A 71,906-nucleotide genomic window follows, 5' to 3' on the forward strand; every position below is an offset into this window, starting at 1 on the left:
TCCTTATACACGGGCCGGACTCACAGTCCTTATACACGGGCCGGACTCACAGTCCTTATACACGGGCCGGACTCGCAGTCCTTATACACGGAGCTGCGGTGTCTCCTGGTGTTTTGGTGCAGCATCTTACGCTCTGGTCACATCCGGAGCTGCAGTGTCTCCTGGTGTCTTTGTGCAGTATCTTACGCTCTGGTCACATCCGGAGCTGCGGTGTCTCCTGGTGTCTTGGTGCAGCATCTTACGCTCTGGTCACACCCGGAGCTGCGGTGTCTTGGTGCAGCATCTTACGCTCTGGTCACACCTGGAGCTGCGGTGTCTCCTGGTGTCTTGGTGCAGTATCTTACGCTCTGGTCACACCCGGAGCTGCGGTGTCTTGGTGCAGTATCTTACGCTCTGGTCACATCCGGAGCTGCGGTGTCTTGGTGCAGCATCTTACGCTCTGGTCACACCCGGAGCTGCGGTGTCTTGGTGCAGTATCTTACGCTCTGGTCACATCCGGAGCTGCGGTGTCTTGGTGCAGCATCTTACGCTCTGGTCACATCCGGAGCTGCGGTGTCTCCTGGTGTTTTGGTGCAGCATCTTACGCTCTGGTCACATCCGGAGCTGCAGTGTCTCCTGGTGTCTTTGTGCAGTATCTTACGCTCTGGTCACATCCGGAGCTGCAGTGTCTTCTGGTGTCTTGGTGCAGCATCTTACGCTCTGGTCACACCCGGAGCTGCGGTGTCTTGGTGCAGCATCTTACGCTCTGGTCACACCTGGAGCTGCGGTGTCTCCTGGTGTCTTGGTGCAGTATCTTACGCTCTGGTCACACCCGGAGCTGCGGTGTCTTGGTGCAGTATCTTACGCTCTGGTCACATCCGGAGCTGCGGTGTCTTGGTGCAGCATCTTACGCTCTGGTCACACCCGGAGCTGCGGTGTCTTGGTGCAGTATCTTACGCTCTGGTCACATCCGGAGCTGCGGTGTCTTGGTGCAGCATCTTACGCTCTGGTCACACCCGGAGCTGCGGTGTCTTGGTGCAGTATCTTACGCTCTGGTCACACCCGGAGCTGCGGTGTCTTGGTGCAGCATCTTACGCTCTGGTCACACCCGGAGCTGCGGTGTCTTGGTGCAGCATCTTACGCTCTGGTCACACCCGGAGCTGCGGTGTCTTGGTGCAGCATCTTACGCTCTGGTCACATCCGGAGCTGCGGTGTCTCCTGGTGTCTTGGTGCAGCATCTTACGCTCTGGTCACACCCGGAGCTGCGGTGTCTCCTGGTGTCTTGGTGCAGCATCTTACGCTCTGGTCACACCCGGAGCTGCGGTGTCTTGGTGCAGCATCTTACGCTCTGGTCACACCCGGAGCTGCGGTGTCTTGGTGCAGCATCTTACGCTCTGGTCACACCCGGAGCTGCGGTGTCTTGGTGCAGCATCTTACGCTCTGGTCACATCCGGAGCTGCAGTGTCTCCTGGTGTCTTGGTGCAGCATCTTACGCTCTGGTCACACCCGGAGCTGCGGTGTCTTGGTGCAGCATCTTACGCTCTGGTCACACCCGGAGCTGCGGTGTCTTGGTGCAGTATCTTACGCTCTGGTCACATCCGGAGCTGCGGTGTCTTGGTGCAGCATCTTACGCTCTGGTCACATCCGGAGCTGCGGTGTCTCCTGGTGTCTTGGTGCAGCATCTTACGCTCTGGTCACACCTGGAGCTGCGGTGTCTCCTGATTCCCGTGTTGCAGCTCTCGGTGTGACTGGAGTTGTCGCTCCTCTCGTTGCAGATGTCCTATCGTCTCTTCGATGACATGAACCTCCTGGAGACGTTTAAGATTCCACTGAAGGAATTCATGAACTACTTCCACGCCCTGGAGAACGGATACCGGGACATCCCCTGTGAGCGAGGCCGGAGGATGGGGGTTATACTCTGTGTGATAGGAGGCTAGAGCGTCAGCTCCCGGGGTCAGGGGGAGGATGGGGGTGATACTCTGTGTGATAGGAGGTTAGAGCGTCAGCTCCCGGGGTCAGGGGGAGGATGGGGGTGATACTCTGTGTGATAGGAGGCTAGAGCGTCAGCTCCTGGGGTCAGGGGGAGGATGGGGGTGATACTCTGTGTGATAGGAGGCTAGAGCGTCAGCTCCCGGGGTCAGGGGGAGGATGGGGGTGATACTCTGTGTGATAGGAGGCTAGAGCGTCAGCTCCCGGGGTCAGGGGGAGGATGGGGGTGATACTCTGTGTGATAGGAGGCTAGAGCGTCAGCTCCTGGGGTCAGGGGGAGGATGGGGGTGATACTCTGTGTGATAGGAGGCTAGAGCGTCAGCTCCCGGGGTCAGGGGGAGGATGGGGGTGATACTCTGTGTGATAGGAGGCTAGAGCGTCAGCTCCCGGGGTCAGGGGGAGGATGGGGCTGATACTCTGTGTGATAGGAGGCTAGAGCGTCAGCTCCCGGGGTCAGGGGGAGGATGGGGGTGATACTCTGTATGATAGGAGGCTAGAGCGTCAGCTCCCGGGGTCAGGGGAGGATGGGGGTGATACTCTGTGTGATAGGAGGCTAGAGCGTTAGCTCCCGGGGTCAGGGAGAGGATGGGGGTGATACTCTGTGTGATAGGAGGCTAGAGCGTCAGCTCCCAGGGTCAGGGGGAGGATGGGGGTGATACTCTGTGTGATAGGAGGCTAGAGCGTCAGCTCCCGGGGTCAGGGGGAGGATGGGGGTGATACTCTGTGTGATAGGAGGCTAGAGCGTCAGCTCCCGGGGTCAGGGGGAGGATGGGGGTGATACTCTGTGTGATAGGAGGCTAGAGCGTCAGCTCCTGGGGTCAGGGGGAGGATGGGGGTGATACTCTGTGTGATAGGAGGCTAGAGCGTCAGCTCCCGGGGTCAGGGGGAGGATGGGGTGATACTCTGTGTGATAGGAGGCTAGAGCGTCAGCTCCCGGGGTCAGGGGGAGGATGGGGGTGATACTCTGTGTGATAGGAGGCTAGAGCGTCAGCTCCCGGGGTCAGGGGGAGGATGGGGGTGATACTCTGTGTGATAGGAGGCTAGAGCGTCAGCTCCTGGGGTCAGGGGGAGGATGGGGGTGATACTCTGTGTGATAGGAGGCTAGAGCGTCAGCTCCTGGGGTCAGGGGGAGGATGGGGGTGATACTCTGTGTGATAGGAGGCTAGAGCGTCAGCTCCCGGGGTCAGGGGGAGGATGGGGGTGATACTCTGTGTGATAGGAGGCTAGAGCGTCAGCTCCCGGGGTCAGGGGGAGGATGGGGGTGATACTCTGTGTGATAGGAGGCTAGAGCGTCAGCTCCTGGGGTCAGGGGGAGGATGGGGGTGATACTCTGTGTGATAGGAGGCTAGAGCGTCAGCTCCCGGGGTCAGGGGGAGGATGGGGGTGATACTCTGTGTGATAGGAGGCTAGAGCGTCAGCTCCTGGGGTCAGGGGGAGGATGGGGGTGATACTCTGTGTGATAGGAGGCTAGAGCGTCAGCTCCCGGGGTCAGGTGGAGGATGGGGGTGATACTCTGTGTGATAGGAGGCTAGAGCGTCAGCTCCTGGGGTCAGGGGGAGGATGGGGGTGATACTCTGTGTGATAGGAGGCTAGAGCGTCAGCTCCCGGGGTCAGGGGGAGGATGGGGGTGATACTCTGTGTGATAGGAGGTTAGAGCGTCAGCTCCTGGGGTCAGGGGGAGGATGGGGGTGATACTCTGTGTGATAGGAGGCTAGAGCGTCAGCTCCTGGGGTCAGGGGGAGGATGGGGGTGATACTCTGTGTGATAGGAGGCTAGAGCGTCAGCTCCTGGGGTCAGGGGGAGGATGGGGGTGATACTCTGTGTGATAGGAGGTTAGAGCGTCAGCTCCCGGGGTCAGGGGGAGGATGGGGGTGATACTCTGTGTGATAGGAGGCTAGAGCGTCAGCTCCCGGGGTCAGGGGGAGGATGGGGGTGATACTCTGTGTGATAGGAGGCTAGAGCGTCAGCTCCCGGGGTCAGGGGGAGGATGGGGGTGATACTCTGTGTGATAGGAGGCTAGAGCGTCAGCTCCCGGGGTCAGGGGGAGGATGGGGGTGATACTCTGTGTGATAGGAGGCTAGAGTGTCAGCTCCCGGGGTCAGGGGGAGGATGGGGGTGATACTCTGTGTGATAGGAGGCTAGAGCGTCAGCTCCCGGGGTCAGGGGGAGGATGGGGGTGATACTCTGTGTGATAGGAGGCTAGAGCGTCAGCTCCCGGGGTCAGGGGGAGGATGGGGGTGATACTCTGTGTGATAGGAGGCTAGAGTGTCAGCTCCCGGGGTCAGGGGGAGGATGGGGGTGATACTCTGTGTGATAGGAGGCTAAAGCGTCAGCTCCCGGGGTCAGGGGGAGGATGGGGGTGATACTCTGTGTGATAGGAGGCTAGAGCGTCAGCTCCCGGGGTCAGGGGGAGGATGGGGGTGATACTCTGTGTGATAGGAGGCTAGAGCGTCAGCTCCCGGGGTCAGGGGGAGGATGGGGGTGATACTCTGTGTGATAGGAGGCTAGAGCGTCAGCTCCCGGGGTCAGGGGGAGGATGGGGGTGATACTCTGTGTGATAGGAGGCTAGAGCGTCAGCTCCCGGGGTCAGGGGGAGGATGGGGGTGATACTCTGTGTGATAGGAGGCTAGAGCGTCAGCTCCCGGGGTCAGGGGGAGGATGGGGGTGATACTCTGTGTGATAGGAGGCTAGAGCGTCAGCTCCCGGGGTCAGGGGGAGGATGGGGGTGATACTCTGTGTGATAGGAGGCTAGAGCGTCAGCTCCCGGGGTCAGGGGGAGGATGGGGGTGATACTCTGTGTGATAGGAGGCTAGAGCGTCAGCTCCCGGGGTCAGGGGGAGGATGGGGGTGATACTCTGTGTGATAGGAGGCTAGAGCGTCAGCTCCTGGGGTCAGGGGGAGGATGGGGGTGATACTCTGTGTGATAGGAGGCTAGAGCGTCAGCTCCCGGGGTCAGGGGGAGGATGGGGGTGATACTCTGTGTGATAGGAGGCTAGAGCGTCAGCTCCCGGGGTCAGGGGGAGGATGGGGGTGATACTCTGTGTGATAGGAGGCTAGAGCGTCAGCTCCCGGGGTCAGGGGGAGGATGGGGGTGATACTCTGTGTGATAGGAGGCTAGAGCGTCAGCTCCTGGGGTCAGGGGGAGGATGGGGGTGATACTCTGTGTGATAGGAGGCTAGAGCGTCAGCTCCCGGGGTCAGGGGGAGGATGGGGGTGATACTCTGTGTGATAGGAGGCTAGAGCGTCAGCTCCCGGGGTCAGGGGGAGGATGGGGGTGATACTCTGTGTGATAGGAGGCTAGAGCGTCAGCTCCCGGGGTCAGGGGGAGGATGGGGGTGATACTCTGTGTGATAGGAGGCTAGAGCGTCAGCTCCCGGGGTCAGGGGGAGGATGGGGGTGATACTCTGTGTGATCCCGGGGTGATCAGTGAGTATGACAGATAGGTGGGTGTAGTTGCAGTGTGTGGGCAGCAGGCGGCGCTCTGACACTTTGTTACATTACAGATCACAATCGTATCCACGCCACGGATGTGCTGCACGCTGTCTGGTATCTGAGCACGCAGCCAATCCCGGGACTCCCCACCGTAGTGAGTGACAGCTCTGCCAGCGACTCAGGTACCGCCCCCTCCCGGGCACATGTCTGATAACTGTCACACTGGGTGCTGATGGGGCGGGGCCTGTATATCACACTGGGTGCTGATGGGGCGGGGCCTGTATATTACACTGGGTGCTGATGGGGCGGGGCCTGTATATCATACTGGGTGCTGATGGGGCGGGGCCTGTATATCACACTGGGTGCTGATGGGGCGGGGCCTGTATATCACACTGGGTGCTGATGGGGCGGGGCCTGTATATCACACTGGGTGCTGATGGGGCGGGGCCTGTATATCATACTGGGTGCTGATGGGGCGGGGCCTGTATATCATACTGGGTGCTGATGGGGCGGGGCCTGTATATCACACTGGGTGCTGATGGGGCGGGGCATGTATATCACACTGGGTGCTGATGGGGCGGGGCATGTATATCATACTGGGTGCTGATGGGGCGGGGCATGTATATCACACTGGGTGCTGATGGGGCGGGGCATGTATATCATACTGGGTGCTGATGGGGCGGGCCTGTATATCATACTGGGTGCTGATGGGGCGGGGCCTGTATATCACACTAGGTGCTGATGGGGCGGGGCCTTTATATCATACTGGGTGCTGATGGGGCGGGGCCTGTATATCACACTAGGTGCTGATGGGGCGGGGCCTTTATATCATACTGTGTGCTGATGGGGCGGGGCCTTTATATCATACTGTGTGCTGATGGGGCGGGGCCTTTATATCATACTGGGTGCGCTGATGGGGCGGGGCCTGTATATTACACTGGGTGCTGATGGGGCGGGGCCTGTATATCACACTGGGTGCTGAGGGGGCGGGACACCTGATGCTGTCACCTCTCCTGCAGATTCGGACAGTGGGGTGACACACGGACACATGGGATACGTCTTCTCTAAGACTTACGCCCCCTCGGAGGACTCGTACGGCTGCTTATCGGGGAACATCCCGTCCCTGGAGCTGATGGCGCTCTACGTAGCGGCCGCCATGCACGACTACGACCACCCCGGCCGAACCAACGCCTTCCTGGTGGCTACCAATGCCCCCCAGGTAAGTGTACATCACAGGGGGAGGGGCTATGCTAGACACATGGGAGGGGCTATGTTATACACAAGGGAGGGGCTATGCTATACACATGGGAGGGGCTATGTCATACACATGGGAGGGGCTATGCTATACACATGGGAGGGGCTATGTCATACACATGGGAGGGGCTATGCTATACACATGGGAGGGGCTATGCTAGACACATTGGAGGGGCTATGTCATACACATGGGAGGGGCTATGTCATACACATGGGAGGGGCTATGTCATACACATGGGAGGGGCTATGCTATACACATGGGAGGGGCTATGTCATACACATGGGAGGGGCTATGCTATACACATGGGAGGGGCTATGCTAGACACATTGGAGGGGCTATGTCATACACATGGGAGGGGCTATGTCATACACATGGGAGGGGCTATGCTATACACATGGGAGGGGCTATGCTATACACATGGGAGGGGCTATGTCATACACATGGGAGGGGCTATGTCATACACATGGGAGGGGCTATGCTATACACATCGGAGGGGCTGTATCATGCTCATGGGCGGTGCATTATCATAGCCAGTAGTCACGTGGGCGGGGCTGTAGTCCTGGTTATGATTGGCTGCCTGACTTTCCAGGCAGTGCTGTACAATGACCGCTCAGTCCTGGAGAATCATCACGCCGCAGCTGCCTGGAACCTCTTCCTCTCCCGACCAGAATACAATTTCTTAGTCAACTTGGACCACATGGAATTCAAGAGATTCCGCTTCCTGGTGATCGAGGCCATCCTCGCCACCGACCTCAAGAAGCACTTCGACTTCCTGGCAGAGTTCAATGCAAAGGTCAGAAGCCGAGATCATGTGACTCTGCCGACCCCGGGTCACCAGTGTCCACCAACATCTCACTCATTTTCCCCCCCCTCCCCTCGTCTTCCCCTGTCTTCACCCTCCCCTCCCCCTCCCCTCCCCTCGTCTTCCCCTCCCCTCGTCTTCCCCCTTTTTCATCCTCCGTCTTCCCCCTTTTTCATCCTCCGTCTTCCCCCTCCCCTCGTCTTCCCCCTCCCCTCGTCTTCCCCCTCCCCTCGTCTTCCCCCTTTTTCATCCCCTCGTCTTCCCCCTCCCCTCGTCTTCCCCCTCCCCTCGTCTTCCCCCTCCCCCCATCTTCCCCCTCCCCTCGTCTTCCCCATTTTTCATCCTCCGTCTTCCCCATTTTTCATCCTCCGTCTTCCCCCTCCCCTCGTCTTCCCCCTCCCCTCGTCTTCCCCCTCCCCTCGTCTTCCCCCTCCCCTCGTCTTCCCCCTCCCCTCGTCTTCCCCCTCCCCTCGTCTTCCCCCTCCCCTCGTCTTCCCCCTCCCTTCGTCTTCCCCCTCCCTTCGTCTTCCCTCTCCCCTCGTCTTCCCTCTCCCCTCGTCTTCCCCCTTCCCCCGTCTTCCCCCTCCCCTCGTCTTCCCCCTCCCCTCGTCTTCCCCCTCCCCTCGTCTTCCCCCGTCTTCCCCCGTCTTCCACCTCCCCTCGTCTTCCCCCTCCCCTCGTCTTCCCCCTTTTTCATCCTCCGTCTTCCTCCTTTTTCATCCTCTGTCTTCCCCCTCCCCTCGTCTTCCCCCTTTTTCATCCTCCGTCTTCCTCCTTTTTCATCCTCTTTCTTCCCCCTCCCCTCGTCTTCCCCCTCCCCTCGTCTTCCCCCTCCCCTCGTCTTCCCCCTCCCTTCGTCTTCCCTCTCCCCTCGTCTTCCCTCTCCCCTCGTCTTCCCCCTTCCCCCGTCTTCCCCCTCCCCTCGTCTTCCCCCTCCCCTCGTCTTCCCCCTCCCCTCGTCTTCCCCCGTCTTCCACCTCCCCTCGTCTTCCCCCTCCCTCGTCTTCCCCCTTTTTCATCCTCCGTCTTCCTCCTTTTTCATCCTCTTTCTTCCCCCTCCCTTCGTCTTCCCTCTCCCCTCGTCTTCCCTCTCCCCTCGTCTTCCCCCTTCCCCCGTCTTCCCCCTCCCCTCGTCTTCCCCCTCCCCTCGTCTTCCCCCTCCCCTCGTCTTCCCCCTCCCCTCGTCTTCCCCCGTCTTCCACCTCCCCTCGTCTTCCCCCTCCCCTCGTCTTCCCCCTTTTTCATCCTCCGTCTTCCTCCTTTTTCATCCTCTGTCTTCCCCCTCCCCTCGTCTTCCCCCTTTTTCATCCTCCGTCTTCCTCCTTTTTCATCCTCTGTCTTCCCCCTCCCCTCGCCTTCCCCCTTCCCTCGTCTTCCCCCTTCCCTCGTCTTCCCCCTTCCCTCGTCTTCCCCCTCCCCTCGTCTTCCCCCTCCCCTCGTCTTCCCCCTCCCCTCGTCTTCCCCCTCCCCTCGTCTTCCCCCGTCTTCCCCCTCCCCTCGTCTTCCCCCTCCCCTCGTCTTCCCCCTCCCCTCGTCTTCCCCCTTTTTCATCCTCCGTCTTCCTCCTTTTTCATCCTCTGTCTTCCCCCTCCCCTCGCCTTCCCCCTTCCCTCGTCTTCCCCCTTCCCTCGTCTTCCCCCTTTTTCATCCTCCGTCTTCCCCCTTTTTCATCCTCTGTCTTCCCCCTCCCCCCGTCTTCCCCCTCCCCCCGTCTTCCCCCTCCCCTCGTCTTCCCCCTCCCCTCGTCTTCCCCCTCCCCTCGTCTTCCCCCTCCCCTCGTCTTCCCCCTCCCCTCGTCTTCCCCCTTTTTCATCCTCCGTCTTCCCCCTCCCCTCGTCTTCCCCCTTTTTCATCCTCCGTCTTCCCCCTCCCCTCGTCTTCCCCCTCCCCTCGTCTTCCCCCTGCCCTCGTCTTCCCCCTCCCCTCGTCTTCCCCCTGCCCTCGTCTTCCCCCTCCCCTCGTCTTCCCCCTCCCCTCGTCTTCCCCCTCCCCTCGTCTTCCCCCTTCCCCCGTCTTCCCCCTCCCCTCGTCTTCCCCTGTCTTCCCCGTCTTCCCCCTCCCCTCGTCTTCCCCCTCCTCTCGTCTTCCCCCTCCCCTCGTCTTCCCCCTTTTTCATCCTCCGTCTTCCCCCTCCCCCCGTCTTCCCCCTCCCCTCGTCTTCCCCCTCCCCTCGTCTTCCCCCTCCCCTCGTCTTCCCTCTCCCCTCGTCTTCCCCCTCCCCTCGTCTTCCCCCTTCCCTCGTCTTCCCCCTCCCCTCGTCTTCCCCCGTCTTCCCCCGTCTTCCCCGTCTTCCCCCGTCTTCCACCTCCCCTCGTCTTCCCCCCTCCCCTCGTCTTCCCTCTCCCCTCGTCTTCCCCCTTCCCCCGTCTTCCCCCTCCCCTCGTCTTCCCCCTCCCCTCGTCTTCCCCCTCCCCTCGTCTTCCCCCTCCCCTCGTCTTCCCCCGTCTTCCACCTCCCCTCGTCTTCCCCCTCCCCTCGTCTTCCCCCTTTTTCATCCTCCGTCTTCCTCCTTTTTCATCCTCTGTCTTCCCCCTCCCCTCGTCTTCCCCCTTTTTCATCCTCCGTCTTCCTCCTTTTTCATCCTCTGTCTTCCCCCTCCCCTCGCCTTCCCCCTTCCCTCGTCTTCCCCCTTCCCTCGTCTTCCCCCTCCCCTCGTCTTCCCCCTCCCCTCGTCTTCCCCCTCCCCTCGTCTTCCCCCTCCCCTCGTCTTCCCCCTCCCCTCGTCTTCCCCCTCCCCTCGTCTTCCCCCGTCTTCCCCCTCCCCTCGTCTTCCCCCTCCCCTCGTCTTCCCCCTCCCCTCGTCTTCCCCCTTTTTCATCCTCCGTCTTCCTCCTTTTTCATCCTCTGTCTTCCCCCTCCCCTCGCCTTCCCCCTTCCCTCGTCTTCCCCCTTCCCTCGTCTTCCCCCTTTTTCATCCTCCGTCTTCCCCCTTTTTCATCCTCTGTCTTCCCCCTCCCCCCGTCTTCCCCCTCCCCCCGTCTTCCCCCTCCCCTCGTCTTCCCCCTCCCCTCGTCTTCCCCCTCCCCTCGTCTTCCCCCTCCCCTCGTCTTCCCCCTCCCCTCGTCTTCCCCCTTTTTCATCCTCCGTCTTCCCCCTCCCCTCGTCTTCCCCCTTTTTCATCCTCCGTCTTCCCCCTCCCCTCGTCTTCCCCCTCCCCTCGTCTTCCCCCTGCCCTCGTCTTCCCCCTGCCCTCGTCTTCCCCCTGCCCTCGTCTTCCCCCTCCCCTCGTCTTCCCCCTCCCCTCGTCTTCCCCCTCCCCTCGTCTTCCCCCTTCCCCCGTCTTCCCCCTCCCCTCGTCTTCCCCTGTCTTCCCCGTCTTCCCCCTCCCCTCGTCTTCCCCCTCCTCTCGTCTTCCCCCTCCCCTCGTCTTCCCCCTTTTTCATCCTCCGTCTTCCCCCTCCCCCCGTCTTCCCCCTCCCCTCGTCTTCCCCCTCCCCTCGTCTTCCCCCTCCCCTCGTCTTCCCTCTCCCCTCGTCTTCCCCCTCCCCTCGTCTTCCCCCTTCCCTCGTCTTCCCCCTCCCCTCGTCTTCCCCCGTCTTCCCCCGTCTTCCCCGTCTTCCCCCGTCTTCCACCTCCCCTCGTCTTCCCCCCTCCCCTCGTCTTCCCCCTCCCCTCGTCTCCCCCCTCCCCTCGTCTCCCCCCTCCCCTCGTCTCCCCCCTCCCCTCGCCTTCCCCCTCCCCTCGTCTCGCCCCTCCCCTCGTCTTGCCCCTCCCCTCGTCTTCCCCCTCCCCTCGTCTTCCCCCTCCCCTCGTCTTCCCCCTCCCCTCGTCTTCCCCCGTCTTCCCCCTCCCCTCGTCTTCCCCCGTCTTCCCCCTCCCCTCGTCTTCCCCCTCCCCTCGTCTCCCCCCTCCCCTCGTCTTCCCCCCTCCCCTCATCTTCCCCCCTCCCCTCGTCTTCCCCCCTCCCCTCGTCTTCCCCCCTCCCCTCGTCTTCCCCCCTCCCCTCGTCTTCCCCCTCCCCTCGTCTTCCCCCTCCTCCATGCTCCTCCCCCTTTCCTTACCCCTGTGTCCCTCTCTTACAGGTGAATGAGGACGTGGGTCCGGGTATTGATTGGTCCAATGAGAACGACCGATTACTAGTTTGTCAGATGTGCATAAAGCTGGCGGACATCAACGGCCCGGCCAAGAGCGAGGAGCTGCACCTCCAGTGGACCCAGGGCATCGTCAACGAGTTCTATGAGCAGGTGACTGCAGATACCAGGGGCCCCACAGCTCTGGGCCCCTCCAGGTGACTATAGATATCAGGGGCCCACAGCTCCGGGCCCCTCCAGGTGACTGTAGATATCAGGGGCCCCACAGCTCCGGTCCCCTCCAGGTGACTGTAGATATCAGGGGCCCCACAGCTCTGGGCCCCTCCAGGTGACTGCAGATACCAGGGGCCCCACAGCTCTGGGCCCCTCCAGGTGACTGCAGATACCAGGGGCCCCACAGCTCTGGGCCCCTCCAGGTGACTGTAGATATCAGGGGCCCCACAGCTCTGGGCCCCTCCAGGTGACTGTAGATATCAGGGGCCCCACAGCTCTGGGCCCCTCCAGGTGACTGTAGATATCATGGGCCCCACAGCTCTGGGCCCCTCCAGGTGACTGTAGATATCAGGGGCCCCACAGCTCTGGGCCCCTCCAGGTGACTGTAGATATCAGGGGCCCACAGCTCTGGGACCCTCCAGGTGACTGTAGATATCAGGGGCCCCACAGCTCTGGGCCCCTCCAGGTGACTGTAGATATCAGGGGCCCACAGCTCTGGGCCCCTCCAGGTGACTGCAGATACCAGGGGCCCCACAGCTCTGGGCCCCTCCAGGTGACTGTAGATATCATGGGCCCCACAGCTCTGGGCCCCTCCAGGTGACTGTAGATATCAGGGGCCCCACAGCTCTGGGCCCCGCCAGGTGACTGTAGATATCAGGGGCCCACAGCTCTGGGCCCCTCCAGGTGACTGTAGATATCAGGGGCCCACAGCTCCGGGCCCCTCCAGGTGACTGTAGATATCAGGGGCCCCACAGCTCTGGGCCCCTCCAGGTGACTGTAGATATCAGGGGCCCACAGCTCTGGGCCCCTCCAGGTGACTGTAGATATCAGGGGCCCACAGCTCTGGGCCCCTCCAGGTGACTGTAGATATCAGGGGACCACAGCTCTGGGCCCCTCCAGGTGACTGTAGATATCAGGGGCCCACAGCTCCGGGCCCCTCCAGGTGACTGTAGATATCAGGGGCCCCACAGCTCTGGGCCCCTCCAGCTGATTGCAGATATCAGGGGCCCCACAGCTCTGGGCCCCTCCAGTTGACTGTAGATATCAGGGGCCCCACAGCTCTGGGCCCCTCCAGGTGACTATAGATATCAGGGGCCCCACAGCTCTGGGCCCCTCCAGGTGACTGTAGATATCAGGGGCCCCACAGCTCCGGGCCCCTCCAGGTGACTGCAGATACCAGGGGCCCCTCAGCTCTGGGCCCCTCCAGTTGACTGTAGATATCTGGGGCCCCACAGCTCTGGGCCCCTCCAGGAGACTGTAGATATCAGGGGCCCCACAGCTCTGGGCCCCTCCAGGTGACTGTAGATATCAGGGGCCCACAGCTCCGGGCCCCTCCAGGTGACTGTAGATATCAGGGGCCCACAGCTCTGGGCCCCTCCAGGAGACTGTAGATATCAGGGGCCCCACAGCTCTGGGCCCCTCCAGGTGACTGCAGATACCAGGGGCCCCACAGCTCTGGGCCCCTCCAGTTAACTGTAGATATCAGGGGCCCCACAGCTCTGGGCCCCTCCAGGAGACTGTAGATATCAGGGGCCCCACAGCTCTGGGCCCCTCCAGGAGACTGTAGATATCAGGGGCCCCACAGTTCTGGGCCCCTCCAGGTGATTGCAGATATCAGGGGCCCCACAGCTCTGGGCCCCTCCAGGTGATTGCAGATATCAGGGGCCCACAGCTCCGGGCCCCTCCAGGTGACTGTAGATATCAGGGGCCCCACAGCTCTGGGTCCTTCCAGTTGACTGTAGATATCAGGGTCCCACAGCTCTGGGCCCCTCCAGGTGACTGTAGATATCAGGGGCCCACAGCTCTGGGCCCCTCCAGGTGATTGCAGATATCAGGGGCCCCACAGCTCTGGGCCCCTCCAGGTGACTGTAGATATCAGGGGCCCCACAGCTCTGGGCCCCTCCAGGTGACTGTAGATATCAGGGGCCCACAGCTCTGGGCCCCTCCAGGTGATTGCAGATATCAGGGGCCCACAGCTCTGGGCCCCTCCAGGTGACTGTAGATATCAGGGGACCACAGCTCTGGGCCCCTCCAGGTGACTGTAGATATCAGGGGCCCACAGTTCTGGGCCCCTCCAGGTGACTGTAGATATCAGGGGCCCCACAGCTCTGAGCCCCTCCAGGTGACTATAGATATCAGGGGCCCACAGCTCCGGGCCCCTCCAGGTGACTGTAGATATCAGGGGCCCCACAGCTCTGGGCCCCTCCAGGTGACTGTAGATATCAGGGGCCCCACAGCTCTGGGCCCCTCCAGGTGACTGTAGATATCAGGGGCCCCACAGCTCTGGGCCCCTCCAGGTGACTATAGATATCAGGGGCCCCACAGCTCTGGGCCCCTCCATGTGACTGTAGATATCAGGGGCCCCACAGCTCCGGGCCCCTCCAGGTGACTGCAGATACCAGGGGCCCCTCAGCTCTGGGCCCCTCCAGGAGACTGTAGATATCAGGGGCCCCACACCTCTGGGCCCCTCCAGGAGACTGTAGATATCAGGGGCCCCACAGCTCTGGGCCCCTCCAGGTGATTGCAGATACCAGGGGCCCCACAGCTCTGGGCCCCTCCAGGTGACTGTAGATATCAGGGGCCCCACAGCTCTGGGCCCCTCCAGGTGACTGTAGATATCAGGGGCCCCACAGCTCTGGGCCCCTCCAGGTGACTGTAGATATCAGGGGCCCACAGCTCTGGGCCCCTCCAGGTGATTGCAGATATCAGGGGCCCCACAGCTCTGGGCCCCTCCAGGTGACTATAGATATCAGGGGCCCCACAGCTCCCGGCCCCTCCAGGTGACTGTAGATATCAGGGGCCCCACAGCTCTGGGCCCCTCCAGGTGACTGCAGATACCAGGGGCCCCACAGCTCTGGGCCCCTCCAGTTGACTGTAGATATCAGGGGCCCCACAGCTCTGGGCCCCTCCAGGAGACTGTAGATATCAGGGGCCCCACAGTTCTGGGCCCCTCCAGGTGATTGCAGATATCAGGGGCCCCACAGCTCTGGGCCCCTCCAGGTGACTGTAGATATCAGGGGCCCCACAGCTCTGGGCCCCTCCAGGTGACTGTAGATATCAGGGGCCCCACAGCTCTGGGCCCCTCCAGTTGACTGTAGATATCAGGGGCCCACAGCTCTCGGCCCCTCCAGGTGACTGTAGATATCAGGGGCCCACAGCTCTGGGCCCCTCCAGGTGATTGCAGATATCAGGGGCCCCACAGCTCTGGGCCCCTCCAGGTGACTGTAGATATCAGGGGCCCCACAGCTCTGGGCCCCTCCAGGTGACTGTAGATATCAGGGGCCCACAGCTCTGGGCCCCTCCAGGTGACTGTAGATATCAGGGGCCCACAGCTCTGGGCCCCTCCAGGTGATTGCAGATACCAGGGGCCCCACAGCTCTGGGCCCCTCCAGGTGACTGTAGATATCAGGGGCCCCACAGCTCTGAGCCCCTCCAGGTGACTATAGATATCAGGGGCCCACAGCTCCGGGCCCCTCCAGGTGACTGTAGATATCAGGGGCCCCACAGCTCTGGGCCCCTCCAGGTGACTGTAGATATCAGGGGCCCCACAGCTCTGGGCCCCTCCAGGTGACTGTAGATATCAGGGGCCCCACAGCTCTGGGCCCCTCCAGGTGACTGTAGATATCAGGGGCCCACAGCTCTGGGCCCCTCCAGGTGACTGTAGATATCAGGGGCCCCACAGCTCTGGGCCCCTCCAGGTGACTGTAGATATCAGGGGCCCCACAGCTCTGGGCCCCTCCAGGTGATTGTAGATATCAGGGGCCCCACAGCTCTGGGCCCCTCCAGGTGACTGTAGATATCAGGGGCCCACATCTCTGGGCCCCTCCAGGTTATTGCAGATATCAGGGGCCCCACAGCTCTGGGCCCCTCCAGGTGACTGTCGATATCAGGGGCCCCACAGCTCTGGGCCCTTCCAGGTGACTGTAGATATCAGGGGCGCCACAGCTCTGGGCCCTTCCAGGTGACTGTAGATATCAGGGGCGCCACAGCTCTGGGCCCCTCCAGGTGACTGCAGATACCAGGGGCCCCACAGCTCTGGGCCCCTCCAGGTGACTGTAGATATCAGGGGCCCCACAGCTCTGGGCCCCTCCAGGTGACTGTAGATATCAGGGTCCCACAGCTCTGGGCCCCTCCAGGTGACTGTAGATATCAGGGGCCCCACAGCTCTGGGCCCCTCCAGGTGACTGTAGATATCAGGGGCCCCACAGCTCTGGGCCCCTCCAGGTGACTGTAGATATCAGGGGCCCACAGCTCTGGGCCCCTCCAGGTGACTGTAGATATCAGGGGCCCACAGTTCTGGGCCCCTCCAGGTGACTGTAGATATCAGGGGCCCCACAGCTCTGAGCCCCTCCAGGTGACTATAGATATCAGGGGCCCACAGCTCCGGGCCCCTCCAGGTGACTGTAGATATCAGGGGCCCCACAGCTCTGGGCCCCTCCAGGTGACTGTAGATATCAGGGGCCCCACAGCTCTGGGCCCCTCCAGGTGACTGTAGATATCAGGGGCCCCACAGCTCTGGGCCCCTCCAGGTGACTATAGATATCAGGGGCCCCACAGCTCTGGGCCCCTCCAGGTGACTGTAGATATCAGGGGCCCCACAGCTCCGGGCCCCTCCAGGTGACTGCAGATACCAGGGGCCCCTCAGCTCTAGGCCCCTCCAGGTGACTGTAGATATCAGGGGCCCACAGCTCCGGGCCCCTCCAGGTGACTGTAGATATCAGGGGCCCCACAGCTCTGGGCCCCTCCAGGTGACTGTAGATATCAGGGGCCCACAGCTCTGGGCCCCTCCAGGTGACTGTAGATATCAGGGGCCCCACAGCTCTGGGCCCCTCCAGGTGACTGTAGATATCAGGGACCCCACAGCTCTTCCAGGTGACTGTAGATATCAGGGGCCCACAGCTCCGGGCCCCTCCAGGTGACTGTAGATATCAGGGGCCCACAGCTCTGGGCCCCTCCAGTTGACTGTAGATATCAGGGGCCCCACAGCTCTGGGCCCCTCCAGGTCACTATAGATATCAGGGGCCCCACAGCTCTGGGCCCCTCCAGGTGACTGTAGATATCAGGGGCCCCACAGCTCTGAGCCCCTCCAGGTGACTATAGATATCAGGGGCCCCACAGCTCTGGGCCCCTCCAGGTGACTGTAGATATCAGGGGCCCCACAGCTCTGGGCCCCTCCAGGTGACTGTAGATATCAGGGGCCCACAGCTCCGGGCCCCTCCAGGTGACTGTAGATATCAGGGGCCCCACAGCTCTTGGCCCCTCCAGGTGACTGTAGATATCAGGGGCCCACAGCTCTGGGCCCCTCCAGATGACTGTAGATATCAGGGGCCCACAGCTCTGGGCCCCTCCAGGTGACTGTAGATATCAGGGGCCCCACAGCTCCCGGCCACCTCCAGGTGACTATAGATATCAGGGGCCCCACAGCTTCCGGCCCCTCCAGGTGACTGTAGATATCAGGGGCCCCACAGCTCTGGGCCCCTCCAGGTGACTGCAGATACCAGGGGCCCCACAGCTCTGGGCCCCTCCAGTTGACTGTAGATATCAGGGGCCCCACAGCTCTGGGCCCCTCCAGGAGACTGTAGATATCAGGGGCCCCACAGCTCTGGGCCCCTCCAGGAGACTGTAGATATCAGGGGCCCCACAGTTCTGGGCCCCTCCAGGTGATTGCAGATATCAGGGGCCCCACAGCTCTGGGCCCCTCCAGGTGATTGCAGATATCAGGGGCCCACAGCTCCGGGCCCCTCCAGGTGACTGTAGATATCAGGGGCCCCACAGCTCTGGGTCCTTCCAGTTGACTGTAGATATCAGGGTCCCACAGCTCTGGGCCCCTCCAGGTGACTGTAGATATCAGGGGCCCACAGCTCTGGGCCCCTCCAGGTGATTGCAGATATCAGGGGCCCCACAGCTCTGGGCCCCTCCAGGTGACTGTAGATATCAGGGGCCCCACAGCTCTGGGCCCCTCCAGGTGACTGTAGATATCAGGGGACCACAGCTCTGGGCCCCTCCAGGTGACTGTAGATATCAGGGGCCCACAGTTCTGGGCCCCTCCAGGTGACTGTAGATATCAGGGGCCCCACAGCTCTGAGCCCCTCCAGGTGACTATAGATATCAGGGGCCCACAGCTCCGGGCCCCTCCAGGTGACTGTAGATATCAGGGGCCCCACAGCTCTGGGCCCCTCCAGGTGACTGTAGATATCAGGGGCCCCACAGCTCTGGGCCCCTCCAGGTGACTGTAGATATCAGGGGCCCCACAGCTCTGGGCCCCTCCAGGTGACTATAGATATCAGGGGCCCCACAGCTCTGGGCCCCTCCAGGTGACTGTAGATATCAGGGGCCCCACAGCTCCGGGCCCCTCCAGGTGACTGCAGATACCAGGGGCCCCTCAGCTCTGGGCCCCTCCAGGAGACTGTAGATATCAGGGGCCCCACACCTCTGGGCCCCTCCAGGAGACTGTAGATATCAGGGGCCCCACAGCTCTGGGCCCCTCCAGGTGATTGCAGATACCAGGGGCCCCACAGCTCTGGGCCCCTCCAGGTGACTGTAGATATCAGGGGCCCCACAGCTCTGGGCCCCTCCAGGTGACTGTAGATATCAGGGACCCCACAGCTCTTCCAGGTGACTGTAGATATCAGGGGCCCCACAGCTCTGGGCCCCTCCAGGTGACTGTAGATATCAGGGGCCCACAGCTCTGGGCCCCTCCAGGTGATTGCAGATATCAGGGGCCCCACAGCTCTGGGCCCCTCCAGGTGACTATAGATATCAGGGGCCCCACAGCTCCCGGCCCCTCCAGGTGACTGTAGATATCAGGGGCCCCACAGCTCTGGGCCCCTCCAGGTGACTGCAGATACCAGGGGCCCCACAGCTCTGGGCCCCTCCAGTTGACTGTAGATATCAGGGGCCCCACAGCTCTGGGCCCCTCCAGGAGACTGTAGATATCAGGGGCCCCACAGTTCTGGGCCCCTCCAGGTGATTGCAGATATCAGGGGCCCCACAGCTCTGGGCCCCTCCAGGTGACTGTAGATATCAGGGGCCCCACAGCTCTGGGCCCCTCCAGGTGATTGCAGATACCAGGGGCCCCACAGCTCTGGGCCCCTCCAGGTGACTGTAGATATCAGGGGCCCCACAGCTCTGGGCCCCTCCAGGTGACTGTAGATATCAGGGGCCCACAGCTCTGGGCCCCTCCAGGTGATTGCAGATATCAGGGGCCCCACAGCTCTGGGCCCCTCCAGGTGACTGTAGATATCAGGGGCCCCACAGCTCTGGGCCCCTCCAGGTGACTGTAGATATCAGGGGCCCACAGCTCTGGGCCCCTCCAGGTGACTGTAGATATCAGGGGCCCACAGCTCTGGGCCCCTCCAGGTGATTGCAGATACCAGGGGCCCCACAGCTCTGGGCCCCTCCAGGTGACTGTAGATATCAGGGGCCCCACAGCTCTGAGCCCCTCCAGGTGACTATAGATATCAGGGGCCCACAGCTCCGGGCCCCTCCAGGTGACTGTAGATATCAGGGGCCCCACAGCTCTGGGCCCCTCCAGGTGACTGTAGATATCAGGGGCCCCACAGCTCTGGGCCCCTCCAGGTGACTGTAGATATCAGGGGCCCCACAGCTCTGGGCCCCTCCAGGTGACTGTAGATATCAGGGGCCCACAGCTCCGGGCCCCTCCAGGTGACTGTAGATATCAGGGGCCCCACAGCTCTGGGCCCCTCCAGGTGACTGTAGATATCAGGGGCCCACAGCTCTGGGCCCCTCCAGGTGACTGTAGATATCAGGGGCCCCACAGCTCTGGGCCCCTCCAGGTGACTGTAGATATCAGGGGCCCCACAGCTCTGGGCCCCTCCAGGTGATTGTAGATATCAGGGGCCCCACAGCTCTGGGCCCCTCCAGGTGACTGTAGATATCAGGGGCCCACATCTCTGGGCCCCTCCAGGTTATTGCAGATATCAGGGGCCCCACAGCTCTGGGCCCCTCCAGGTGACTGTCGATATCAGGGGCCCCACAGCTCTGGGCCCCTCCAGGTGACTGCAGATATCAGGGGCACCACAGCTCTGGGCCCCTCCAGGTGATTGTAGATATCAGGGGCCCCACAGCTCTGGGCCCCTCCAGGTGATTGCAGATATCAGGAGCCCCACAGCTCTGGGCCCCTCCAGGTGACTGTAGATATCAGGGGCCCACCGCTCTGGGCCCCTCCAGGTGATTGTAGATATCAGGGGCCCCACAGCTCTGGGCCCCTCCAGGTGACTGTAGATATCAGGGGCCCCACAGCTCTGGGCCCCTCCAGGTGACTGTAGATATCAGGGGCCCCACAGCTCTGGGCCCCTCCAGGTGACTGTAGATATCAGGGGCCCACAGCTCTGGGCCCCTTCAGGTGACTGTAGATATCAGGGGCCCACAGTTCTGGGCCCCTCCAGGTGACTGTAGATATCAGGGGCCCCACAGCTCTGAGCCCCTCCAGGTGACTATAGATATCAGGGGCCCACAGCTCCGGGCCCCTCCAGGTGACTGTAGATATCAGGGGCCCCACAGCTCTGGGCCCCTCCAGGTGACTGTAGATATCAGGGGCCCCACAGCTCTGGGCCCCTCCAGGTGACTGTAGATATCAGGGGCCCCACAGCTCTGGGCCCCTCCAGGTGACTATAGATATCAGGGGCCCCACAGCTCTGGGCCCCTCCAGGTGACTGTAGATATCAGGGGCCCCACAGCTCCGGGCCCCTCCAGGTGACTGCAGATACCAGGGGCCCCTCAGCTCTGGGCCCCTCCAGGTGACTGTAGATATCAGGGGCCCACAGCTCCGGGCCCCTCCAGGTGACTGTAGATATCAGGGGCCCCACAGCTCTGGGCCCCTCCAGGTGACTGTAGATATCAGGGGCCCACAGCTCTGGGCCCCTCCAGGTGACTGTAGATATCAGGGGCCCCACAGCTCTGGGCCCCTCCAGGTGACTGTAGATATCAGGGACCCCACAGCTCTTCCAGGTGACTGTAGATATCAGGGGCCCACAGCTCCGGGCCCCTCCAGGTGACTGTAGATATCAGGGGCCCACAGCTCTGGGCCCCTCCAGTTGACTGTAGATATCAGGGGCCCCACAGCTCTGGGCCCCTCCAGGTCACTATAGATATCAGGGGCCCCACAGCTCTGGGCCCCTCCAGGTGACTGTAGATATCAGGGGCCCCACAGCTCTGAGCCCCTCCAGGTGACTATAGATATCAGGGGCCCCACAGCTCTGGGCCCCTCCAGGTGACTGTAGATATCAGGGGCCCACAGCTCCGGGCCCCTCCAGGTGACTGTAGATATCAGGGGCCCCACAGCTCTTGGCCCCTCCAGGTGACTGTAGATATCAGGGGCCCACAGCTCTGGGCCCCTCCAGATGACTGTAGATATCAGGGGCCCACAGCTCTGGGCCCCTCCAGGTGACTGTAGATATCAGGGGCCCCACAGCTCCCGGCCACCTCCAGGTGACTGTAGATATCAGGGACCCACAGCTCTGGGCCCCTCCAGCTGACTGTAGATATCAGGGGCCCCACAGCTCCGGGCCCCTCCAGGTGACTGTAGATATCAGGGGCCCCACAGCTCCGAGCCCCTCCAGGTGACTGTAGATATCAGGGGCCCACAGCTCCGGGCCCCTCCTGGTGACTGTAGATATCAGGGGCCCCACAGCTCTGGGCCCCTCCAGGTGACTGTAGATATCAGGGGCCCCACAGCTCTGGGCCCCTCCAGGTGACTATAGATATCAGGGGCCCACAGCTCCGGGCCCCTCCAGGTGACTGCAGATATCAGGGGCCCCACAGCTCTGGGCCCCTCCAGATGACTGTAGATATCAGGGGCCCACAGCTCTGGGCCCCTCCAGGTGACTGTAGATATCAGGGTCCCACAGCTCTGGGCCCCTCCAGGTGACTGTAGATATCAGGGGCCCACAGCTCTGGGCCCCTCCAGGTGATTGCAGATATCAGGGGCCCCACAGCTCTGGGCCCCTCCAGGTGACTGTAGATATCAGGGGCCCCACAGCTGTGGGCCCCTCCAGGTGACTGTAGATATCAGGAGCCCCACAGCTCTGGGCCCCTCCAGGTGACTGTAGATATCAGGGGCCCCACAGCTCTGGGCCCCTCCAGGTGACTTGTAATAAGAGGGACCCCACAGCTCTTCCAGGTGACTGTAGATATCAGGGGCCCACAGCTCTGGGCCCCTCCTGGTGATTGCAGATATCAGGGGCCCCACAGCTCTGGGCCCCTCCAGGTGACTGTAGATATTAGGGGCCCCACAGCTCTGGGCCCCTCCAGGTGACTGTAGATATCAGGGTCCCACAGCTCTGGGCCCCTCCAGGTGACTGTAGATATCAGGGGCCCACAGCTCTGGGCCCCTCCAGGTGACTGTAGATATCAGGGGCCCCACAGCTCTGGGCCCCTCCAGGTGACTGTAGATATCAGGGGCCCACAGCTCTGGGCCCCTCCAGGTGACTGTAGATATCAGGGGCCCCACAGCTCTGGGCCCCTCCAGGTGACTGTAGATATCAGGGGCCCACAGCTCTGGGCCCCTCCAGGTGACTGTAGATATCAGGGGCCCCACAGCTCTGGGCCCCTCCAGGTGACTGTAGATATCAGGGGCCCCACAGCTCTGGGCCCCTCCAGGTGACTGCAGATACCAGGGGCCCCACAGCTCTGGGCCCCTCCAGGTGACTGTAGATATCAGGGGCCCACAGCTCTGGGCCCCTCCAGGTGACTGTAGATATCAGGGGCCCCACAGCTCTGGGCCCCTCCAGGTGACTGTAGATATCAGGGGCCCACAGCTCCCGGCCCCTCCAGGTGACTGCAGATATCAGGGGCCCCACAGCTCCGGGCCCCTCCAGGTGACTGTAGATATCAGGGGCCCCACAGCTCTTGGCCCCTCCAGGTGACTGTAGATATCAGGGGCCCACAGCTCCGGGCCCCTCCAGGTGACTGTAGATATCAGGGGCCCCACAGCTCTGGGCCCCTCCAGGTGACTGTAGATATCAGGGGCCCACAGCTCTGGGCCCCTCCAGGTGACTGTAGATATCAGGGCCCCACAGCTCTGGGCCCCTCCAGGTGACTGTAGATATCAGGGCCCCACAGCTCTGGGCCCCTCCAGGTGATTGCAGATACCAGGGGCCCCACAGCTCTGGGCCCCTCCAGGTGACTGCAGATACCAGGGGCCCCACAGTTCTGGGCCCCTCCAGGTGACTTGTAATATGAGGGACCCCATAGCTCTTCCAGGTGACTGTAGATATCAGGGGTCCCAGTGGGTGTCACAGCTCCTCCCCCTTGGGCTGAGTTCATGACCTCCACTGACTCTCTTTGTTTCCAGGGTGACGAGGAAGTGAGCCTTGGCCTCCCGATCAGCCCCTTCATGGATCGATCGGCCCCCCAACTGGCCAAACTCCAGGAATCTTTTATCACCCACATTGTGGGACCACTATGTAACTCGTACGACTCTGCCGGCCTGATGCCCGGCTCATGGATCGAGGAGAGCGACGAGTCCGGGGACACAGACGAGCAGGAGGAGGACACGGACACCACGGAGGAGGAGGAGGAGGAGCATGAAGCCTCAGAGCAAATCACAAGTACGTTCTCTCACAGAGGAGACCTGATGGGTGAGGAATGGGGGGGCGGGACCCCTACACCCCCCACTGTCTGATAGAGGAACCGACTGTCATATTCCCCAAACGGGAATCACCGGGGCTCAGGAATGACCCCCGAATATATACAACTCATCACCCTCAGTATGTGCAGCTCCTCTCTCTCCCCCGGTGTGCGCAGCTCCTCTCTCTCCCCCCGGTGTGCGCAGCTCCTCTCTCTCTCCCCCGGTGTGTGCAGCTCCTCTCTCTCTCCCCCGGTGTGTGCAGCTCCTCTCTCTCTCCCCCGGTGTGTGCAGCTCCTCTCTCTCTCCCCCGGTGTGTGCAGCTCCTCTCTCTCTCCCCCGGTGTGTGCAGCTCCTCTCTCTCCCCCGGTGTGCGCAGCTCCTCTCTCTCCCCCCGGTGTGCGCAGCTCCTCTCTCTCTCCCCCGGTGTGTGCAGCTCCTCTCTCTCTCCCCCGGTGTGCACAGCTCCTCTCTCTCTCCCCCGGTGTGTGCAGCTCCTCTCTCTCTCCCCCCGGTGTGCGCAGCTCCTCTCTCTCCCCCCGGTGTGCGCAGCTCCTCTCTCTCTCCCCCGGTGTGTGCAGCTCCTCTTTCTCTCCCCCGGTGTGTGCGCAGCTCCTCTCTCTCTCCCCCGGTGTGTGTGCAGCTCCTCTCTCTCTCCCCCGGTGTGCACAGCTCCTCTCTCTCTCCCCCGGTGTGTGCAGCTCCTCTCTTTCTCCCCCGGTGTGTGCAGCTCCTCTCTCTCTCCCCCGGTGTGTGCAGCTCCTCTCCCCCGGTGTGTGCAGCTCCTCTCTCTCTCCCCCGGTGTGTGCAGCTCCTCTCTCTCTCCCCCGGTGTGTGCGCAGCTCCTCTCTCTCTCCCCCGGTGTGTGCGCAGCTCCTCTCTCTCTCCCCCGGTGTGTGCGCAGCTCCTCTCTCTCTCCCCCGCTGTGTGTGCAGCTCCTCTCTCTCTCCCCCGGTGTGTGCGCAGCGTCTCTCTCTCTCTCTCCCGGTGTGTGCGCAGCTCCTCTCTCTCTCCCCCGGTGTGTGCAGCTCCTCTCTCTCTCCCCCGCTGTGTGTGCAGCTCCTCTCTCTCTCCACCGGTGTGTGTGCAGCTCCTCTCTCTCTCCCCCGCTGTGTGTGCAGCTCCTCTCTCTCTCCACCGGTGTGTGCGCAGCTCCTCTCTCTCTCCCCCGGTGTGTGGGCAGCTCCTCTCTCTCTCCCCCGGTGTGCGCAGCTCCTCTCTCTCTCCCCCGGTGTGTGTGCAGCTCCTCTCTCTCTCCCCCGGTGTGCACAGCTCCTCTCTCTCTCCCCCGGTGTGTGCAGCTCCTCTCTCTCTCCCCCGGTGTGCACAGCTCCTCTCTCTCTCCCCCGGTGTGTGCAGCTCCTCTCTCTCTCCCCCGGTGTGCGCAGCTCCTCTCTCTCTCTCCCGGTGTGTGCAGCTCCTCTCTCTCTCCCCCGGTGTGCGCCGCTCCTCTTTCTCTCCCCCGGTGTGTGCAGCTCCTCTCTCTCTCCCCCGGTGTGTGCAGCTCCTCTCTCTCTCCCCCGGTGTGTGCAGCTCCTCTCTCTCTCCCCGGTGTGTGTGCAGCTTCTCTCTCTCTCCCCCGGTGTGTGTGCAGCTCCTCTCTCTCTCCCCCGGTGTGTGTGCAGCTCCTCTCTCTCTCCCCCGGTGTGTGTGCAGCTCCTCTCTCTCCCCTGGTGTGTGCGCAGCTCCTCTCTCTCTCTCCCCCGGTGTGTGCAGCTCCTCTCTCTCTCCCCCCGGTGTGTGTGCAGCTCCTCTCTCTCTCCCCCGGTGTGCGCAGCTCCTCTCTCTCTCCCCCCGGTGTGTGCAGCTCCTCTCTCTCTCCCCCGGTGTGCGCAGCTCCTCTCTCTCTCCCCCGGTGTGTGCGCAGCGTCTCTCTCTCTCTCCCGGTGTGTGCGCAGCTCCTCTCTCTCTCCCCCGGTGTGTGCAGCTCCTCTCTCTCTCCCCCGCTGTGTGTGCAGCTCCTCTCTCTCTCCCCCGGTGTGTGCGCAGCTCCTCTCTCTCTCCCCCGGTGTGTGCGCAGCTCCTCTCTCTCTCCCCCGGTGTGTGCAGCTCCTCTCTCTCTCTCCCCCGGTGTGTGCAGCTCCTCTCTCTCCCCCAGTGTGTGCAGCTCCTCTCTCTCTCTCCTAGTGTGTGCAGCTCCTCTCTCTCTCTCCCCCGGTGTTTGAAGCTCCTCTCTCTCTACCCCGGTGTGTGCAGCTCCTCTCTCTCTCCCCCGGTGTGTGCGCAGCTCCTCTCTCTCTCCCCCGCTGTGTGTGCAGCTCCTCTCTCTCTCCCCCCGGTGTGTGTGCAGCTCCTCTCTCTCTCCCCCGGTGTGTGCGCAGCTCCTCTCTCTCTCCCCCGGTTTGTGCAGCTCCTCTCTCTCTCTCCCCCGGTGTGCACAGCTCCTCTCTCTCTCCCCCGGTGTGCACAGCTCCTCTCTCTCTCCCCCGGTGTGTGCAGCTTCTCTCTCTCTCCCCCGGTGTGTGCAGCTCCTCTCTCTCTCCCCCGGTGTGTGCACAGCTCCTCTCTCTCTCCCCCGGTGTGTGCGCAGCTCCTCTCTCTCTCCCCCGGTGTGTGCGCAGCTCCTCTCTCTCTCCCCCGGTGTGTGCAGCTCCTCTCTCTCTCCCCCGGTGTGCAGCTCCTCTCTCTCCCCCAGTGTGTGCAGCTCCTCTCTCTCTCTCCTAGTGTGTGCAGCTCCTCTCTCTCTCCCCCGGTGTGTGCAGCTCCTCTCTCTCTCCCCCGGTGTGCAGCTCCTCTCTCTCCCCCAGTGTGTGCAGCTCCTCTCTCTCTCTCCTAGTGTGCGCAGCTCCTCTCTCTCTCCCCCGGTGTGTGCAGCTCCTCTCTCTCTCCCCTGAGTGTGCGCAGCTCCTCTCTCTCTCCCCCGGTGTGCGCAGCTCCTCTCTCTCTCCCCCGCTGTGTGTGCAGCTCCTCTCTCTCTCCCCCCGGTGTGTGTGCAGCTCCTCTCTCTCTCCCCCGGTGTGTGCGCAGCTCCTCTCTCTCTCCCCCGGTTTGTGCAGCTCCTCTCTCTCTCTCCCCCGGTGTGCACAGCTCCTCTCTCTCTCCCCCGGTGTGTGCAGCTTCTCTCTCTCTCCCCCGGTGTGCACAGCTCCTCTCTCTCTCCCCCGGTGTGCACAGCTCCTCTCTCTCTCCCCCGGTGTGTGCAGCTTCTCTCTCTCTCCCCCGGTGTGTGCAGCTCCTCTCTCTCTCCCCCGGTGTGTGCACAGCTCCTCTCTCTCTCCCCCGGTGTGTGCGCAGCTCCTCTCTCTCTCCCCCGGTGTGTGCGCAGCTCCTCTCTCTCTCCCCCGGTGTGTGCAGCTCCTCTCTCTCTCCCCCGGTGTGTGCAGCTCCTCTCTCTCTCCCCCGGTGTGTGCAGCTCCTCTCTCTCTCCCCCGGTGTGTGCAGCTCCTCTCTCTCTCCCCCGGTGTGCGCAGCTCCTCTCTCTCTCCCCCGGTGTGTGCACAGCTCCTCTCTCTCTCCCCCAGTGTGTGCAGCTCCTCTCTCTCTCTCCCCCGGTGTGTGCGCAGCTCCTCTCTCTCTCCCCCAGTGTGTGCAGCTCCTCTCTCTCTCTCCCCCAGTGTGTGCAGCTCCTCTCTCTCTCCCCCGGTGTGTGCAGCTCCTCTCTCTCTCTCCCCCGGTGTGTGCGCAGCTCCTCTCTCTCTCTCCCGGTGTGTGCAGCTCCTCTCTCTCTCTGCCGGTGTGTGCAGCTCCTCTCTCTCTCCCCCGGTGTGTGCAGCTCATCTCTCTCTCCCCCGGTGTGCGCAGCTCCTCTCTCTCTCCCCCGGTGTGTGCAGCTCCTCTCTCTCTCCCCCGGTGTGCGCAGCTCCTCTCTCTCTCCCCCGGTGTGCGCAGCTCCTCTCTCTCTCCCCCGGTGTGTGCGCAGCTCCTCTCTCTCTCCCCTGAGTGTGTGCAGCTCCTCTCTCTCTCCCCTGAGTGTGCGCAGCTCCTCTCTCTCTCCCCCGGTGTGCGCAGCTCCTCTCTCTCTCCCTCGGTGTGTGCGCAGCTCCTCTCTCTTTCCCCCGGTGTGTGCGCAGCTCCTCTCTCTCTCCCCCGGTGTGTGCAGCTCCTCTCTCTCTCCCCCGGTGTGTGCAGCTCCTCTCTCTCTCCCCCGGTGTGTGCAGCTCCTCTCTCTCTCCCCCGGTGTGTGCAGCTCCTCTCTCTCTCCCCCGGTGTGCGCAGCTCCTCTCTCTCTCCCCCGGTGTGCACAGCTCCTCTCTCTCTCCGCCGGTGTGTGCAGCTCCTCTCTCTCTCCCCCGGTGTGCGCAGCTCCTCTCTCTCTCTCCCGGTGTGTGCAGCTCCTCTCTCTCTCTCCCGGTGTGTGCAGCTCCTCTCTCTCTCTCCCGGTGTGTGCGCAGCTCCTCTCTCTCTCCCCCGGTGTGTGCAGCTCCTCTCCCCCGGTGTGTGCGCAGCTCCTCTCTCTCTCTCTCCCGGTGTGCACAGCTCCTCTCTCTCTCCCCCGGTGTGTGTGCAGCTCCTCTCTCTCTCCCCCGGTGTGCGCAGCTCCTCTCTCTCTCCCCCGGTGTGTGCAGCTCCTCTCTCTCTCCCCCGGTGTGTGCAGCTCCTCCCTCTCTCTCTCCCCCGGTGTGTGCAGCTCCTCTCTCTCTCCCCCGGTGTGTGCAGCTCCTCTCTCTCTCTCCCCCGGTGTGTGCAGCTCCTCTCTCTCTCCCCTGAGTGTGTGCAGCTCCTCTCTCTCCCCCCCGGTGTGTGCAGCTCCTCTCTCTCTCCCCCGGTGTGTGCAGCTCCTCCCTCTCTCTCTCCCCCGGTGTGTGCAGCTCCTCTCTCTCTCCCCCGGTGTGTGTGCAGCTCCTCTCTCTCTCCCCCGGTGTGTGCGCAGCTCCTCTCTCTCTCCCCCGGTGTGTGCGCAGCTCCTCTCTCTCTCCCCCGGTGTGTGCGCAGCTCCTCTCTCTCTCCCCCGGTGTGTGCAGCTCCTCTCTCTCTCCCCCGGTGTGTGCGCAGCTCCTCTCTCTCTCCCCCGGTGTGTGCAGCTCCTCTCTCTCTCCCCCGGTGTGTGCGCAGCTCCTCTCTCTCTCCCCCGGTGTGTGCAGCTCCTCTCTCTCTCCCCCGGTGTGTGTGCAGCTCCTCTCTCTCTCCCCCGGTGTGCGCAGCTCCTCTCTCTCTCCCCCGGTGTGCGCAGCTCCTCTCTCTCTCCCCCGGTGTGTGCGCAGCTCCTCTCTCTTTCCCCCGGTGTGTGTGCAGCTCCTCTCTCTTTCCCCCGGTGTGTGTGCAGCTCCTCTCTCTTTCCCCCGGTGTGTGTGCAGCTCCTCTCTCTTTCCCCCGGTGTGTGTGCAGCTCCTCTCTCTCTCCCCCCGGTGTGTGCAGCTCCTCTCTCTTTCCCCCGGTGTGTGTGCAGCTCCTCTCTCTCTCCCCCGGTGTGTGCAGCTCCTCTCTCTCTCCCCCGGTGTGTGCAGCTCCTCTCTCTCTCCCCCGGTGTGTGCAGCTCCTCTCTCTCTCCCCCGGTGTGCGCAGCTCCTCTCTCTCTCCCCCGGTGTGCGCAGCTCCTCTCTCTCCCCCGGTGTGTGCAGCTCCTCTCTCTCTCCCCCGGTGTGTGCAGCTCCTCTCTCTCTCCCCCGGTGTGTGCAGCTCCTCTCTCTCTCCCCCGGTGTGCGCAGCTCCTCTCTCTCTCCCCCGGTGTGTGCAGCTCCTCTCTCTCTCCCCCGGTGTGTGCAGCTCCTCTCTCTTTCCCCCGGTGTGTGCAGCTCCTCTCTCTCTCCCCCGGTGTGTGCGCAGCTCCTCTCTCTTTCCCCCGGTGTGTGCGCAGCTCCTCTCTCTCTCCCCCCGGTGTGTGCAGCTCCTCTCTCTCTCCCCTGGTGTGTGCACAGCTCCTCTCTCTCTCCCCCGGTGTGTGCAGCTCCTCTCTCTCTCCCCCGGTGTGTGCAGCTCCTCTCTCTCTCCCCCCGGTGTGTGTGCAGCTCCTCTCTCTCTCCCCCGGTGTGTGCAGCTCCTCTCTCTCTCCCCCGGTGTTTCCCTTGTCTACAAGGAGAAGATCCTTTCGTGGTAAGAAATGAGTATTCTGCCCCCTGTTGTTACCCCTGTACCCCAGCAGCAGCCCATATGTGAGAGCCCCCCTTCTCCATCCTGGATATCGCTGCTACTTGCGCCCCATTATCTGATCTTTGGCTGATTCTGTGGGAACTCGGTGACCTCATCACATCTAAAGTCACAGGACGGAGAAGAATGGAGGCGGAGCCGCACCTCTCAATGGATGTTTACTGGGAGGACAGTGGTGCAATACTCTGCAGGATCCACCACTGTCAGACCCCGCAGACCTCATGTGCAATACTCTGCAGGATATATCAGTATGATGCTCTGCAGGATGTACCGCTGTCAGACCCTGCAGGCCTCATGTGCAATACTCTGCAGGACAAACCGGTGTCAGACCCTGCAGGTCTCATGTGCAATACTCTGCAGGTATATCTGTATGATGCTCTGCAGGAGGTTGATGGTGTAATAGTCTGCAGTATGTGTCCGCTCATGTCCGTTTTTTTCCTGCAGAGGGGCGGGGCTTTAAGAGGAAGATCTTCTGCCGGATCACACAGCATCTGCTGGAGAACCACAAGATGTGGAAGCGAATCATCGAGGAGGAGAACCCCGCCCCCATCAGGGAGGAGGAGCACCCCGCCCCCATCAGGGAGGAGGAGGAGGACAGAGCCGCCCAGAAGGGGGAGGACTCAGAGGACGAGGCGTGAGGCTCCACCCCAGCACAAAGCTTATACACCACACTGTACTATATAGCAGCAGGGCCCCGCGGGGGAGGGGCTGAGGTCACATGACTGGGGCACACACACGTATATATATATATATTATGGTCACTGTGAACAAACATGGCTCCCAGCGGATCAGGGAAAAGCTGGGGAGGGAGGGGCGGAGACTCTGTCTGGGGCACCGCCTCTTTACTCTATTTACATCCAGAGCTGCTGCAGAGGTGACTGCAGCTCTGGATGGGACTGGGGTGCTGAGAGGCGGAGCTTACGTGCAGACCCCGCCCCTGTGAATGGGAGAAGTAGGCGCCATGGCGATATTTTATGACGACTCTGGGAAATCTTGTAAATACACAACATTTTTGTCCAAAGGAAACGACTTTTATATGAAAAAATTCTAGAATTTTTTTACTCTCTGGTCTTTTTTTTTTTTCTGGTCGCTGTTTAGACACAAAGTATCGGGGTCACATGTCATGACCTCTAGGGGCGGAGCATCATGGGATTCGCCGTCCCCATGTCACGTGACCTGGAGATTCATGGACGCAAAATGTTTGGATGTTGAAAACCGAGACCTCACTGCTGCCCCCTGGTGTCACATAACCGAGACCTCACTGCTGCCCCTGGTGTCACATAACCGAGATCTCACTGCTGCCCCCTGGTGTCACATAACCGAGACCTCACTGCTGCCTCCTGGTGTCACATAACCGAGACCTCACTGCTGCCCCCTGGTGTCACATAACCGAGACCTCACTGCTGCCCCCTGGTGTCACATAACCGAGACCTCACTGCTGCCCCCTGGTGTCACATAACCGAGATCTCACTGCTGCCCCCTGGTGTCACATAACCGAGACCTCACTGCTGCCCCCTGGTGTCACATAACCGAGACCTCACTGCTGCCCCCTGGTGTCACATAACCGAGACCTCACTGCTGCCCCCTGGTGTCACATAACCGAGACCTCACTGCTGCCTCCTGGTGTCACATAACCGAGACCTCACTGCTGCCCCCTGGTGTCACATAACTGAGACCTCACTGCTGCCCCCTGCTGTCACATAACCGAGACCTCACTGCTGCCCCCTGGTGTCACATATCAGAGATCTCACTGCTGCCCCCTGGTGTCACATATCAGAGATCTCACTGCTGCCCCCTGGTGTCACATAACTGAGACCTCACAGCTGCCTCCTGGTGTCACATAACTGAGACCTCACTGCTGCCCCCTGGTGTCACATAACCAAGATCTCACTGCTGCCCCCTGGTGTCACATAACCGAGACCTCACTGCTGCCCCCTGGTGTCACATAACCGAGATCTCACTGCTGCCCCCTGGTGTCACATATCAGAGACCTCACTGCTGCCTCCTGGTGTCACATATCAGAGATCTCACTGCTGCCCCCTGGTGTCACATAACTGAGACCTCACTGCTGCCCCCTGGTGTCACATAACTGAGACCTCACTGCTGCCCCCTGGTGTCACATAACCGAGATCTCACTGCTGCCCCCTGGTGTCACATAACCGAGACCTCACTGCTGCCCTCTGGTGTCACATAACCGAGACCTCACTGCTGCCCCCTGGTGTCACATATCAGAGACCTCACTGCTGCCCCCTGGTGTCACATAACCGAGACCTCACTGCTGCCCCCTGGTGTCACATATCAGAGACCTCACTGCTGCCCCCTGGTGTCACATAACCGAGACCTCACTGCTGCCCCCTGGTGTCACATAACTGAGACCTCACTGCTGCCCCCTGGTGTCACATAACTGAGACCTCACTGCTGCCCCCTGGTGTCACATAACCGAGATCTCACTGCTGCCCCCTGGTGTCACATAACCGAGACCTCACTGCTGCCCTCTGGTGTCACATAACCGAGACCTCACTGCTGCCCCCTGGTGTCACATATCAGAGACCTCACTGCTGCCCCCTGGTGTCACATAACCGAGACCTCACTGCTGCCCCCTGGTGTCACATATCAGAGACCTCACTGCTGCCCCCTGGTGTCACATAACCGAGACCTCACTGCTGCCCCTGGTGTCACATAACCGAGAACTCACTGCTGCCCCCTGGTGTCACATAACCGACACCTCACTGCTGCCCCCTGGTGTCACATATCAGAGATCTCACTGCTGCCCCCTGGTGTCACATATCAGAGACCTCACTGCTGCCCCCTGGTGTCACATAACCGAGACCTCACTGCTGCCCCCTGGTGTCACATAACCGAGACCTCACTGCTGCCCCCTGGTGTCACACAACGGAGACCTCACTGCTGCCCCCTGGTGTCACATAACCGAGAACTCACTGCTGCCCCCTGGTGTCACATATCAGAGATCTCACTGCTGCCCCCTGGTGTCACATATCAGAGACCTCACTGCTGCCCCCTGGTGTCACATAACCGAGACCTCACTGCTGCCCCCTGGTGTCACATAACTGAGACCTCACTGCTGCCTCCTGGTGTCACATAACCAAGATCTCACTGCTGCCCCCTGGTGTCACATATCAGAGATCTCACTGCTGCCCCCTGGTGTCACATAACCAAGATCTCACTGCTGCCCCCTGGTGTCACATATCAGAGACCTCACTGCTGCCCCCTGGTGTCACATATCAGAGATCTCACTGCTGCCCCCTGGTGTCACATATCAGAGATCTCACTGCTGCCCCTGGTGTCACATAACCGAGACCTCACTGCTGCCCCCTGGTGTCACATATCAGAGACCTCACTGCTGCCCCCTGGTGTCACATAACTGAGACCTCACTGCTGCCCCCTGGTGTCACATAACCGAGACCTCACTGCTGCCTCCTGGTGTCACATATCAGAGATCTCACTGCTGCCCCCTGGTGTCACATAACCGAGGACTCACTGCTGCCCCCTGGTGTCACATAACCGAGACCTCACTGCTGCCCCTGGTGTCACATAACCGAGAACTCACTGCTGCCCCCTGGTGTCACATAACCGAGATCTCACTGCTGCCCCCTGGTGTCACATATCAGAGACCTCACTGCTGCCCCTGGTGTCACATAACCGAGGACTCACTGCTGCCCCCTGGTGTCACATAACCGAGACCTCACTGCTGCCCCCTGGTGTCACATAACCGAGACCTCACTGCTGCCTCCTGGTGTCACATATCAGAGATCTCACTGCTGCCCCCTGGTGTCACATAACTGAGACCTCACTGCTGCCCCCTGCTGTCACATAACCGAGACCTCACTGCTGCCCCCTGGTGTCACATAACCAAGATCTCACTGCTGCCCCCTGGTGTCACATATCAGAGATCTCACTGCTGCCCCCTGGTGTCACATAACCAAGATCTCACTGCTGCCCCCTGGTGTCACATAACTGAGACCTCACTGCTGCCCCCTGGTGTCACATAACCAAGATCTCACTGCTGCCCCCTGGTGTCACATAACCGAGACCTCACTGCTGCCCCCTGGTGTCACATATCAGAGATCTCACTGCTGCCCCCTGGTGTCACATAACCGAGATCTCACTGCTGCCCCCTGGTGTCACATAACCGAGACCTCACTGCTGCCTCCTGGTGTCACATAACCGAGACCTCACTGCTGCCCCCTGGTGTCACATAACCGAGATCTCACTGCTGCCCCCTGGTGTCACATATCAGAGATCTCACTGCTGCCCCCTGGTGTCACATAACCGAGACCTCACTGCTGCCCCCTGGTGTCACATATCAGAGACCTCACTGCTGCCCCCTGGTGTCACATAACCGAGACCTCACTGCTGCCCCCTGGTGTCACATATCAGAGACCTCACTGCTGCCCCCTGGTGTCACATAACCGAGACCTCACTGCTGCCCCCTGGTGTCACATATCAGAGACCTCACTGCTGCCCCCTGGTGTCACATAACCGAGACCTCACTGCTGCCCCTGGTGTCACATAACCGAGAACTCACTGCTGCCCCCTGGTGTCACATATCAGAGATCTCACTGCTGCCCCCTGGTGTCACATAACCGAGACCTCACTGCTGCCCCCTGGTGTCACATATCAGAGATCTCACTGCTGCCCCCTGGTGTCACATATCAGAGACCTCACTGCTGCCCCCTGGTGTCACATAACTGAGACCTCACTGCTGCCCCCTGGTGTCACATAACCGACACCTCACTGCTGCCCCCTGGTGTCACATATCAGAGATCTCACTGCTGCCCCTGGTGTCACATAACCGAGACCTCACTGCTGCCTCCTGGTGTCACATAACCGAGACCTCACTGCTGCCCCCTGGTGTCACATATCAGAGACCTCACTGCTGCACCCTGGTGTCACATATCAGAGATCTCACTGCTGCCTCCTGGTGTCACATAACCGAGACCTCACTGCTGCCCCCTGGTGTCAAATATCAGAGACCTCACTGCTGCCCCCTGGTGTCACATAACCGAGGACTCACTACTGCCCCCTGGTGTCACATAACCGAGATCTCACTGCTGCCTCCTGGTGTCACATAACCGAGACCTCACTGCTGCCCCCTGGTGTCACATATCAGAGATCTCACTGCTGCCCCTGGTGTCACATAACCGAGAACTCACTGCTGCCCCCTGGTGTCACATAACCGAGATCTCACTGCTGCCCCCTGGTGTCACATAACCGAGACCTCACTGCTGCCCCCTGGTGTCACATAACCGAGACCTCACTGCTGCCCCCTGGTGTCACATATCAGAGATCTCACTGCTGCCCCCTGGTGTCACATAACCGAGATCTCACTGCTGCCCCCTGGTGTCACATATCAGAGAACTCACTGCTGCCCCCTGGTGTCACATAACCGAGACCTCACTGCTGCTCCCTGGTGTCAGATAACCGAGACCTCACTGCTGCCCCCTGGTGTCACATAACCGAGACCTCACTGCTGCCCCCTGGTGTCACATATCAGAGATCTCACTGCTGCCCCCTGGTGTCACATAACCGAGACCTCACTGCTGCCCCCTGGTGTCAGATAACCGAGACCTCACTGCTGCCCCCTGGTGTCACATAACCGAGATCTCACTGCTGCCCCCTGGTGTCACATATCAGAGACCTCACTGCTGCCCCCTGGTGTCACAAAACAGAGACCTCACTGCTGCCCCCTGGTGTCACATATCAGAGATCTCACTGCTGCCCCCTGGTGTCACATAACAGAGACCTCACTGCTGCCCCCTGGTGTCACATATCAGAGATCTCACTGCTGCCCCCTGGTGTCACATAACCGAGACCTCACTGCTGCCTCCTGGTGTCACATATCAGAGACCTCACTGCTGCCTCCTGGTGTCACATAACCGAGACCTCACTGCTGCCTCCTGGTGTCACATAACTGAGATCTCACTGCTGCCCCTGGTGTCACATAACTGAGATCTCACTGCTGCCCCTGGTGTCACATAACTGAGATCTCACTGCTGCCCCTGGTGTCACATAACTGAGATCTCACTGCTGCCTCCTGGTGTCACATAACAGAGATCTCACTGCTGCCCCCTGGTGTCACATATCAGAGATCTCACTGCTGCCCCCTGGTGTCACATATCAGAGACCTCACTGCTGCCCCTGGTGTCACATAACCAAGATCTCACTGCTGCCCCCTGGTGTCACATATCAGAGATCTCACTGCTGCCCCCTGGTGTCACATAACCAAGATCTCACTGCTGCCCCCTGGTGTCACATATCAGAGATCTCACTGCTGCCCCCTGGTGTCACATATCAGAGATCTCACTGCTGCCCCCTGGTGTCACATAACCGAGGACTCACTGCTGCCCCCTGGTGTCACATAACCGAGACCTCACTGCTGCCCCCTGGTGTCACATAACCAAGATCTCACTGCTGCCCCCTGGTGTCACATAACCGAGGACTCACTGCTGCCCCCTGGTGTCACATATCAGAGACCTCACTGCTGCCTCCTGGTGTCACATAACCGAGACCTCACTGCTGCCCCCTGGTGTCACATAACCGAGACCTCACTGCTGCCCCCTGGTGTCACATAACCGAGATCTCACTGCTGCCCCCTGGTGTCACATATCAGAGACCTCACTGCTGCCTCCTGGTGTCACATATCAGAGATCTCACTGCTGCCCCGTGGTGTCACATAACCGAGATCTCACTGCTGCCCCCTGGTGTCACATAACCGAGACCTCACTGCTGCCCTCTGGTGTCACATAACCGAGACCTCACTGCTGCCTCCTGGTGTCACATAACCGAGACCTCACTGCTGCCCCCTGGTTTCACATATCAGAGATCTCACTGCTGCCCCCTGGTGTCACATAACCGAGACCTCACTGCTGCCCCCTGGTGTCACATATCAGAGACCTCACTGCTGCCCCCTGGTGTCACATATCAGAGATCTCACTGCTGCCCCCTGGTGTCACAAAACAGAGACCTCACTGCTGCCCCCTGGTGTCACATATCAGAGATCTCACTGCTGCCCCCTGGTGTCACATAACAGAGACCTCACTGCTGCCCCCTGGTGTCACATAACAGAGACCTCACTGCTGCCCCCTGGTGTCACATATCAGAGATCTCACTGCTGCCCCCTGGTGTCACATAACCGAGACCTCACTGCTGCCTCCTGGTGTCACATATCAGAGACCTCACTGCTGCCTCCTGGTGTCACATAACTGAGACCTCACTGCTGCCCCTGGTGTCACATAACTGAGATCTCACTGCTGCCCCTGGTGTCACATAACTGAGATCTCACTGCTGCCCCTGGTGTCACATAACTGAGATCTCACTGCTGCCCCCTGGTGTCACATATCAGAGATCTCACTGCTGCCCCCTGGTGTCACATAACCGAGGACTCACTGCTGCCCCCTGGTGTCACATAACCGAGACCTCACTGCTGCCCCCTGGTGTCACATAACCAAGATCTCACTGCTGCCCCCTGGTGTCACATAACCGAGACCTCACTGCTGCCCCCTGGTGTCACATATCAGAGACCTCACTGCTGCCTCCTGGTGTCACATATCAGAGATCTCACTGCTGCCCCGTGGTGTCACATAACCGAGATCTCACTGCTGCCCCCTGGTGTCACATAACCGAGACCTCACTGCTGCCCTCTGGTGTCACATAACCGAGACCTCACTGCTGCCTCCTGGTGTCACATAACCGAGACCTCACTGCTGCCCCCTGGTTTCACATATCAGAGATCTCACTGCTGCCCCCTGGTGTCACATAACCGAGACCTCACTGCTGCCCCCTGGTGTCACATATCAGAGACCTCACTGCTGCCCCCTGGTGTCACATATCAGAGATCTCACTGCTGCCCCCTGGTGTCACATAACCGAGACCTCACTGCTGCCCTCTGGTGTCACATAACCGAGACCTCACTGCTGCCTCCTGGTGTCACATAACCGAGACCTCACTGCTGCCCCCTGGTTTCACATATCAGAGATCTCACTGCTGCCCCCTGGTGTCACATAACCGAGACCTCACTGCTGCCCCCTGGTGTCACATATCAGAGATCTCACTGCTGCCCCCTGGTGTCACATATCAGAGATCTCACTGCTGCCCCCTGGTGTCACATATCAGAGACCTCACTGCTGCCCCCTGGTGTCACAAAACAGAGACCTCACTGCTGCCCCCTGGTGTCACATATCAGAGATCTCACTGCTGCCCCCTGGTGTCACATAACAGAGACCTCACTGCTGCCCCCTGGTGTCACATAACAGAGACCTCACTGCTGCCCCCTGGTGTCACATATCAGAGATCTCACTGCTGCCCCTGGTGTCACATATCAGAGATCTCACTGCTGCCCCCTGGTGTCACATAACCGAGACCTCACTGCTGCCTCCTGGTGTCACATAACTGAGATCTCACTGCTGCCCCTGGTGTCACATAACTGAGATCTCACTGCTGCCCCTGGTGTCACATAACTGAGATCTCACTGCTGCCCCCTGGTGTCACATATCAGAGATCTCACTGCTGCCCCCTGGTGTCACATAACCGAGGACTCACTGCTGCCCCCTGGTGTCACATAACCGAGACCTCACTGCTGCCCCCTGGTGTCACATAACCAAGATCTCACTGCTGCCCCCTGGTGTCACATAACCGAGACCTCACTGCTGCCCCCTGGTGTCACATAACCGAGATCTCACTGCTGCCCCCTGGTGTCACATATCAGAGACCTCACTGCTGCCTCCTGGTGTCACATATCAGAGATCTCACTGCTGCCCCGTGGTGTCACATAACCGAGATCTCACTGCTGCCCCCTGGTGTCACATAACCGAGACCTCACTGCTGCCCTCTGGTGTCACATAACCGAGACCTCACTGCTGCCTCCTGGTGTCACATAACCGAGACCTCACTGCTGCCCCCTGGTTTCACATATCAGAGATCTCACTGCTGCCCCCTGGTGTCACATAACCGAGACCTCACTGCTGCCCCCTGGTGTCACATATCAGAGACCTCACTGCTGCCCCCTGGTGTCACATATCAGAGATCTCACTGCTGCCCCCTGGTGTCACATATCAGAGACCTCACTGCTGCCCCCTGGTGTCACAAAACAGAGACCTCACTGCTGCCCCCTGGTGTCACATATCAGAGATCTCACTGCTGCCCCCTGGTGTCACATAACAGAGACCTCACTGCTGCCCCCTGGTGTCACATATCAGAGATCTCACTGCTGCCCCCTGGTGTCACATAACCGAGACCTCACTGCTGCCTCCTGGTGTCACATATCAGAGACCTCACTGCTGCCTCCTGGTGTCACATAACCGAGACCTCACTGCTGCCTCCTGGTGTCACATAACTGAGATCTCACTGCTGCCCCTGGTGTCACATAACTGAGATCTCACTGCTGCCCCTGGTGTCACATAACTGAGATCTCACTGCTGCCCCTGGTGTCACATAACTGAGATCTCACTGCTGCCCCCTGGTGTCACATATCAGAGATCTCACTGCTGCCCCCTGGTGTCACATAACCGAGGACTCACTGCTGCCCCCTGGTGTCACATAACCGAGACCTCACTGCTGCCCCCTGGTGTCACATAACCAAGATCTCACTGCTGCCCCCTGGTGTCACATAACCGAGACCTCACTGCTGCCCCCTGGTGTCACATAACCGAGATCTCACTGCTGCCCCTGGTGTCACATAACCGAGACCTCACTGCTGCCCCCTGGTGTCACATAACCGAGATCTCACTGCTGCCCCCTGGTGTCACATATCAGAGACCTCACTGCTGCCTCCTGGTGTCACATATCAGAGATCTCACTGCTGCCCCGTGGTGTCACATAACCGAGATCTCACTGCTGCCCCCTGGTGTCACATAACCGAGACCTCACTGCTGCCCCCTGGTGTCACATATCAGAGACCTCACTGCTGCCCCCTGGTGTCACATAACCGAGATCTCACTGCTGCCCCCTGGTGTCACATATCAGAGACCTCACTGCTGCCTCCTGGTGTCACATATCAGAGATCTCACTGCTGCCCCGTGGTGTCACATAACCGAGATCTCACTGCTGCCCCCTGGTGTCACATAACCGAGACCTCACTGCTGCCCCCTGGTGTCACATATCAGAGACCTCACTGCTGCCCCCTGGTGTCACATAACCGAGATCTCACTGCTGCCTCCTGGTGTCACATATCAGAGACCTCACTGCTGCCCCCTGGTGTCACATATCAGAGACCTCACTGCTGCCCTCTGGTGTCACATAACCGAGACCTCACTGCTGCCTCCTGGTGTCACATAACCGAGACCTCACTGCTGCCCCCTGGTTTCACATATCAGAGATCTCACTGCTGCCCCCTGGTGTCACATATCAGAGACCTCACTGCTGCCCCCTGGTGTCACATAACCGAGACCTCACTGCTGCCCCCTGGTGTCACATATCAGAGACCTCACTGCTGCCCCCTGGTGTCACATAACCGAGACCTCACTGCTGCCCCCTGGTGTCACATATCAGAGACCTCACTGCTGCCCCCTGGTGTCACATAACCGAGACCTCACTGCTGCCCCTGGTGTCACATAACCGAGAACTCACTGCTGCCCCCTGGTGTCACATAACCGACACCTCACTGCTGCCCCCTGGTGTCACATATCAGAGATCTCACTGCTGCCCCCTGGTGTCACATATCAGAGACCTCACTGCTGCCCCCTGGTGTCACATAACCGAGACCTCACTGCTGCCCCCTGGTGTCACATAACCGAGACCTCACTGCTGCCCCCTGGTGTCACACAACGGAGACCTCACTGCTGCCCCCTGGTGTCACATAACCGAGAACTCACTGCTGCCCCCTGGTGTCACAAATCAGAGATCTCACTGCTGCCCCCTGGTGTCACATATCAGAGACCTCACTGCTGCCCCCTGGTGTCACATAACCGACACCTCACTGCTGCCCCCTGGTGTCACATATCAGAGATCTCACTGCTGCCCCCTGGTGTCACATAACTGAGACCTCACTGCTGCCTCCTGGTGTCACATAACCAAGATCTCACTGCTGCCCCCTGGTGTCACATATCAGAGATCTCACTGCTGCCCCCTGGTGTCACATAACCAAGATCTCACTGCTGCCCCCTGGTGTCACATAACCGAGATCTCACTGCTGCCTCCTGGTGTCACATATCAGAGATCTCACTGCTGCCCCCTGGTGTCACATATCAGAGATCTCACTGCTGCCCCCTGGTGTCACATATCAGAGATCTCACTGCTGCTCCCTGGTGTCACATATCAGAGATCTCACTGCTGCCCCCTGGTGTCACATAACCGAGACCTCACTGCTGCCTCCTGGTGTCACATATCAGAGATCTCACTGCTGCCCCCTGGTGTCACATAACCGAGACCTCACTGCTGCCTCCTGGTGTCACATATCAGAGACCTCACTGCTGCCCCCTGGTGTCACATATCAGAGACCTCACTGCTGCCTCCTGGTGTCACATAACCGAGACCTCACTGCTGCCTCCTGGTGTCACATATCAGAGATCTCACTGCTGCCCCCTGGTGTCACATATCAGAGATCTCACTGCTGCCCCCTGGTGTCACATAACCGAGACCTCACTGCTGCCTCCTGGTGTCACATATCAGAGATCTCACTGCTGCCCCCTGGTGTCACATAACCGAGACCTCACTGCTGCCTCCTGGTGTCACATATCAGAGATCTCACTGCTGCCCCCTGGTGTCACATAACCGAGGACTCACTGCTGCCCCCTGGTGTCACATAACCGAGACCTCACTGCTGCCCCTGGTGTCACATAACCGAGAACTCACTGCTGCCCCCTGGTGTCACATAACCGAGATCTCACTGCTGCCCCCTGGTGTCACATAACCGAGGACTCACTGCTGCCCCCTGGTGTCACATAACCGAGACCTCACTGCTGCCCCCTGGTGTCACATAACCAAGACCTCACTGCTGCCTCCTGGTGTCACATATCAGAGATCTCACTGCTGCCCCCTGGTGTCACATAACTGAGACCTCACTGCTGCCCCCTGCTGTCACATAACCGAGACCTCACTGCTGCCCCCTGGTGTCACATAACCAAGATCTCACTGCTGCCCCCTGGTGTCACATATCAGAGATCTCACTGCTGCCCCCTGGTGTCACATAACCAAGATCTCACTGCTGCCCCCTGGTGTCACATAACTGAGACCTCACTGCTGCCCCCTGGTGTCACATAACCAAGATCTCACTGCTGCCCCCTGGTGTCACATAACCGAGACCTCACTGCTGCCCCCTGGTGTCACATATCAGAGATCTCACTGCTGCCCCCTGGTGTCACATAACCGAGATCTCACTGCTGCCCCCTGGTGTCACATAACCGAGACCTCACTGCTGCCTCCTGGTGTCACATAACCGAGACCTCACTGCTGCCCCCTGGTGTCACATAACCGAGATCTCACTGCTGCCCCCTGGTGTCACATATCAGAGATCTCACTGCTGCCCCCTGGTGTCACATAACCGAGACCTCACTGCTGCCCCCTGGTGTCACATATCAGAGACCTCACTGCTGCCCCCTGGTGTCACATAACCGAGACCTCACTGCTGCCCCTGGTGTCACATAACCGAGAACTCACTGCTGCCCCCTGGTGTCACATAACCGACACCTCACTGCTGCCCCCTGGTGTCACATATCAGAGATCTCACTGCTGCCCCTGGTGTCACATAACCGAGACCTCACTGCTGCCTCCTGGTGTCACATAACCGAGACCTCACTGCTGCCCCCTGGTGTCACATATCAGAGACCTCACTGCTGCACCCTGGTGTCACATATCAGAGATCTCACTGCTGCCTCCTGGTGTCACATAACCGAGACCTCACTGCTGCCCCCTGGTGTCAAATATCAGAGACCTCACTGCTGCCCCCTGGTGTCACATAACCGAGGACTCACTACTGCCCCCTGGTGTCACATAACCGAGATCTCACTGCTGCCTCCTGGTGTCACATAACCGAGACCTCACTGCTGCCCCCTGGTGTCACATATCAGAGACCTCACTGCTGCCCCCTGGTGTCACATAACCAAGATCTCACTGCTGCCCCCTGGTGTCACATATCAGAGACCTCACTGCTGCCCCCTGGTGTCACATAACCGAGACCTCACTGCTGCCTCCTGGTGTCACATATCAGAGACCTCACTGCTGCCCCCTGGTGTCACATAACCGAGACCTCACTGCTGCCCCCTGGTGTCACATATCAGAGACCTCACTGCTGCCCCCTGGTGTCACATAACCAAGATCTCACTGCTGCCCCCTGGTGTCACATATCAGAGACCTCACTGCTGCCCCCTGGTGTCACATAACCAAGATCTCACTGCTGCCCCCTGGTGTCACATATCAGAGACCTCACTGCTGCCCCCTGGTGTCACATAACCGAGACCTCACTGCTGCCCCCTGGTGTCACATATCAGAGACCTCACTGCTGCCCCCTGGTGTCACATAACCGAGACCTCACTGCTGCCTCCTGGTGTCACATAACCGAGATCTCACTGCTGCCCCCTGGTGTCACATAACCGAGACCTCACTGCTGCCCCCTGGTGTCACATATCAGAGATCTCACTGCTGCCCCTGGTGTCACATAACCGAGAACTCACTGCTGCCCCCTGGTGTCACATAACCGAGATCTCACTGCTGCCCCCTGGTGTCACATAACCGAGACTTCACTGCTGCCCCCTGGTGTCACATAACCGAGACCTCACTGCTGCCCCCTGGTGTCACATATCAGAGATCTCACTGCTGCCCCCTGGTGTCACATAACCGAGATCTCACTGCTGCCCCCTGGTGTCACATATCAGAGAACTCACTGCTGCCCCCTGGTGTCACATAACCGAGACCTCACTGCTGCTCCCTGGTGTCAGATAACCGAGACCTCACTGCTGCCCCCTGGTGTCACATAACCGAGACCTCACTGCTGCCCCCTGGTGTCACATATCAGAGATCTCACTGCTGCCCCCTGGTGTCACATAACCGAGACCTCACTGCTGCCCCCTGGTGTCAGATAACCGAGACCTCACTGCTGCCCCCTGGTGTCACATAACCGAGATCTCACTGCTGCCCCCTGGTGTCACATATCAGAGACCTCACTGCTGCCCCCTGGTGTCACAAAACAGAGACCTCACTGCTGCCCCCTGGTGTCACATATCAGAGATCTCACTGCTGCCCCCTGGTGTCACATAACAGAGACCTCACTGCTGCCCCCTGGTGTCACATATCAGAGATCTCACTGCTGCCCCCTGGTGTCACATAACCGAGACCTCACTGCTGCCTCCTGGTGTCACATATCAGAGACCTCACTGCTGCCTCCTGGTGTCACATAACCGAGACCTCACTGCTGCCTCCTGGTGTCACATAACCGAGACCTCACTGCTGCCTCCTGGTGTCACATATCAGAGATCTCACTGCTGCCCCCTGGTGTCACATAACCGAGACCTCACTGCTGCCCCCTGGTGTCACATAACAGAGATCTCACTGCTGCCCCCTGGTGTCACATAACTGAGATCTCACTGCTGCCCCTGGTGTCACATAACTGAGATCTCACTGCTGCCCCTGGTGTCACATAACTGAGATCTCACTGCTGCCCCTGGTGTCACATAACTGAGATCTCACTGCTGCCCCCTGGTGTCACATATCAGAGATCTCACTGCTGCCCCCTGGTGTCACATAACCGAGGACTCACTGCTGCCCCCTGGTGTCACATAACCGAGACCTCACTGCTGCCCCCTGGTGTCACATAACCAAGATCTCACTGCTGCCCCCTGGTGTCACATAACCGAGACCTCACTGCTGCCCCCTGGTGTCACATAACCGAGATCTCACTGCTGCCCCCTGGTGTCACATATCAGAGACCTCACTGCTGCCTCCTGGTGTCACATATCAGAGATCTCACTGCTGCCCCGTGGTGTCACATAACCGAGATCTCACTGCTGCCCCCTGGTGTCACATAACCGAGACCTCACTGCTGCCCTCTGGTGTCACATAACCGAGACCTCACTGCTGCCTCCTGGTGTCACATAACCGAGACCTCACTGCTGCCCCCTGGTTTCACATATCAGAGATCTCACTGCTGCCCCCTGGTGTCACATAACCGAGACCTCACTGCTGCCCCCTGGTGTCACATATCAGAGACCTCACTGCTGCCCCCTGGTGTCACATATCAGAGATCTCACTGCTGCCCCCTGGTGTCACATATCAGAGACCTCACTGCTGCCCCCTGGTGTCACAAAACAGAGACCTCACTGCTGCCCCCTGGTGTCACATATCAGAGATCTCACTGCTGCCCCCTGGTGTCACATAACAGAGACCTCACTGCTGCCCCCTGGTGTCACATAACAGAGACCTCACTGCTGCCCCCTGGTGTCACATATCAGAGATCTCACTGCTGCCCCCTGGTGTCACATAACCGAGACCTCACTGCTGCCTCCTGGTGTCACATATCAGAGACCTCACTGCTGCCTCCTGGTGTCACATAACTGAGATCTCACTGCTGCCCCCTGGTGTCACATAACTGAGACCTCACTGCTGCCCCCTGGTGTCACATAACTGAGACCTCACTGCTGCCCCCTGGTGTCACATAACTGAGACCTCACTGCTGCCCCCTGGTGTCACATAACCAAGATCTCACTGCTGCCCCCTGGTGTCACATAACTGAGACCTCACTGCTGCCCCCTGGTGTCACATAACTGAGACCTCACTGCTGCCCCCTGGTGTCACATAACTGAGACCTCACTGCTGCCCCTGGTGTCACATAACTGAGATCTCACTGCTGCCCCTGGTGTCACATAACTGAGATCTCACTGCTGCCCCCTGGTGTCACATATCAGAGATCTCACTGCTGCCCCCTGGTGTCACATAACCGAGGACTCACTGCTGCCCCCTGGTGTCACATAACCGAGACCTCACTGCTGCCCCCTGGTGTCACATAACCAAGATCTCACTGCTGCCCCCTGGTGTCACATAACCGAGACCTCACTGCTGCCCCCTGGTGTCACATAACCGAGATCTCACTGCTGCCCCCTGGTGTCACATATCAGAGACCTCACTGCTGCCTCCTGGTGTCACATATCAGAGATCTCACTGCTGCCCCGTGGTGTCACATAACCGAGATCTCACTGCTGCCTCCTGGTGTCACATAACCGAGACCTCACTGCTGCCCCCTGGTTTCACATATCAGAGATCTCACTGCTGCCCCCTGGTGTCACATAACCGAGACCTCACTGCTGCCCCCTGGTGTCACATATCAGAGACCTCACTGCTGCCCCCTGGTGTCACATATCAGAGATCTCACTGCTGCCCCCTGGTGTCACATATCAGAGACCTCACTGCTGCCCCCTGGTGTCACAAAACAGAGACCTCACTGCTGCCCCCTGGTGTCACATATCAGAGATCTCACTGCTGCCCCCTGGTGTCACATAACAGAGACCTCACTGCTGCCCCCTGGTGTCACATATCAGAGATCTCACTGCTGCCCCCTGGTGTCACATAACCGAGACCTCACTGCTGCCTCCTGGTGTCACATATCAGAGACCTCACTGCTGCCTCCTGGTGTCACATAACCGAGACCTCACTGCTGCCTCCTGGTGTCACATAACTGAGATCTCACTGCTGCCCCTGGTGTCACATAACTGAGATCTCACTGCTGCCCCTGGTGTCACATAACTGAGATCTCACTGCTGCCCCCTGGTGTCACATATCAGAGATCTCACTGCTGCCCCCTGGTGTCACATAACCGAGGACTCACTGCTGCCCCCTGGTGTCACATAACCGAGACCTCACTGCTGCCCCCTGGTGTCACATAACCAAGATCTCACTGCTGCCCCCTGGTGTCACATAACCGAGACCTCACTGCTGCCCCCTGGTGTCACATAACCGAGATCTCACTGCTGCCCCCTGGTGTCACATATCAGAGACCTCACTGCTGCCTCCTGGTGTCACATATCAGAGATCTCACTGCTGCCCCGTGGTGTCACATAACCGAGATCTCACTGCTGCCCCCTGGTGTCACATAACCGAGACCTCACTGCTGCCCTCTGGTGTCACATAACCGAGACCTCACTGCTGCCTCCTGGTGTCACATAACCGAGACCTCACTGCTGCCCCCTGGTTTCACATATCAGAGATCTCACTGCTGCCCCCTGGTGTCACATAACCGAGACCTCACTGCTGCCCCCTGGTGTCACATAACCGAGACCTCACTGCTGCCCCCTGGTGTCACATATCAGAGACCTCACTGCTGCCCCCTGGTGTCACATAACCGAGACCTCACTGCTGCCCCCTGGTGTCACATATCAGAGACCTCACTGCTGCCCCCTGGTGTCACATAACCGAGACCTCACTGCTGCCCCTGGTGTCACATAACCGAGAACTCACTGCTGCCCCCTGGTGTCACATAACCGACACCTCACTGCTGCCCCCTGGTGTCACATATCAGAGATCTCACTGCTGCCCCCTGGTGTCACATATCAGAGACCTCACTGCTGCCCCCTGGTGTCACATAACCGAGACCTCACTGCTGCCCCCTGGTGTCACATAACCGAGACCTCACTGCTGCCCCCTGGTGTCACACAACGGAGACCTCACTGCTGCCCCCTGGTGTCACATAACCGAGAACTCACTGCTGCCCCCTGGTGTCACAAATCAGAGATCTCACTGCTGCCCCCTGGTGTCACATATCAGAGACCTCACTGCTGCCCCCTGGTGTCACATAACCGACACCTCACTGCTGCCCCCTGGTGTCACATAACTGAGACCTCACTGCTGCCTCCTGGTGTCACATAACCAAGATCTCACTGCTGCCCCCTGGTGTCACATATCAGAGATCTCACTGCTGCCCCCTGGTGTCACATAACCAAGATCTCACTGCTGCCCCCTGGTGTCACATATCAGAGACCTCACTGCTGCCCCCTGGTGTCACATATCAGAGATCTCACTGCTGCCCCCTGGTGTCACATATCAGAGATCTCACTGCTGCCCCTGGTGTCACATAACCGAGACCTCACTGCTGCCCCCTGGTGTCACATATCAGAGACCTCACTGCTGCCCCCTGGTGTCACATAACCGAGACCTCACTGCTGCCTCCTGGTGTCACATATCAGAGATCTCACTGCTGCCCCCTGGTGTCACATAACCGAGGACTCACTGCTGCCCCCTGGTGTCACATAACCGAGACCTCACTGCTGCCCCTGGTGTCACATAACCGAGAACTCACTGCTGCCCCCTGGTGTCACATAACCGAGATCTCACTGCTGCCCCCTGGTGTCACATAACCGAGGACTCACTGCTGCCCCCTGGTGTCACATAACCGAGACCTCACTGCTGCCCCCTGGTGTCACATAACCGAGACCTCACTGCTGCCTCCTGGTGTCACATATCAGAGATCTCACTGCTGCCCCCTGGTGTCACATAACTGAGACCTCACTGCTGCCCCCTGCTGTCACATAACCGAGACCTCACTGCTGCCCCCTGGTGTCACATAACCAAGATCTCACTGCTGCCCCCTGGTGTCACATATCAGAGATCTCACTGCTGCCCCCTGGTGTCACATAACCAAGATCTCACTGCTGCCCCCTGGTGTCACATAACTGAGACCTCACTGCTGCCCCCTGGTGTCACATAACCAAGATCTCACTGCTGCCCCCTGGTGTCACATAACCAAGATCTCACTGCTGCCCCCTGGTGTCACATAACCGAGACCTCACTGCTGCCCCCTGGTGTCACATATCAGAGATCTCACTGCTGCCCCCTGGTGTCACATAACCGAGATCTCACTGCTGCCCCCTGGTGTCACATAACCGAGACCTCACTGCTGCCTCCTGGTGTCACATAACCGAGACCTCACTGCTGCCCCCTGGTGTCACATAACCGAGATCTCACTGCTGCCCCCTGGTGTCACATATCAGAGATCTCACTGCTGCCCCCTGGTGTCACATAACCGAGACCTCACTGCTGCCCCCTGGTGTCACATATCAGAGACCTCACTGCTGCCCCCTGGTGTCACATAACCGAGACCTCACTGCTGCCCCCTGGTGTCACATATCAGAGACCTCACTGCTGCCCCCTGGTGTCACATAACCGAGACCTCACTGCTGCCCCCTGGTGTCACATATCAGAGACCTCACTGCTGCCCCCTGGTGTCACATAACCGAGACCTCACTGCTGCCCCTGGTGTCACATAACCGAGAACTCACTGCTGCCCCCTGGTGTCACATAACCGACACCTCACTGCTGCCCCCTGGTGTCACATATCAGAGATCTCACTGCTGCCCCTGGTGTCACATAACCGAGACCTCACTGCTGCCTCCTGGTGTCACATAACCGAGACCTCACTGCTGCCCCCTGGTGTCACATATCAGAGATCTCACTGCTGCCTCCTGGTGTCACATAACCGAGACCTCACTGCTGCCCCCTGGTGTCAAATATCAGAGACCTCACTGCTGCCCCCTGGTGTCACATAACCGAGGACTCACTACTGCCCCCTGGTGTCACATAACCGAGATCTCACTGCTGCCTCCTGGTGTCACATAACCGAGACCTCACTGCTGCCCCCTGGTGTCACATATCAGAGACCTCACTGCTGCCCCCTGGTGTCACATAACCGAGACCTCACTGCTGCCTCCTGGTGTCACATAACCGAGATCTCACTGCTGCCCCCTGGTGTCACATAACCGAGACCTCACTGCTGCCCCCTGGTGTCACATATCAGAGATCTCACTGCTGCCCCTGGTGTCACATAACCGAGAACTCACTGCTGCCCCCTGGTGTCACATAACCGAGATCTCACTGCTGCCCCCTGGTGTCACATAACCGAGACCTCACTGCTGCCCCCTGGTGTCACATAACCGAGACCTCACTGCTGCCCCCTGGTGTCACATATCAGAGATCTCACTGCTGCCCCCTGGTGTCACATAACCGAGATCTCACTGCTGCCCCCTGGTGTCACATATCAGAGAACTCACTGCTGCCCCCTGGTGTCACATAACCGAGACCTCACTGCTGCTCCCTGGTGTCAGATAACCGAGACCTCACTGCTGCCCCCTGGTGTCACATAACCGAGACCTCACTGCTGCCCCCTGGTGTCACATATCAGAGATCTCACTGCTGCCCCCTGGTGTCACATAACCGAGACCTCACTGCTGCCCCCTGGTGTCAGATAACCGAGACCTCACTGCTGCCCCCTGGTGTCACATAACCGAGATCTCACTGCTGCCCCCTGGTGTCACATATCAGAGACCTCACTGCTGCCCCCTGGTGTCACAAAACAGAGACCTCACTGCTGCCCCCTGGTGTCACATATCAGAGATCTCACTGCTGCCCCCTGGTGTCACATAACAGAGACCTCACTGCTGCCCCCTGGTGTCACATATCAGAGATCTCACTGCTGCCCCCTGGTGTCACATAACCGAGACCTCACTGCTGCCTCCTGGTGTCACATATCAGAGACCTCACTGCTGCCCCCTGGTGTCACATATCAGAGATCTCACTGCTGCCCCCTGGTGTCACATATCAGAGATCTCACTGCTGCCCCCTGGTGTCACATAACCGAGACCTCACTGCTGCCTCCTGGTGTCACATATCAGAGACCTCACTGCTGCCTCCTGGTGTCACATATCAGAGATCTCACTGCTGCCTCCTGGTGTCACATAACTGAGATCTCACTGCTGCCCCTGGTGTCACATAACTGAGATCTCACTGCTGCCCCTGGTGTCACATAACTGAGATCTCACTGCTGCCCCTGGTGTCACATAACTGAGATCTCACTGCTGCCCCCTGGTGTCACATATCAGAGACCTCACTGCTGCCCCCTGGTGTCACATATCAGAGATCTCACTGCTGCCCCCTGGTGTCACATATCAGAGACCTCACTGCTGCCCCCTGGTGTCACATAACCGAGATCTCACTGCTGCCCCCTGGTGTCACATAACTGAGATCTCACTGCTGCCCCCTGGTGTCACATAACTGAGATCTCACTGCTGCCCCTGGTGTCACATAACTGAGATCTCACTGCTGCCCCCTGGTGTCACATATCAGAGACCTCACTGCTGCCCCCTGGTGTCACATATCAGAGATCTCACTGCTGCCCCCTGGTGTCACATATCAGAAACCTCACTGCTGCCCCCTGGTGTCACATATCAGAGATCTCACTGCTGCCCCCTGGTGTCACATATCAGAGACCTCACTGCTGCTTCCTGGTGTCACATATCAGAGACCTCACTGCTGCCCCCTGGTGTCACATATCAGAGACCTCACTGCTGCCCCCTGGTGTCACATAACCGAGATCTCACTGCTGCCCCCTGGTGTCACATAACCGAGACCTCACTGCTGCCCCCTGGTGTCACATATCAGAGACCTCACTGCTGCCTCCTGGTGTCACATAACCGAGATCTCACTGCTGCCCCCTGGTGTCACATATCAGAGATCTCACTGCTGCCTCCTGGTGTCACATATCAGAGACCTCACTGCTGCTTCCTGGTGTCACATAACCGAGATCTCACTGCTGCCTCCTGGTGTCACATATCAGAGACCTCACTGCTGCCCCCTGGTGTCACATAACTGAGACCTCACTGCTGCCCCCTGGTGTCACATAACCGACACCTCACTGCTGCCCCCTGGTGTCACATATCAGAGACCTCACTGCTGCCCCCTGGTGTCACATAACCGAGACCTCACTGCTGCCCCCTGGTGTCACATAACTGAGACCTCACTGCTGCCCCCTGGTGTCACATATCAGAGACCTCACTGCTGCCCCTGGTGTCACATATCAGAGACCTCACTGCTGCCCCTGGTGTCACATAACCGAGACCTCACTGCTGCCCCCTGGTGTCACATAACCGAGACCTCACTGCTGCTTCCTGGTGTCACATAACCGAGATCTCACTGCTGCCTCCTGGTGTCACATATCAGAGACCTCACTGCTGCCCCCTGGTGTCACATAACTGAGACCTCACTGCTGCCCCCTGGTGTCACATAACCGACACCTCACTGCTGCCCCCTGGTGTCACATATCAGAGACCTCACTGCTGCCCCCTGGTGTCACATAACCGAGATCTCACTGCTGCCCCCTGGTGTCACATAACCGAGATCTCACTGCTGCCCCCTGGTGTCACATAACCGAGACCTCACTGCTGCCCCCTGGTGTCACATAACCGAGACCTCACTGCTGCCCCCTGGTGTCACATAACTGAGACCTCACTGCTGCCCCCTGGTGTCACATAACCGAGATCTCACTGCTGCCCCCTGGTCTCACATATCATAGACCTCACTGCTGCCCCTGGTGTCACATATCAGAGACCTCACTGCTGCCCCCTGGTGTCACATAACTGAGACCTCACTGCTGCCCCCTTGTGTCACATAACTGAGATCTCACTGCTGCCTCCTGGTGTCACATAACTGAGACCTCACTGCTGCCCCCTGGTGTCACATAACTGAGACCTCACTGCTGCCCCCTGGTGTCACATATCAGAGACCTCACTGCTGCCCCCTGGTGTCACATAACCAAGATCTCACTGCTGCCCCCTGGTGTCACATAACCGAGATCTCACTGCTGCCCCCTGGTGTCACATAACCGAGATCTCACTGCTGCCCCCTGGTGTCACATAACCGAGATCTCACTGCTGCCCCCTGGTGTCACATAACCGAGACCTCACTGCTGCCCCCTGGTGTCACATAACCGAGACCTCACTGCTGCCCCCTGGTGTCACATAACCGAGACCTCACTGCTGCCCCCTGGCGTCACATAACCGAGACCTCACTGCTGCCCCCTGGTGTCACATAACCGAGACCTCACTGCTGCCCCCTGGTGTCACATAACCGAGACCTCACTGCTGCCCCCTGGTGTCACATAACCGAGATCTCACTGCTGCCCCTGGTGTCACATAACTGAGATCTCACTGCTGCCCCCTGGTGTCACATATCAGAGATCTCACTGCTGCCCCCTGGTGTCACATATCAGAGATCTCACTGCTGCCCCGTGGTGTCACATAACCGAGATCTCACTGCTGCCCTCTGGTGTCACATAACCGAGACCTCACTGCTGCCCTCTGGTGTCACATAACCGAGACCTCACTGCTGCCCCCTGGTGTCACATATCAGAGACCTCACTGCTGCCCCCTGGTGTCACATAATCGAGACCTCACTGCTGCCCCCTGGTGTCACATAACCGAGACCTCACTGCTGCCCCCTGGTGTCACATATCAGAGACCTCACTGCTGCCTCCTGGTGTCACATAACCGAGATCTCACTGCTGCCCCCTGGTGTCACATATCAGAGATCTCACTGCTGCCTCCTGGTGTCACATATCAGAGACCTCACTGCTGCTTCCTGGTGTCACATAACCGAGATCTCACTGCTGCCTCCTGGTGTCACATATCAGAGACCTCACTGCTGCCCCCTGGTGTCACATAACTGAGACCTCACTGCTGCCCCCTGGTGTCACATAACCGACACCTCACTGCTGCCCCCTGGTGTCACATATCAGAGACCTCACTGCTGCCCCCTGGTGTCACATAACCGAGACCTCACTGCTGCCCCCTGGTGTCACATAACTGAGACCTCACTGCTGCCCCCTGGTGTCACATATCAGAGACCTCACTGCTGCCCCTGGTGTCACATATCAGAGACCTCACTGCTGCCCCTGGTGTCACATAACCGAGACCTCACTGCTGCCCCCTGGTGTCACATATCAGAGATCTCACTGCTGCCCCCTGGTGTCACATAACCGAGATCTCACTGCTGCCCCCTGGTGTCACATAACCGAGATCTCACTGCTGCCCCCTGGTGTCACATAACCGAGACCTCACTGCTGCCCCCTGGTGTCACATAACCGAGACCTCACTGCTGCCCCCTGGTGTCACATAACTGAGACCTCACTGCTGCCCCCTGGTGTCACATAACCGAGATCTCACTGCTGCCCCCTGGTCTCACATATCATAGACCTCACTGCTGCCCCTGGTGTCACATATCAGAGACCTCACTGCTGCCCCCTGGTGTCACATAACTGAGACCTCACTGCTGCCCCCTTGTGTCACATAACTGAGATCTCACTGCTGCCTCCTGGTGTCACATAACTGAGACCTCACTGCTGCCCCCTGGTGTCACATAACTGAGACCTCACTGCTGCCCCCTGGTGTCACATATCAGAGACCTCACTGCTGCCCCCTGGTGTCACATAACCAAGATCTCACTGCTGCCCCCTGGTGTCACATAACCGAGATCTCACTGCTGCCCCCTGGTGTCACATAACCGAGATCTCACTGCTGCCCCCTGGTGTCACATAACCGAGATCTCACTGCTGCCCCCTGGTGTCACATAACCGAGACCTCACTGCTGCCCCCTGGTGTCACATAACCGAGACCTCACTGCTGCCCCCTGGTGTCACATAACCGAGACCTCACTGCTGCCCCCTGGCGTCACATAACCGAGACCTCACTGCTGCCCCCTGGTGTCACATAACCGAGACCTCACTGCTGCCCCCTGGTGTCACATAACCGAGACCTCACTGCTGCCCCCTGGTGTCACATAACCGAGATCTCACTGCTGCCCCTGGTGTCACATAACTGAGATCTCACTGCTGCCCCCTGGTGTCACATATCAGAGATCTCACTGCTGCCCCCTGGTGTCACATATCAGAGATCTCACTGCTGCCCCGTGGTGTCACATAACCGAGATCTCACTGCTGCCCTCTGGTGTCACATAACCGAGACCTCACTGCTGCCCTCTGGTGTCACATAACCGAGACCTCACTGCTGCCCCCTGGTGTCACATATCAGAGACCTCACTGCTGCCCCCTGGTGTCACATAATCGAGACCTCACTGCTGCCCCCTGGTGTCACATAACCGAGACCTCACTGCTGCCCCCTGGTGTCACATAACCGAGACCTCACTGCTGCCCCCTGGTGTCACATAACCGAGATCTCACTGCTGCCCCTGGTGTCACATAACCGAGATCTCACTGCTGCACCTGGTGTCACATAACTGAGATCTCACTGCTGCCCCCTGGTGTCACATAACCGAGACCTCACTGCTGCCCCCTGGTGTCACATATCAGAGATCTCACTGCTGCCTCCTGATGTCACATAACCGAGACCTCACTGCTGCCCCCTGGTGTCACATATCAGAGACCTCACTGCTGCCCCCTGGTGTCACATAACAGAGACCTCACTGCTGCCCCCTGGTGTCACATAACAGAGATCTCACTGCTGCCCCTGGTGTCACATAACAGAGATCTCACTGCTGCCCCCTGGTGTCACATAACTGAGACCTCAATGCTGCCCCCTGGTGTCACATATCAGAGACCTCACTGCTGCCCCCTGGTGTCACATAACCGAGATCTCACTGCTGCCCCCTGGTGTCACATAACCGAGATCTCACTGCTGCCCCTGGTGTCACATATCAGAGATCTCACTGCTGCCCCCTGGTGTCACATAACCGAGACCTCACTGCTGCCTCCTGGTGTCACATAACCGAGATCTCACTGCTGCCTCCTGGTGTCACATATCAGAGACCTCACTGCTGCCTCCTGGTGTCACATAACCGAGACCTCACTGCTGCCCCCTGGTGTCACATAACTGAGACCTCACTGCTGCCCCCTGGTGTCACATAACTGAGATCTCACTGCTGCCCCCTGGTGTCACATATCAGAGATCTCACTGCTGCCCCCTGGTGTCACATAACCGAGGACTCACTGCTGCCCCCTGGTGTCACATAACCGAGACCTCACTGCTGCCCCCTGGTGTCACATAACCGAGATCTCACTGCTGCCCCCTGGTGTCACATAACAAAGATCTCACCGCTGCCCCCTGGTGTCATATAACTGAGACCTCACTGCTGCCCCCTGGTGTCACATAACTGAGACCTCACTGCTGCCCCCTGGTGTCACATATCAGAGACCTCACTGCTGCCACCTGGTGTCACATAACCGAGATCTCACTGCTGCCCCCTGGTGTCACATAACCGAGGACTCACTGCTGCACCTGGTGTCACATAACTGAGACCTCACTGCTGCCCCCTGGTGTCACATAACTGAGACCTCACTGCTGCCCCTGGTGTCACATAACAGAGATCTCACTGCTGCCCCCTGGTGTCACATATCAGAGATCTCACTGCTGCCCCCTGGTGTCACATATCAGAGACCTCACTGCTGCCCCTGGTGTCACATAACAGAGATCTCACTGCTGCCCCCTGGTGTCACATATCAGAGATCTCACTGCTGCCCCCTGGTGTCACATATCAGAGATCTCACTGCTGCCCCGTGGTGTCACATAACCGAGATCTCACTGCTGCCCTCTGGTGTCACATAACCGAGACCTCACTGCTGCCCTCTGGTGTCACATAACCGAGACCTCACTGCTGCCCCCTGGTGTCACATATCAGAGACCTCACTGCTGCCCCCTGGTGTCACATAATCGAGACCTCACTGCTGCCCCCTGGCAGGGGTGTACCAAGCCTGTCTGCTGCCTGAGGCGAGCCATAGAGAGACGCCCCCCCCCCCCCCTGCCAATATATGTGATATATCAGGGAGTGTCAGGACCAGATCCATCATATTGGTTTGGTGTAAAAATAAAGCAATGCAAAATGCATACAGCGTAACACCATGTAGTATAAAATGCATACCGCGTACCGCCATATAGTATAAAATGCATACAGCGTACCGCCATGTGGTATAAAATGCATACAGCTTATCACCATGTGGTATAAAATGCATACAGCGTATCGCCATGTACTATAAAATGCATACAGCGTACCGTCATGTACTATAAAATGCATACAGCATACCGCCATGTAGTATAAAATACATACAGCATATCGCCATGTAGTATAAAATGCATCCAGAGTACAGCCATGTAGTATAAAATGCATCCAGCGTACAGCCATGTAGTATAAAATGCATACAGCGTATAACCATGTAGTATAAAATGCATACAGCCTCCCCCCATGTGGTATAAAATGCATACAGCTTATCACCAAGTGGTATAAAATGCATACAGCTTATCACCATGTGGTATAAAATGCATACAGCGTATCGCCATGTAGTATAAAATACATACAGCATATCGCCATGTAGTATAAAATGCATCCAGAGTACAGCCATGTAGTATAAAATGCATCCAGCGTACAACCATGTAGTATAAAATGCATCCAGCGTGCCGCCATGTAGTATAAAATGCATCCAGCGTGCCACCATGTAGTATAAAATGCATCCAGCGTGCCACCAAGTAGTATAAAATGCATACAGAATACCACCATGTAGTACAAATGCTGCATATACATACAGCATATATACACATAAACAAACAGTAGATACAGCATATACCAGGCCCGGCGCCAGCACCCGGCTAACCCGGGCAAGTGCCGGGGCCCCGGGGTACTGGAGGGGCCCATGGATCTCCCGGGTCGGCACGACATCTGCCCCGCTGCCCGGGAGATTCCTTTCCTCTCTCATTGCGATCTGTGTCCTCCGGACACAGATCGCGATGTGAGCATTTGCACTCACTGCTGAAGGCTGAAGGACCTTTGATGATGTCATGGTCACATGACATGCCGGGGAAAGCAGTAACAACACGGAGAGAGCTGCATCAGGTGAGGGGGAGACATGACAGGGGCCAGGGAGGGGGTCAGTGTGTATACAGGAGGGGGTTAGTGTGTATACAGGAGGAGGGGGGTCAGTGTGTATACAGGAGGAGGGGTGTCAGTGTGTATACAGGAGGAGGGGTGTCAGTGTGTATACAGGAGGAGGGGGGGGGCAGTGTGTATACAGGAGGAGGGGTGTCAGTGTGTATACAGGAGGAGGGGTGTCAGTGTGTATACAGGAGGAGGGGGGGGGCAGTGTGTATACAGGAGGAGGGGGGGGCAGTGTGTATACAGGAGGGGTTCAGTGTGTATACAGGAGGAGGGGGGTCAGTGTGTATACAGGAGGAGGGGTGTCAGTGTGTATACAGGAGGAGGGGGGGGGCAGTGTGTATACAGGAGGAGGGGGGGGCAGTGTGTATACAGGAGGGGTTCAGTGTGTATACAGGAGGAGGGGGGCAGTGTGTATACAGGAGGAGGGGGGCAGTGTGTATACAGGAGGAGGGGGGCAGTGTGTATACTGGAGGAGGGGGGCAGTGTGTACACTGGAGGAGGGGGGCAGTGTGTACACTGGAGGAGGGGGGCAGTGTGTACACTGGAGGAGGGGGGCAGTGTGTATACTGGAGGAGGGGGGCAGTGTGTATACTGGAGGAGGGGGGCAGTGTGTACACTGGAGGAGGGGGGCAGTGTGTACACTGGAGGAGGGGGGCAGTGTGTACACTGGAGGAGGGGGGCAGTGTGTATACTGGAGGAGGGGGGCAGTGTGTACACTGGAGGAGGGGGGCAGTGTGTACACTGGAGGAGGGGGGCAGTGTGTATACAGGGGGCAGTGTGTATACAGGGGCAGTGTGTATACAGGGGGGGGGGGCAAAGTGTGTATACAGGAAGGGGGGCAGTGTGTATACACGGGGATGGGGGGGGGCAGTGTGACTACTGGAGGGCTTCCCATAAAGGGGCCCACTAGGGCTCTGTCGCCCAGGGGCCCACTAAAACCTGGAGCCGGCCCTGGCATATACACACACAAACATATATACACATATACATATACATATACACACACACACATATTACATACATATATATATATATATACACATATATATATATACACACACACACACATATTACATATATATACACATATATATATATATATATATACACACACACACATATTACACATATAAACACATGTTACACATATATAAACACATGTTACACATATATAAACACATGTTACACATATATAAACACATGTTACACATATATATACATATTACACACACATATATATAAATATATAAATATAAAGTAACCTTACCTGTTCTTGGAAAGTTCGGGGCCTTGTCCTGCAGCGGCGGTGGCGCAGTGCGGGAGCCGGGAGCGGGTAGGTCGAGAGCCAGGAGCGGGGAAGAGGGGGGGGGGCGTGAGCGGGGGTTCAGACGGGATGGAGGGGGAGCCGAGAGCCTTGCGGTGGGGGAGAGCGGTAACGGAGCCTGGAACTTGAGCGGGGGCGGGAGAAGCAGGGAGCCTGGAGGGGGGAGGGGAGACATGAGCGCAGCGGGGTTGAGAAGGGAATGGAGGGGGAGCCGGGAGCGGAGTTATGGGCGGGACCGAAAGTATACGGGGAGTGGGGGAGTTTGATGCAGGCAGGGGGGCGGAAGCTCGGTGCCGGCGGCGTCGGGGGGCGGGCGCAAGGTGCCGGCGGCGTCGGGGAGCAAGGTGGGCTGCAACGCGGTCCCGTCCGGCGTGCGGCCCGGGAGCTCAGTGCCGTCCGGTGCCGCCCCCTCGTTGAGCAGGAGGCGCGCCGCCTGAGACGAGATGCTCAACTCGCCTCATGGCAGGTGCGCCCCTGCCCCCTGGTGTCACATAACCGAGACCTCACTGCTGCCCCCTGGTGTCACATAACCGAGACCTCACTGCTGCCCCCTGGTGTCACATAACTGAGATCTCACTGCTGCCCCTGGTGTCACATAACCGAGATCTCACTGCTGCACCTGGTGTCACATAACTGAGATCTCACTGCTGCCCCCTGGTGTCACATAACCGAGACCTCACTGCTGCCCCCTGGTGTCACATATCAGAGATCTCACTGCTGCCTCCTGATGTCACATAACCGAGACCTCACTGCTGCCCCCTGGTGTCACATATCAGAGACCTCACTGCTGCCCCCTGGTGTCACATAACAGAGACCTCACTGCTGCCCCCTGGTGTCACATAACAGAGATCTCACTGCTGCCCCTGGTGTCACATAACAGAGATCTCACTGCTGCCCCCTGGTGTCACATAACTGAGACCTCAATGCTGCCCCCTGGTGTCACATATCAGAGACCTCACTGCTGCCCCCTGGTGTCACATAACCGAGATCTCACTGCTGCCCCCTGGTGTCACATAACCGAGATCTCACTGCTGCCCCTGGTGTCACATATCAGAGATCTCACTGCTGCCCCCTGGTGTCACATAACCGAGACCTCACTGCTGCCTCCTGGTGTCACATAACCTAGACCTCACTGCTGCCTCCCGGTGTCACATAACTGAGACCTCACTGCTGCCCCCTGGTGTCACATAACCGAGATCTCACTGCTGCCTCCTGGTGTCACATATCAGAGACCTCACTGCTGCCTCCTGGTGTCACATAACCGAGACCTCACTGCTGCCCCCTGGTGTCACATATCAGAGACCTCACTGCTGCCCCCTGGTGTCACATATCAGAGATCTCACTGCTGCCCCCTGGTGTCACATAACTGAGATCTCACTGCTGCCCCCTGGTGTCACATAACCGAGGACTCACTGCTGCCCCCTGGTGTCACATAACCGAGACCTCACTGCTGCCCCCTGGTGTCACATAACCGAGGACTCACTGCTGCCCCCTGGTGTCACATATCAGAGACCTCACTGCTGCCTCCTGGTGTCACATATCAGAGACCTCACTGCTGCCCCCTGGTGTCACATAACCGAGATCTCACTGCTGCCCCTGGTGTCACATAACCGAGATCTCACTGCTGCCCCCTGGTGTCACATAACAAAGATCTCACCGCTGCCCCCTGGTGTCTTATAACTGAGACCTCACTGCTGCCCCCTGGTGTCACATAACCGAGATCTCACTGCTGCCCCCTGGTGTCACATAACTGAGACCTCACTGCTGCCCCCTGGTGTCACATAACTGAGATCTCACTGCTGCCCCCTGGTGTCACATATCAGAGACCTCACTGCTGCCACCTGGTGTCACATAACCGAGATCTCACTGCTGCCCCCTGGTGTCACATAACCGAGGACTCACTGCTGCACCTGGTGTCACATAACTGAGACCTCACTGCTGCCCCCTGGTGTCACATAACTGAGACCTCACTGCTGCCCCTGGTGTCACATAACAGAGATCTCACTGCTGCCCCCTGGTGTCACATATCAGAGATCTCACTGCTGCCCCCTGGTGTCACATATCAGAGACCTCACTGCTGCCCCTGGTGTCACATAACAGAGATCTCACTGCTGCCCCCTGGTGTCACATATCAGAGATCTCACTGCTGCCCCCTGGTGTCACATATCAGAGATCTCACTGCTGCCCCCTGGTGTCACATATCAGAGACCTCACTGCTGCCCCCTGGTGTCACATATCAGAGACCTCACTGCTGCCCCTGGTGTCACATAACAGAGATCTCACTGCTGCCCCCTGGTGTCACATATCAGAGACCTCGCTGCTGCCCCCTGGTGTCACATATCAGAGACCTCACTGCTGCCCCCTGGTGTCACATATCAGAGACCTCACTGCTGCCCCTGGTGTCACATAACAGAGATCTCACTGCTGCCCCCTGGTGTCACATATCAGAGACCTCGCTGCTGCCCCCTGGTGTCACATATCAGAGACCTCACTGCTGCCCCTGGTGTCACATATCAGAGATCTCATTGCTGCCCCCTGGTGTCACATAACTGAGGACTCACTGCTGCCCCCTGGTGTCACATAACCGAGACCTCACTGCTGCCCCCTGGTGTCACATAACCGAGATCTCACTGCTGCCCCCTGGTGTCACATAACAAAGATCTCACCGCTGCTCCCTGGTGTCACATATCAGAGATCTCACTGCTGCCTCCTGGTGTCATATAACTGAGACCTCACTGCTGCCCCCTGGTGTCACATAACCGAGATCTCACTGCTGCCCCCTGGTGTCACATAACTGAGACCTCACTGCTGCCCCCTGGTGTCACATAACTGAGATCTCACTGCTGCCCCCTGGTGTCACATAACTGAGACCTCACTGCTGCCCCCTGGTGTCACATATCAGAGACCTCACTGCTGCCACCTGGTGTCACATAACCGAGATCTCACTGCTGCCCCCTGGTGTCACATAACTGAGACCTCACTGCTGCCCCTGGTGTCACATAACTGAGACCTCACTGCTGCCCCTGGTGTCACATAACAGAGATCTCACTGCTGCCCCCTGGTGTCACATATCAGAGATCTCACTGCTGCCCCCTGGTGTCACATATCAGAGACCTCACTGCTGCCCCTGGTGTCACATAACAGAGATCTCACTGCTGCCCCCTGGTGTCACATATCAGAGATCTCACTGCTGCCCCCTGGTGTCACATATCAGAGATCTCACTGCTGCCCCCTGGTGTCACATATCAGAGACCTCACTGCTGCCCCCTGGTGTCACATATCAGAGACCTCACTGCTGCCCCTGGTGTCACATAACAGAGATCTCACTGCTGCCCCCTGGTGTCACATATCAGAGACCTCGCTGCTGCCCCCTGGTGTCACATATCAGAGACCTCACTGCTGCCCCTGGTGTCACATAACTGAGACCTCACAGCTGCCTCCTGGTGTCACATAACCGAGATCTCACTGCTGCCCCCTGGTGTCACATAACTGAGATCTCACTGCTGCCCCCTGGTGTCACATAACCGAGACCTCACTGCTGCCCCCTGGTGTCACTTAACCGAGACCTCACTGCTGCCTCCTGGTGTCACATATCAGAGATCTCACTGCTGCCCCCTGGTGTCACATATCAGAGATCTCACTGCTGCCCCCTGGTGTCACATATCAGAGATCTCACTGCTGCCCCTGGTGTCACATAACCGAGACCTCACTGCTGCCCCCTGGTGTCACATAATCGAGATCTCACTGCTGCCCCCTGGTGTCACATAACCGAGGACTCACTGCTGCCCCCTGGTGTCACATAACCGAGACCTCACTGCTGCCCCCTGGTGTCACATAACTGAGACCTCACTGCTGCCCCCTGGTGTCACATAACCGAGGACTCACTGCTGCCCCCTGGTGTCACATAATCGAGATCTCACTGCTGCCCCCTGGTGTCACATAACAGAGACCTCACTTCTGCCCCCTGGTGTCACATAACCGAGATCTCACTGCTGCCCCCTGGTGTCACATAACCGAGATCTCACTGCTGCCCCCTGGTGTCACATAATCGAGATCTCACTGCTGCCCCCTGGTGTTACATAACCGAGACCTCACTGCTGCCCCCTGGTGTCACATAACTGAGACCTCACTGCTGCCCCCTGGTGTCACATAACCGAGATCTCACTGCTGCCCCTGGTGTCACATATCAGAGATCTCACTGCTGCCCCCTGGTGTCACATAACCGAGACCTCACTGCTGCCTCCTGGTGTCACATAATCGAGACCTCACTGCTGCCTCCCGGTGTCACATATCAGAGATCTCACTGCTGCCCCCTGGTGTCACATATCAGAGATCTCACTGCTGCCCCCTGGTGTCACATAACCGAGACCTCACTGCTGCCCCCTGGTGTCACATAACCGAGATCTCACTGCTGCCCCCTGGTGTCACATATCAGAGATCTCACTGCTGCCCCCTGGTGTCACATAACCGAGGACTCACTGCTGCCCCCTGGTGTCACATAACCGAGATCTCACTGCTGCCCCCTGGTGTCACATAACCGAGACCTCACTGCTGCCCCCTGGTGTCACATAACAAAGATCTCACCGCTGCCCCCTGGTGTCATATAACTGAGATCTCACTGCTGCCCCCTGGTGTCACATATCAGAGATCTCACTGCTGCCCCCTGGTGTCACATAACCGAGATCTCACTGCTGCCCCCTGGTGTCACATAACCGAGGACTCACTGCTGCACCCTGGTGTCACATATCAGAGATCTCACTGCTGCCCCCTGGTGTCACATAACCGAGACCTCACTTCTGCCTCCTGGTGTCACATAACCGAGATCTCACTGCTGCCCCCTGGTGTCACATAACCAGACCTCACTGCTGCCCCCTGGTGTCACATAACTGAGATCTCACTGCTGCTCCCTGGTGTCACATAACCGAGACCTCACTGCTGCCCCCTGGTGTCACATAACCGAGATCTCACTGCTGCCTCCTGGTGTCACATAACCGAGATCTCACTGCTGCCCCCTGGTGTCACATAACCGTGACCTCACTGCTGCCCCCTGGTGTCACATAACCGAGACCTCACTGCTGCCCCTGGTGTCACATATCAGAGACCTCACTGCTGCCCCCTGGTGTCACATAACCGAGACCTCACTGCTGCCCCCTGGTGTCACATATCAGAGGCCTCACTGCTGCCCCCTGGTGTCACATAACAGAGACCTCACTGCTGCCCCCTGGTGTCACATATCAGAGATCTCACTGCTGCCCCCTGGTGTCACATATCAGAGACCTCACTGCTGCCCCCTGGTGTCACATAACCGAGATCTCACTGCTGCCTCCTGGTGTCACATAACAGAGATCTCACTGCTGCCCCCTGGTGTCACATATCAGAGATCTCACTGCTGCCCCCTGGTGTCACATATCAGAGACCTCACTGCTGCCCCTGGTGTCACATATCAGAGATCTCACTGCTGCCCCTGGTGTCACAAAACAGAGATCTCACTGCTGCCCCCTGGTGTCACATAACTGACACCTCACTGCTGCCCCCTGGTGTCACATATCAGAGATCTCACTGCTGCCTCCTGGTGTCACATAACAGAGATCTCACTGCTGCCCCTGGTGTCACATAACTGAGACCTTACTGCTGCCTCCTGGTGTCACATAACAAAGATCTCACTGCTGCCCCCTGGTGTCATATATCAGAGATCTCACTGCTGCCCCCTGGTGTCACATATCAGAGACCTCACTGCTGCCCCTGGTGTCACATATCAGAGATCTCACTGCTGCCCCTGGTGTCACATAACAGAGACCTCACTGCTGCCCCCTGGTGTCACATATCAGAGATCTCACTGCTGCCCCCTGGTGTCACATATCAGAGACCTCACTGCTGCCCCTGGTGTCACATATCAGAGATCTCACTGCTGCCCCCTGGTGTCACATAACTGAGACCTCACAGCTGCCTCCTGGTGTCACATAACCGACACCTCACTGCTGCCCCCTGGTGTCACATAACTGAGATCTCACTGCTGCCCCCTGGTGTCACATAACCGAGACCTCACTGCTGCCCCCTGGTGTCACATATCAGAGACCTCACTGCTGCCCCCTGGTGTCACATAACCGAGACCTCACTGCTGCCCCCTGGTGTCACATAACCGAGATCTCACTGCTGCCCCCTGGTGTCACTTAACCCAGACCTCACTGCTGCCTCCTGGTGTCACATATCAGAGATCTCACTGCTGCCCCCTGATGTCACATATCAGAGATCTCACTGCTGCCCCCTGGTGTCACATATCAGAGACCTCACTGCTGCCCCCTGGTGTCACTTAACCGAGACCTCACTGCTGCCTCCTGGTGTCACATATCAGAGATCTCACTGCTGCCCCCTGGTGTCACATATCAGAGACCTCACTGCTGCCCCCTGGTGTCACATATCAGAGATTTCACTGTTGCCTCCTGGTGCCACATATCAGAGATCTCACTGCTGCCCCCTGGGGTCACATAACCGAGATCTCACTGCTGCCCCCTGGTGTCACATAACCGAGATCTCACTGCTGCCCCCTGGTGTCACATATCAGAGACCTCACTGCTGCCCCTGGTGTCACATAACCGAGATCTCACTGCTGCCCCCTGGTGTCACATAACCGAGATCTCACTGCTGCCCCCTGGTGTCACATATCAGAGACCTCACTGCTGCCTCCTGGTGTCACATAACCGAGACCTCACTGCTGCCCCCTGGTGTCACATAACCGACACCTCACTGCTGCCTCCTGGTGTCACATAACCGAGACCTCACTGCTGCCCCCTGGTGTCACATAACCGACACCTCACTGCTGCCCCCTGGTGTCACATAACCGACACCTCACAGCTGCCCCCTGGTGTCACATAACTGAGACCTCACTGCTGCCCCCTGGTGTCACATAACCGAGACCTCACTGCTGCCCCCTGGTGTCACATAACCGAGACCTCACTGCTGCCTCCTGGTGTCACATAACAGAGACCTCACTGCTGCCCCCTGGTGTCACATAACAGAGACCTCACTGCTGCCCCCTGGTGTCACATATCAGAGACCTCACTGCTGCCCCTGGTGTCACATAACCGAGACCTCACTGCTGCCCCCTGGTGTCACATAACCGAGATCTCACTGCTGCCTCCTGGTGTCACATATCAGAGACCTCACTGCTGCCCCCTGGTGTCACATAACCGAGAACTCACTGCTGCCCCCTGGTGTCACATATCAGAGATCTCACTGCTGCCCCCTGGTGTCACATAACCGAGGACTCACTGCTGCCCCCTGGTGTCACATAATCGAGATCTCACTGCTGCCCCCTGGTGTCACATAACCGAGACCTCACTGCTGCCCCCTGGTGTCACATAACTGAGACCTCACTGCTGCCCCCTGGTGTCACATAACCGAGGACTCACTGCTGCCCCCTGGTGTCACATAACCGAGACCTCACTGCTGCCCCCTGGTGTCACATAACTGAGACCTCACTGCTGCCCCCTGGTGTCACATAACCGAGACCTCACTGCTGCCCCCTGGTGTCACATAACCGAGATCTCACTGCTGCCTCCTGGTGTCACATAACCGAGATCTCACTGCTGCCCCCTGGTGTCACATAACCGAGACCTCACTGCTGCCTCCTGGTGTCACATATCAGAGACCTCACTGCTGCCCCCTGGTGTCACATAACCGAGATCTCACTGCTTCCTCCTGGTGTCACATAACCGAGATCTCACTGCTGCCTCCTGGTGTCACATATCAGAGACCTCACTTCTGCCCCCTGGTGTCACATAACCGAGACCTCACTGCTGCCCCCTGGTGTCACATATCAGAGATCTCACTGCTGCCCCCTGGTGTCACATAACCGAGATCTCACTGCTGCCTCCCGGTGTCACATAACCGAGATCTCACTGCTGCCCCCTGGTGTCACATATCAGAGATCTCACTGCTGCCTCTGGTGTCACATAACCGAGACCTCACTGCTGCCCCCTGGTGTCACATAACCGAGATCTCACTGCTGCCCCCTGGTGTCACATATCAGAGATCTCACTGCTGCCTCCTGGTGTCACATAACCGAGACCTCACTGCTGCCCCCTGGTGTCACATAACCGAGATCTCACTGCTGCCTCTGGTGTCACATATCAGAGATCTCACTGCTGCCCCTGGTGTCACATAACCGAGACCTCACTGCTGCCCCCTGGTGTCACATAACCGAGACCTCACTGCTGCCCCCTGGTGTCACATAACCGAGATCTCACTGCTGCCTCTGGTGTCACATATCAGAGATCTCACTGCTGCCCCTGGTGTCACATAACCGAGATCTCACTGCTGCCTCCTGGTGTCACATAACCGAGATCTCACTGCTGCCTCTGGTGTCACATATCAGAGATCTCACTGCTGCCCCTGGTGTCACATAACCGAGATCTCACTGCTGCCTCCCGGTGTCACATAACCGAGATCTCACTGCTGCCCCCTGGTGTCACATATCAGAGATCTCACTGCTGCCTCTGGTGTCACATAACCGAGACCTCACTGCTGCCCCCTGGTGTCACATAACCGAGATCTCACTGCTGCCCCCTGGTGTCACATATCAGAGATCTCACTGCTGCCTCCTGGTGTCACATAACCGAGACCTCACTGCTGCCCCCTGGTGTCACATAACCGAGATCTCACTGCTGCCTCTGGTGTCACATATCAGAGATCTCACTGCTGCCCCTGGTGTCACATAACCGAGACCTCACTGCTGCCCCCTGGTGTCACATAACCGAGACCTCACTGCTGCCCCCTGGTGTCACATAACCGAGATCTCACTGCTGCCTCTGGTGTCACATATCAGAGATCTCACTGCTGCCCCTGGTGTCACATAACCGAGATCTCACTGCTGCCTCCTGGTGTCACATAACCGAGATCTCACTGCTGCCTCCTGGTGTCACATAACCGAGATCTCACTGCTGCCTCTGGTGTCACATATCAGAGATCTCACTGCTGCCCCTGGTGTCACATAACCGAGACCTCACTGCTGCCCCCTGGTGTCACATAACCGAGACCTCACTGCTGCCCCCTGGTGTCACATAACCGAGATCTCACTGCTGCCCCTGGTGTCACATAACCGAGATCTCACTGCTGCCTCCTGGTGTCACATAACCGAGATCTCACTGCTGCCTCCTGGTGTCACATAACCGAGATCTCACTGCTGCCTCCTGGTGTCACATAACCGAGATCTCACTGCTGCCCCTGGTGTCACATAACCGAGATCTCACTGCTGCCTCCTGGTGTCACATAACCGAGATCTCACTGCTGCCTCCTGGTGTCACATATCAGAGACCTCACTTCTGCCCCCTGGTGTCACATAACCGAGACCTCACTGCTGCCCCCTGGTGTCACATATCAGAGATCTCACTGCTGCCCCCTGGTGTCACATAACCGAGATCTCACTGCTGCCTCCCGGTGTCACATAACCGAGATCTCACTGCTGCCCCCTGGTGTCACATATCAGAGATCTCACTGCTGCCTCTGGTGTCACATAACCGAGACCTCACTGCTGCCCCCTGGTGTCACATATCAGAGATCTCACTGCTGCCCCCTGGTGTCACATAACCGAGATCTCACTGCTGCCCCCTGGTGTCACATATCAGAGATCTCACTGCTGCCTCCTGGTGTCACATAACCGAGACCTCACTGCTGCCCCCTGGTGTCACATAACCGAGATCTCACTGCTGCCTCTGGTGTCACATATCAGAGATCTCACTGCTGCCCCTGGTGTCACATAACCGAGACCTCACTGCTGCCCCCTGGTGTCACATATCAGAGATCTCACTGCTGCCCCCTGGTGTCACATATCAGAGATCTCACTGCTGCCCCCTGGTGTCACATAACCGAGACCTCACTGCTGCCCCCTGGTGTCACATAACCGAGACCTCACTGCTGCCCCCTGGTGTCAAATAACCGAGACCTCACTGCTGCCCCCTGGTGTCACATAACCGAGACCTCACTGCTGCCCCTGGTGTCACATAACAGAGATCTCACTGCTGTCCCCTGGTGTCACATAACCGAGATCTCACTGCTGCCTCTGGTGTCACATATCAGAGATCTCACTGCTGCCCCTGGTGTCACATAACCGAGACCTCACTGCTGCCCCCTGGTGTCACATATCAGAGATCTCACTGCTGCCCCCTGGTGTCACATATCAGAGATCTCACTGCTGCCCCCTGGTGTCACATAACCGAGACCTCACTGCTGCCCCCTGGTGTCACATAACCGAGACCTCACTGCTGCCCCCTGGTGTCAAATAACCGAGACCTCACTGCTGCCCCCTGGTGTCACATAACCGAGACCTCACTGCTGCCCCTGGTGTCACATAACAGAGACCTCACTGCTGCCCCTGGTATCACATAACCTAGACCTCACTGCTGCCTCCTGGTGTCACATATCAAAGACCTCACTGCTGCCCCCTGGTGTCACATATCAGAGATCTCACTGCTGCCCCTTGGTGTCACATATCAGAGATCTCACTGCTGCCCCCTGGTGTCACATATCAGAGATCTCACTGCTGCCCCCTGGTGTCACATATCAGAGACCTCACTGCTGCCTCCTGGTGTCACATATCAGAGATCTCACTGCTGCCTCCTGGTGTCACATAACCGAGATCTCACTGCTGCCCCCTTGTGTCACATAACCGAGATCTCACTGCTGCCCCCTGGTGTCACATAACCGAGATCTCACTGCTGCCCCCTGGTGTCACATAACCGAGATCTCACTGCTGCCCCCTGGTGTCACATATCAGAGACCTCACTGCTGCCCCCTGGTGTCACATATCAGAGACCTCACTGCTGCCCCCTGGTGTCACATAACCGAGATCTCACTGCTGCCCCCTGGTGTCACATAACCGAGACCTCACTGCTGCCCCCTGGTGTCACATAACAGAGACCTCACTGCTGCCCCCTGGTGTCACATAACTGAGACCTCACTGCTGCCTCCTGGTGTCACATAACAGAGACCTCACTGCTGCCTCCTGATGTCACATATCAGAGACCTCACTGCTGCCCCCTGGTGTCACATAACCGAGATCTCACTGCTGCCTCCTGGTGCCACATATCAGAGATCTCACTGCTGCCCCCTGGTGTCACATAACCGAGATCTCACTGCTGCCCCCTGGTGTCACATAACCGAGATCTCACTGCTGCCCCCTGGTGTCACATATCAGAGACCTCACTGCTGCCCCTGGTGTCACATAACCGAGATCTCACTGCTGCCCCCTGGTGTCACATATCAGAGACCTCACTGCTGCCTCCTGGTGTCACATAACCGACACCTCACTGCTGCCCCCTGGTGTCACATAACCGACACCTCACTGCTGCCTCCTGGTGTCACATAACAGAGACCTCACTGCTGCCCCCTGGTGTCACATAACCGACACCTCACTGCTGTCTCCTGGTGTCACATAACCGACACCTCACAGCTGCCCCCTGGTGTCACATAACTGAGACCTCACTGCTGCCCCCTGGTGTCACATAACAGAGACCTCACTGCTGCCCCCTGGTGTCACATAACCGAGACCTCACTGCTGCCTCCTGGTGTCACATAACCGAGGACTCACTGCTGCCTCCTGGTGTCACATAACCGAGGACTCACTGCTGCCCCCTGGTGTCACATAATCGAGATCTCACTGCTGCCCCCTGGTGTCACATAACCGAGACCTCACTGCTGCCCCCTGGTGTCACATAACTGAGACCTCACTGCTGCCCCCTGGTGTCACATAACCGAGACCTCACTGCTGCCCCCTGGTGTCACATAACCGAGATCTCACTGCTGCCTCCTGGTGTCACGTATCAGTGATCTCACTGCTGCCTCCTGGTATCACATAACCGAGATCTCACTGCTGCCTCCTGGTGTCACATAACCGAGACCTCACTGCTGCCCCCTGGTGTCACATATCAGAGATCTCACTGCTGCCCCCTGGTGTCACATAACTGAGATCTCACTGCTGCCTCCTGGTGTCACATAACCGAGATCTCACTGCTGCCCCCTGGTGTCACATAACCGAGATCTCACTGCTGCCCCCTGGTGTCACATAACCGAGATCTCACTGCTGCCCCCTGGTGTCACATAACCGAGACCTCACTGCTGCCCCCTGGTGTCACATATCAGAGATCTCACTGCTGCCTCCTGGTGTCACATAACCGAGATCTCACTGCTGCCTCCCGGTGTCACATAACCGAGACCTCACTGCTGCCCCCTGGTGTCACATATCAGAGACCTCAATGCTGCCTCCTGGTGTCACATAACCGAGATCTCACTGCTGCCCCTGGTGTCACATAACCGAGACCTCACTGCTGCCCCCTGGTGTCACATAACCGAGACCTCACTGCTGCCCCCTGGTGTCACATAACCGAGATCTCACTGCTGCCCCCTGGTGTCACATAACCGAGATCTCACTGCTGCCCCCTGGTGTCACATAACCGAGACCTCACTGCTGCCCCCTGGTGTCACATATCAGAGACCTCACTGCTGCCCCCTGGTGTCACATATCAGAGATCTCACTGCTGCCTCTGGTGTCACATATCAGAGATCTCACTGCTGCCTTTGGTGTCACATATCAGAGATCTCACTGCTGCCCCTGGTGTCACATAACCGAGATCTCACTGCTGCCTCTGGTGTCACATATCAGAGATCTCACTGCTGCCTCCTTGTGTCACATATCAGAGATCTCACTGCTGCCCCCTGGTGTCACGTAACTGAGACCTCACTGCTGCCCCCTGGTGTCACATAACCGAGACCTCACTGCTGCCCCCTGGTGTCACATAACCGAGACCTCACTGCTGCCCCCTGGTGTCACATAACCGAGATCTCACTGCTGCACCTGGTGTCACATAACTGAGACCTCACTGCTGCCCCCTGGTGTCACATATCAGAGACCTCACTGCTGCCCCCTGGTGTCACATGTCAGAGACCTCACTGCTGCCTCCCGGTGTCACATAACTGAGACCTCACAGCTGCCTCCTGGTGTCACATAACCGAGACCTCACTGCTGCCCCCTGGTGTCACATATCAGAGACCTCACTGCTGCCCCCTGGTGTCACATAACCGAGACCTCACTGCTGCCCCCTGGTGTCACATATCAGAGACCTCACTGCTGCCCCCTGGTGTCACATATCAGAGACCTCACTGCTGCCCCCTGGTGTCACATATCAGAGACCTCACTGCTGCCCCCTGGTGTCACATAACCGAGACCTCACTGCTGCCCCCTGGTGTCACATAACCGAGACCTCACTGCTGCCCCCTGGTGTCACATAACCGAGATCTCACTGCTGCCCCCTGGTGTCACATAACCGAGATCTCACTGCTGCCCCCTGGTGTCACATAACCGAGACCTCACTGCTGCCCCCTGGTGTCACATAACCGAGATCTCACTGCTGCCCCCTGGTGTCACATAACCGAGACCTCACTGCTGCCCCCTGGTGTCACATAACCGAGACCTCACTGCTGCCCCCTGGTGTCACATATCAGAGACCTCACTGCTGCCCCCTGGTGTCACATATCAGAGACCTCACTGCTGCCCCCTGGTGTCACATAACCGAGACCTCACTGCTGCCCCCTGGTGTCACATAACCGAGACCTCACTGCTGCCCCCTGGTGTCACA

The 71,906-nt window shown here is 58.8% G+C and overlaps 1 protein-coding gene across 1 annotated transcript; it reads left to right on the forward strand.

The window, feature by feature from the left end:
* The first annotated feature begins 1,757 nt into the window (after positions 1–1,757).
* On the forward strand, positions 1,758–30,357 carry LOC140128828 (cGMP-inhibited 3',5'-cyclic phosphodiesterase 3A-like). Its single transcript, XM_072150531.1, has 7 exons — positions 1,758–1,866; positions 5,472–5,582; positions 6,420–6,619; positions 7,245–7,448; positions 11,480–11,641; positions 23,016–23,271; positions 29,757–30,357. Exons 1-7 carry the CDS (start codon positions 1,779–1,781, stop codon positions 29,948–29,950), a joined length of 1,215 nt encoding a protein of 404 aa, XP_072006632.1. The 5' UTR covers positions 1,758–1,778; the 3' UTR covers positions 29,951–30,357.
* The last annotated feature ends 41,549 nt before the right edge of the window (positions 30,358–71,906 follow it).

The sequence above is a fragment of the Engystomops pustulosus genome, chromosome 4 (assembly GCF_040894005.1).
Source record: "Engystomops pustulosus chromosome 4, aEngPut4.maternal, whole genome shotgun sequence".
NCBI classification, from domain to species: Eukaryota; Metazoa; Chordata; class Amphibia; order Anura; family Leptodactylidae; genus Engystomops; species Engystomops pustulosus.

Coding starts and splice junctions, on each gene's coding strand:
- LOC140128828 (XM_072150531.1), top strand. CDS start 1,779: ATGAACCTCCTGGAGACGTTTAAGATTCCACTGAAGGAATTCATGAAC. Junction 5,583..6,419: donor CAGCTCTGCCAGCGACTCAG/GTACCGCCCCCT, acceptor CCTCTCCTGCAG/ATTCGGACAGTGGGGTGACA. Junction 7,449..11,479: donor TGGCAGAGTTCAATGCAAAG/GTCAGAAGCCGA, acceptor CCTCTCTTACAG/GTGAATGAGGACGTGGGTCC.